Below are 60,948 nucleotides of genomic sequence, written 5' to 3'. Positions count from 1 at the left end.
CTTTCATTCAGGAACATTTCATGCATGTCCCTGTGACAAATGAGATATTGGATGCAAGTATGAAGTGCTGGAAGAGTGTTTTTGTAATGGAATTTTATACCAGCACGCCATATGGGAATAAAACTCAGCATTTCCCGATGCAGGTGTCTGTGGTCCTTCACAGACTCGGTAGGTGCAGTGAATAGTGTCAAACTGCCGTGTGTGTATAGACTATCCTACGCGAAGGTGATAGTTTGATTAAGGTGTTTACTGTACTTCAATAATGTGACTAAATTCGGCATACTCCACATGTCTTAATTTGATATCTGTTTAGTTTGATTAAGACTTTAGTCGGATTACGGTAATCAAAAATAGCTGTTTACATGGTAGACTCTTAATCAGAGAATCCTATTAATCGTATTAAAATTGGATTATTGGAGTCCATGTAAACGTACTCAGTGTTGAGTGGCACATGATCTACAGTACATAAATACTATGATATTTTGGTGGAAAGCAGAATGCTCTTTTCAGGATTCTTAGTTTAAAAGAAGAGCATTGGTTATTTTTGAAAACACATACCTCCCCCATATACTGTATCTACACTCCACTGTAGATCACAGCTGCCTTAATCCATGTTGACGTTACATTGAGGCCATAATCAGCAGTGTCACCCATGCAACATGCAGCTAGACTGGTTAGAGAGAAAAAAAAGACAGAGAGTGAGTTGGAGGTTAGAGATGAAGAATGAAAAAGACAAAGACGGGGAGGGAAAAAATGACCTTTCATCATCCATTTCCTCCACACATCATTCCATCCCATTCCTGCCCTATCCAGCCCTGTCATGCCTTCATTTGAAAGACGACAGCCCTTTCAAGCTATAAAACTAAATTTATGCACACACTATATCATGCACACACACATTCCATATCAAGAAAAGTGAGTCCAGTGTGACAGTCTGTCTGCATGTTTGCAAGTAACCTTATCATCAGTCTGAGCTCATGATCAAATTTCCCCTTCACAGTCAGACTTCACTCATGTGTGGATGAAAAGCAATGACACTGGAAAATTCTGCATTTGGAATGATGCTACTAGCTTTTTTTTCTCAGTGTCACCCTTACTAAACAGACTGAATTACTGCTCCATTGTTTTCCATGCCATTAGCCATATTAACATCAGCTGTAGATCGATGTCACTATAGATTATGATAATAACAAAGGGCAGCGTTAGGGTGTGGAAATTGAAGGAAGATGAATCCGTCATTCCTCCCCACCTCACCCAGTGTGTGTTCAGGTTGTATTAGGAGGTAGTCTATGTGATATAGGTTACAGAGTGAACTGACCGACGGGGTGGGAGGACAGATAACCAGCAGGAATCAGACACGCTGCTTGAAACAATGTGTGAGACAGCAATCATGGGGAAAAACGCAGAGGCGAATGCTTGTGGGTGGGCTTGGAAACACACGCTGAGTAGTGTCAAGTGCACTGCATGCTGCTGAAAATAACTTTTGAAACATTTTTTGTTTCTTGCAAGCTTTAAATGAGTTGTGTCTTTAAAATGGTTGACTATCAATACAGTATGTCTTCTATAATAATGCATTGTGCATTATGATATTCAAAAATACTGATATGCAGTTCAGAATATAACATTTCTTGAGTGCAGGCTTTTGTGCTTATCATGCTGATATCCACACATTCAAAGGCTTACACCTCCACGTTTGCATGTCTAGCTGCACAAAGGCAGCGGCGCTACCACAGTAATTAGTCAAATGACTGTGGAGGCGGATCTCACTGTGTAATGCTTAGAGGGAGGAAATGCATATATAGTAATTGATAACTTTATGAGTATGGTCTGGGTCCAGGCGGCAACCATGTCTTAAACACAGGGGGGTCCATTTTGGAGGATTGTAATGGGCTTTTTATTTAAAGCAATAGGCTCTTAATGTCACATAAACAAAAAGGTAATCAGTTAGCCCAGATATTTCTTTGAATTGTTGCCATTTTGTTACATTTTAAAGGGATAGTTTAGCTAAAAAGGAAAACTTGCTGTTAATTTACACACCGAAAGTGTAGGTGAGGTTTTTTCCTCTCCAGTGGAACACTAACCCTCCTGTCACTTTCACCTCCTGCCCCTTACTTTAGTGTTCCAGGTCAAAATTGACCGGTCTCTTTTAACTGCTATTAAATTTCTCAAATTTCACCACCAATTTTTTAATTTAACGTTCACTTTAACTGTAAACAATGTCTCAAACTTGTGTTTAACATAATTTTATAAAATTAGACATAAAATAACTGCAGTAATATACAAATTCTACAGTAACTGCAGATAATACAAATAGGCACTGAAAATGTACTACAAAATGACCATATCATGGAGGTAATCACATGGGAGGATTGGCACATAAACACGGGAAATAGATGTGTACCCACAAAAGACATTGATCAGTATGAAATTTGTGTGTAAGGGAGTGAGTGAATTGGGCTGGTGTGTATGGGGATGTTTTCTGTCTGATTCATGAAAATACTGTAGTCTGGATACCCATTCATTTCCTATGGTGGTCACTTTTGACCGAGAACACCACATGTGTAACAAGGTTGATTAAAGCACTCAAAATTCAGTGAAAGAGTTGATCATCGCTTTTATAATTTTAAGGGCATAGTGTGGAAGATACCATAAAGCCTTGTGGCAGTCAGATGTAAAACACAATATTTATGAGCCCAAACATGACAGGAAGGTTAAAGATGTTTAGCTGAAAGTGTGGCATAAAATTCATAAAATCAATTCAGTGGCATAAAAAGCACACAGTAGATGCAATATAATGCTATTAGCTCCTGAAGAAAGTGAACATTATTTTCAACTTTAATACATTGTTCATATAGTTTGCAAACAATAACACACATTACAGAAAAGCAACGTCTGCGTACTATGTTGAAAACCTTATATTTGGGCCCAATCCCAATTCCCCCTTAGCACTGCCGCTTACCGCTTGTCCCAATTCTCTTTAGCTTGAAGGCGTAGGGCTAAGAGGAAGGGGTAGATACCCCTTCAAACTGAGTTTTTCAAGACCACACTCGAAACCAAGGGGTAAGAAAATTTCCCAGAATACTCCAGCCACAACGACAGCATAGCTGCACCCAGAAGTAAGGAGAGCAAAATTAGTATTTTTTTGTCATTATTACGTTTTTACAACAAACAAGCATATGCTTTAATACATTAATAACAGCGTTCGTGTTTTACCGTCATGCTTTTTTTTAAAAATGCTAAAATAAATCTATAATCCATAATAATAACTCCTGTATAGTAGTCCCACAACAATCTGTCACTCAATGACACTCAAATACCCTGTCAGAAAAGTCTAGTGGCTGGGATTGACCTTTTACAGTGTCTGCTATAATGCTAATGTTGTTTTTTGAGTGTTAACATAGATGAATATGGCCACTGTATAAATGCACAGTATAGTTATGCTCTTATTGCCACATTATATCATTATGATAACAGGATATATGCCTTCAGTGATTTCCTGAAGATAAAAAACAAAAAATGCAACTAGAATAATTACCTTAGTTATGATTTGCACAAAATGTGTTCATTCAGTAGGCTACTTTCAAAATAATTTGACAAAACATCTAATACAGTGGTGCTCAACCCAGTTCCTGGAGATCGACCTTCCTGCAAAGTTCAGCTCCAAACCTGATCAATAACACCTGAACCAATTAATTAGGACCTGAACAGCACTTGATAATTACAGGCAGGTGTGTTTGATATGGGTTGCAACTGAAATCTGCAGGAAGGTCGATCTCTAGCAACAGGGTTGGTCACCCCTGATCTAATAGAATAGCACAGGATCTTAATGATGACTGTTTTTCATTATAAGTTGTCTAAAATTGGTCAAATTAAATAATTAACCACAAAGCTACATCTTACCTCATAGCCTACTATTTCAATTTTTACATTTTGAACCGTCATGTTGGAGTTTGGTATCTGTGAACAGTTAAGTCCTGCCTTCTTTGATTTGATTGGCCATGTTAGAGTCATTTTGACCTTGATGAGTGGTGTTATAGAACAGCTAAAACTTTACCTTATTAAACTTGTGTCAACAAGAAAAAACCTACAAAATGAAAACTTATTGACCTGTACTTCTATTTCTATGCAGGTTTTTTAGCACTTTCACACATATTCCCATGACTTTGATATAGGCTATACCAGGGGTGCCCAAACTTTCATATGTAGGGCCAAAAAACAATTATCATTGAGAGCCATGGGCCGAAGGTAAATACACTAAGCTATACTGTATTAAAGTTGCTATATATAATTTATTTCGTAATATTTAAAAATAAATAGAACATGTTACTTTAAATCATATAAACTAATGCACTATAACTCTTATTACAATAAAAATACAATCACATTTTTATAGCACAGTGGAGTTTAATGCTGATGACACTAGTCAAGCAGTATCAGCTTTTGTCTCCATTTGCTCAATGATTTCTCTATTGTGCTCTATCCATCGTATTCTATAGTATACTAATGATTGTCGGAGTATGTAAGGGACCTGTCATATCATCAAATATGCTGATGATTCGGTGTGAGTCTCCTCCACGATCGGGATTTAGGGCATTGTCCTGTTGTGGAAGAATTTACTTCCTGGTGTGATAGATTTTCTTTCCAGTTGAATGTAAATAAAAAAAGACATAGTGATAGATTACAGGAAGGCTTCTCCTACCCCCAGCATAACCAATATTAAAGGCTTGGACATTGAAGTTGTTGACACACATAAATATCTAGTCAACATGTTGACATTTCAACCTAACACCCTGGCTGTCTATAAAAAAGTTTAACGAAATCTTTTTTTTTCTGAGGAAAATTAGATAATTTCAGGTTTATACCTCTATGATGACACTGTTTTATAAACAATTTATTTAATCTGTTATCTTTTTGCATTGTGGCTTGGTACGGTCATCTGAGTTTGTCAAATAAGAACAGGTTGAGTAGCCTTGTGAAGGTGGCAGGCAAGATTATTGGTTTTAACCAAACTGGTCCAATGGTAATTTACCACAATTATGTTTTAAAGAGAGCTCAGGGTATCCTTTGAATCCCGGATCAACCATTGTACTCTGTGTTTCAGCTGCTGCTATCAGGACATTGTTTTAGAGTTCCTATTTGCAAGACAAATAGAACTAGAAATTCTTTAATAATGACGCCCATTAGGTCATTAAATGAGTCCAGGAGGGAGGGAGATGCACCTACAAAATGATGTATTGTATGTTGTGTGGTAATATTTTGTTAATGTGTACATGGAACTTCACCTGCGTTACAGCACCTTGCTACAATTTTAGTTTCCCTAAATGGGGTCCAGTATGTGCATTTAAAAAAATTAATGAAAAAAAAAATATTGAAACATTTAATTTCCATTAGCTTTTTGGAGCTTAGCAATAAACAAAAAAACTAACAAAAATGACATTTAATTAGAAATTACAGTCTCTAAACCATGCCCATCATTCTCCCTCTCCTCAGATGGGATGGTGGGCCAAATTAAAGGTTACCATGGGCCAACTTTGGCCCACAAGCCCTAGTTTAGTCATCTCTGGGCTATAGTCCATTTCAATGTATTGATGTCATTGACCCATGAACATTTCCTGCTTATTGTCAAACTGTCTCATAACTGTAACAGGAGACAATTCAGTCATAACTTTAAATTAAAACACCTGCCATAAGATTGTTTATCAATACATGGAGTTTCTCTAAAGCTAGGGAAATTAAAATTGTAAAACAGGAAACGCTATAGGACCATTGCTATTGTTTACATCCCTCAAAATGGTCTATACACTGCACAGTTACTGATCTTTACTTCACCGTTTATGTCACTGTAGTGAGTAAGTTCATAGGCTGTACCCCTAGGGGGCTCTATAGTGCATCTTAATATTTTGAAGTCTGAGGCTTTCAAGTTTAAGTTACACTAAAGTGGGCTTCTTAAAATACATAATGCCTAATCAAAAGCACATCCAGATGAAGGTTTTATAAGGAAAATACTGAGATGATTTCCTCCAGCAGTCTGAATGTTTTACAGATTCCTAAAGGTAAGACACTGCAGGCAAAAACAGTTTTTTAATGGAACGAAAACATCCCAAATACACTTTTAAGTGTTTATTTTACAACATTTTATCAATTTATGTCTTAATTTTAAGTATAATAGATTTTTTTAATTTCATATATAATAATAAATCTCCACTTTAGCAGGACTTTCATACAATATTTCAACCACTTTTTTATTCATATATATTACAACAAATAGATAACATTTTATTTGACATTTCTTTTTGTCTGTTTGCAGTATTATTTATTGTTTGCAGTATAATTTTTCAGATTTATAGAGTGATCAAGATCGTTTCTTTATTTGCTGGTGTTTTTTGTAATTGCATGTGATTTCTTAAATTGAAGCTTTCTCGGCCACCATCGTGTTGATAGGTAGTTGCTAGGGTGTTCTGAGTGGTTGCTAGGTTGTTTTGAGTCATTGCTAAGGTGTTGCTAGGTGGTTGCTAAGGTGATGCTAGTCAGTAGCTTTGTTGTTCTCAGTGGTTCCTAAGGTGTTGCTAGATGGTTGCTAGAGTGTTCTAGGTGGTTGCTAAGGTGTTGCAAGGCAGTTGCTAGGGTGTTCTGAGTGGTTGCTAGGTTGTTTTGAGTCGTTGCTAAGGTGTTGCTAGGTGGTTGCTAAGGTGATGCTAGTCAGTAGCTTTGTTGTTCTCAGTGGTTCCTAAGGTGTTGCTAGATGGTTGCTAGGGTGTTCTAGGTGGTTGCTAAGGTGTTACTAGGGTGTTTTGAGTGGTTGCTAAGCCATTGCTAGGCGGTTGCTAAGGTGTTCTGAATGGTTGCTAAGGTTTTGCTAGGTGGTTGCTAGGGTGTTCTGAGTGGTTGCCTGGCGGTTGCTAAAGTGTTGGTAGGTAGTTTCTAAGATGTTGCTAGGTGGTTGCTAAGGTGTTCGAGGTCATTGCTAGGTGGTTGCTAAAGTGTTGCTAGGTGGTTGCTAAGGTGTTGCTAGGTAGTTGGTAAGGTGTTCTAGGCAATTGTCTAGTATGAATTGGTATGTTGTTAGTATGTCCAATGTAAAGTCAATGCCAGTTTTTTTTACAATGGAAGTCTAAAGGACAGTTTCTAGGGTGCTGTAAGTGGTTGATAGGGTTGGCTAATTAGTTGAAAGGTCATCAGTGATTGGCAGATTGGTAGTTTGAGTTAAAGGGGGCCAACTTTAAGTCTGTATGACAGTCTGGCGCAAAGTTATGAGGTCATAAAGTTTGGTCCAATGTAAAGTCAATGAGACTTTTCCAAATTTTCCGGGACAGTTTTCGGAAAACCGCAAGTCAGATCAGTTGGAAAAGATATAGCAACTTAATTTAGTATAGTTTGGAGGTTTGGCGTTACTTTGGTGGTTGTATTAGGAATGGTCTAGGAGGAGATGCATATTGAAATTAGTCTCAGAAGAAGAAGTTTATGTAGTATAACAGTAAGTTGGCTTTCTCAGGCCACCATAATGAAATAATGTCTAATTCTTAATTATAAATTTATAAATAAATGTAATTCTTAATTCTTGTGTGATTCTTACCGTAATCAGTCAACTGATCAATCAACTGGTAAAATATATTGATAACTATTATTCCTTCCTCTTTTCACCTGCAGTGTCTTGCCTGAAGCAGACCCGACTCGAGACACAGTCGACCCTGTGAGACGGTGAAATATATCAGCAAAATCACGCAGTAGCTGTCTCAGTGTCTGTTGCCATAGCAACTAACTAACCACTGGACACATGCTCTGCAACTCTTGTGTATAAAACACAAAAGATAATATGTGGGAAGAAATGTGGTCAGGTTCAAGACGATTTCTTCCTGCCCTTCCCTTTTTATGTAAACAGCTCCCAGGTTTTCTCTTTTGGATTTATTGACATGGCCTATTTGTTGTGTGAATGTGAGGGCTGGGGCATTCTCCATTTAGCACGCTTCATTACATTCCAGACAGATTTCATATTTCCAACTAGTGCAAAGACATCCGTAGGTCAATCTGCAAGAATATATTTCACAGTATAATGAATACTGGATCTTGGGTTGGGCGCTGGAACAGGTCAGATGCTGACTTCCAGACAGCTGTGCATTGTGTCTTAGGTCAGTAACTCACATCACCAAAAAATTATTTATATTTCTTGTTCTGTTTTAAATATTTCCCAAATGATGTTTAACAGAGCAATTATATGACAGATATAGAAATTATATTTAACAGAGAAATTATATGTATTTCCTATAATTGATATTTTTTTATGGATTCTAATTTGTTTTAGACTAGAATAAACCGATGATTTTAAAACCGATTTTAAGGTCAATATTATTAGCCAACTTTTTTTTTTGATTGTCTACAGAACAAACTGTAGTTATGCAATGACTTGCCTAATTGACCAAATAACATATTTAATGCTTGAAATGTCACTTTAAGCTGAATACAAGAATCTTGAAAAATATCTCGTGAAATATTATGTACTGTTATTATGGATAAAGATAAAGAAATCAGTTATTAGAAATGAGTTATTTAAGTTGCAATGATGTTGTATTTGTTTAAAATTAGACAATTTGCACATTTAACATGGAAGTTAATGTTCTTTTGAATTTGTAAATTGCTGAAGGTTGTTTTAAAGAGGCCACATTTAAGGTTTTATTTAAACATTAATCACTTCTTATTTCCGAAGCTTTAGTGCTGGGTATATCTGATAGCATGTAACCTGGATTATCAGCTTCCAAAAATTAAGTCCTAGTAATTAGAAAATGTGGATGGCATGGTGGCACAGTGGTTAGCACTGTTGCCTCACAGTAAGAATGTTGCTGGTTTAAGCCCCAGCTGGGTCTGTTGGCATTTTCTTTTTTAAGATTTATTTTTGGTATTTTTGCCTTTATTAAATGGATAGTATTTTTAGACAGGAAGGGATAGGGGAGAGAGAGGTGGGGTAGGGACAGGAAATGTCCTTAAGTCAGGATTCGAACTTGGGATGACCTGAAATGCTACTGTACCATATGCCAGCATGCTAATCGCTAGGCGATTGCACCAACAATAGGAATCAGTTGGCATTTCCGTGTGGAGTTTGCATGTTCTCCCCGTGTTTGCGTGGGTTTCCTCCAGGTCCTCCGGGTGCTCTGCCCTACAGTCCAAAGACGTTATGTTTTATAAACAAATTTTGGGAGGAGCACGATCAGTCTTTGACGAGGCTAATTCATCATGCACACAATCATTCTATTATCCAATCAGCTCAAGAGCAAACTGCTATAAATAGTCCAACACGTCATACCTCCGTCTTCTCTTGACTTTAGCGTCCCTCCACCACCCCAACTCCACACTTTTAAACCAGATACCTATTTAAATCTGGGGGAGGAGCGTTTCTGGAGCCGGGTTAGACTCTGCGCTCGGACCCTATTTCTCTTTATACTGATGAGGGGAATAACACGAGTTAGGGTGTCTTCCTGAGTTCAGAGCCCTCTTCCCGGACAGCACGCCAAATATGCATATTCTACTCAGTCAAATATCTGTGAGTGTGAACTTGTGAAATGCGCTATAGATGAATTGTGTAAGCTAAATTGTCTATAGTGTATGTCCTGGTCCTCAAGGTTGACGGTTGAGCATTGGGCTAATGACCCACCTCGTAAAAATGAGATGTTATGAAACACCAATATGGTGCGGCTAAATATCATCGTCGATATAAACAGCCCTGGGAGTAACTAATCTAACATGGTTGCATATTATGAGTTGTGAAATGCTCCATCATACAGTATATACTGTAGCAGTATCTTTGCCGATTTTGGATTCTAAAAATCTTGACAAAAATATCTCAGACTGTTGTTCATATAATACAGAGATCTTCCAACATGGGGCGAAAAGTAAAGCTAAAAGCCATCCACAATTTAGTCATATTGCATTATATAAAATATGTCATCTAGATTATGTTAGTTACAGTTTCATTGTGCAATTTGTATTCATGGCAATCCACCCAGCACTGCCAACAATGTTATTTATACATTTATATTATTATATTAGTGAACATGTTTAGCAGGTGGCACAGTGGTGCTCCGATTTCCCCCTCAGTCCAAAGACATGCGCTATACAGTAGGTAAATTGGATGAACTAAATTGGCAGTAGTGTATGTTTGAATGTGATAGTGTATTGATGTTTCCCAAATCAGGGATGTGGCTGGAAGGGCATCCACTGTGTGAAACATATGCTGGATAAGTTGGCGGTTCATTCCGCTGTGGCGACCCTTGATAAATAAGGGAATACTGTAAGCCAAAGCAAAATGAATGAATGAACATGATTAGCCTAAGTGAGGTATTCGAAGAAGAAAAGAAAAACAGTCAAAGACCATGAAGTCAGCTGAGCCATTGGGCCATTTATTGATGTTTGATTCACAAGAACAGAAGATGCTTTATTTACTCTGCTTTTTACACTTGTTTGTAATCTCTGGAATGCTTGTATTAGTAAGATCATCATCAAAAGACAGTTCTCACGGCAGTGGTTATCAGTATAAATGTTTCAGCATCATCTCAACAGCTGATCTTTAGGTCAAAAATACTATAATATAATTTAAATACAATATATTAATATTCATATATTCCATTTCCACATGCAAGATAATAACTCTCGGGTTTGTGCATAAATTAAATATATAGTAGCAGAAAATGAATCATTTTAAGCAATGCCATCGATCTATAAATTGTAAAATATGTCTTCCATTTAGCAATTCTATTTCATCCCAAAGTTTGGTTCTGTACCATGGCATAACCTGCTCCATTTGATGTCAGAGGTACAATATATAGACCGAGACGATTGGAATGAGGGAAAAGTGAGTTGGATCAAAGCAGGATGATCTTTACACAATCACAAATACACAGACCAGTAAATGACATTAAAGAAAAGGAAGGAGAAAGGAAAGAGGGCACGGGCATACAGATCTATGCGTTTGGCTGCTGAAGGGATGACAGGTTTAGGAGGTGGTGGCTTCTTGTTGTTCTTGGCTTGCGATTTACTGAAAGCACTGCCGACTTCAATGGGTTTTCCGTAGCAGTCAAAGTTTGAGAGTTCAAAGTCTCGAGGCAGAGAACCTACGATGCTGAAGTCATTGGTGCGCAAATCCGACTTGGAGGTGCATACCTTTTTGCACCTTGTCTCTGTCACCTGAGAGAGATAAAGAGGAAGAGAGTGAGAATAAGATGAATAGAGAGAAAACATGTCAGATCTCTGCAACATCTGGACTGTTTTTTTCCCCTCTCTCTGAAACATTAAAGGGATATTTCAGCAAATATAAAATTCTGTCAGCATTTCCTCACTCTCGTGTCATTCTAAACCTGCAAGATTGACTTTCTTGGGCGAAAAACAAAAGGAGTTGTGTTTAATAATTCCCAAAGCTGTCTCTTCTGTTCACTGAAGGTGAATGGTGACCAGACAAAAGACAAAACAGTCTAGACTTTCTAGGCTTTCCTTGCGTTTTATTTAAGAAAGAAAACCATACTTGTTTAAAAGGACATGAGTTCAGAATATTTTTAAAACATAGTATAGCAATCGTAGTCAATTTTGACCATGTGGGGACATTGTTGAGGACAACAGCTCATAAATCATACAAGATGAAGTATTTTAAATTTTAGTTTTTTGTTTGTTTGTTTGTTTGTTTGTTTGTTTGTTTGCTTTCTTGCTTTTTTCTGTCAAAATCAGATTGTTTCCTGTCAAAGTTTAGTGATAGAATATACACTACCTGACAAAAGTCTTGTCACCAATCCAAGTTTTAGGAACAAAAAATAATAACTTGACTTCTAGTTGATCATTTGGTATCAGAAGTGCTTTATATGAAAGACCTCTAGATTACACCTATTTTACCAAAATAAAATACGATCGTGCCTTAATTTTTAAATTATTTAATTAGGACAGTAAGGTCAGACTTTGCTTAGACAAAAGTCTTGTCACTTAACAGAAATAATGTACAGTATAGAATATAAAGTCATGGTGGAGTGGAAAAAGAATTAATATTGTGTATGACTCCCATGAACTTGGAGAACTGCATCCATACATCTCTGCAATGACGCAAATAACTTATTAATAAAGTCACCTGGAATGGCAAAGAAAGCGTTCTAGCAGAACTCCCAGAGTTCATCAAGATTCTTGGGTTTCATCTTCAATGACTTCTTCGTCTTACCCAAAATATGCTCAATAATGTTTATGTCTGGAGACTGGGCTGGCCAATCCTTGAGCACCTTGACTGTTTTTGCTTTCAGGAACTTTGATGTGGAGACTTTGATGAGAAGGAGCGCTATCCTGCTGAAGAATTTGCCCTCTCCTGTGGTTTGTAATGTAATGGGCAGCACAAATGTCTTGATACCTCAGGCTGTTGATGTTGCAATTCACTCTGCAGATCTTTTGCATGGCCCTATAATGAATGTAACCCCAAACTAAGATTTTTCCTTCACCAAGCTTGACTGAGTTCTATGAGAATCTTGGGTTCATGTGGGTTCCACTAGGTCTTCTGCAGTATTTATGATGATTGGGATGCAGTTCAACAGATGATTCAGTGGAAAAATCCACTTTCTGCCACTTTTTCAAATGATCAACTAGAAGTTATTATTTGTTGCTCTTACAACTGGGGTTGACGACAAGACATTTGTTAGGTAGTCTGTACAGTATAAACATAATAATGTCTATAGGAAGTAGTGTTGTCACGAAACTAGTACTAATCGTTTTTAAAATTACAGTATGGATTGGTACCGAAATTTAGTATCGTGACAACACTAATAGGAAGTCCCCACAAAATAGCTATAGATATGTGTGTCTGTGTAATATATACATGTTAAATACAAAAAAAAATTAAATAATAATAAAGAAAGAAAACAAACAAATAAGTACTGTAAGTTATTTTATTACATCTATTTTTATTTTTATTAACTGTTGCTTTAAAAGGGAAATCTAAAACTAAACATATGTTGTATGTATGGATTTATTTGTTGATTACCAACATCTGGTTAAAATTTCAAGTCAACAGCACCTTTAGAACTATTTTTTCTGAGAAAAATGGTGGCATGTTTAATGCTTAGTTCCCCAACTGTATATAGAAAATACACATTCATTCATTTTATTTTCGGCTTAATCCCTTTATTAATCTGGGGTCGCCACAGCGGAATGAACCACCAACTTATCCAGCACATGTTTTACGCAGCGGATGCCCTTTCAGCTGCAACCTATTACTAGGAAACATCCATAAACACCCATTCACACACATACACAACGGATAACTTACAGTTGCTAACCAAATTCACCTATACCACATGTTTTTGGACTTGTGGGGGAAACCGGAGCACCCGGAGGAAACCCACACCAACACGAGGAGAACATGCAAACTCCACACAGAAATGCCAACTGACCCAGCCGAGGCTCGAACCAGCGACCTTCTTGCTGTGAGGCGATGATGCTACCCACTGCGCAACCTTGCTTCCCGAAAAAATACATATAAATATAAAAATAAAAGCTACAATACTACAACAGTATTTCCCTACTGCAATAACACTGACTGCCCTAAAGAAAATCGTACTCGTTATGAACAGTGTAAGCGTGAATTTTGGATCATTTTTGACAGAACTATCTCTTTAATTTCACACTTAGGTATTTTCATTTGTATAATTAGGAAATGAACAAACGCTAGCTGGCAGGCGGATCATTTATGCATTATGATACTCACTCGGGCATCAGACATGGACAACTCCAACCAAATCTGATTAAACGTTTCCCTCAGACTTTTGTCCCTCATGTAAAGGCACAAACCCTTCTTTCACTATCGACACACTCAGCTGCTGGGAAAAAGGGAGAGCTTGAGGACAGCCAATTATTTCTGGCTCTTCCTGAAGCCCTGACAGGGCAGAAGCACTGAAGCATCGCCCTCCAACACATGGAACAACAGGACGAAAGCAGAAGTGGTGTGAAGGAACACCTACCTTGCTTAAAAATAGAACTGGGCAAGACAAGCATTAAGAAGTGATGTGACATCGCACTGTCTGTTTCTCTTTCTCTCTGACTAACAGAGCAGAGGGATGTCTCAGTAAGTGATGTCTGATGCTCTAATGCCAGCTTGTCTGTTGTATTAGTTCTGGATGTGTGGAAAGGGGCAGAAGCCATGCCGTGCTGGACTGCACCACTTCCCACTGGGCACACAACACTTAAATCCTCAAACAGCTTGATGTCTTTTCTAGTGTGTGAGATTTAGCAAACTGCTTGTCAAATACAGTATTTGAGCTTTGGAATCTTGCTTGTAGACATATATGGACACAAAATAGGTCAAAAATGAAAAATACAAGTCATTTTAAAATGGGTTGTAGGCTGCTGTCACTTTAAAATAAATGCACAAATCATACAGGACACTGTAAAAAATGCTGGGTTCCACAAAATTGATTTGTGTTGGGACAACATAAAGGAATTAAGTTAATTTATTAGTTTTTACAAATGTAAGTAGATTGAACATAAAACAATCAAGTTATCCCCAAAAACTCAAGCTTGTTTTCAGCTCACTTTAAATAAGTGGTTTTTAGTCATTTTAGTCTTTAAAACAGTCATTTTGTTGAGTGTATACTCTTGATTTTAATTTCTTGGCTGTTTATGGTCACTTAAGTAACTGACTGCATTTACATGCATTTTCTCCAACACAAGCATTTTTTAAAAATAATTGTACATTTTTTTGCAATTGTGCAACCAGTTATTTTTATTTTATTTTTTTATTTATTTGTAAAACCAGGGCGGCATGGTGGCTCAGTGGTTAGGACTGTCACCTCACAGCAAGAAGTTCACTGGTTCGAGCCCCGGCTGGACCAGTTGGCATTTCTGTGTGGAGTTTGCCTATTCTCCTTATGTTCGCATGGGGTTCCTCCGGGTGCTCTGGTTTCCCTCATAGTAAATATAACTAAAATCAGTATACACTTTATTAGGTACGTCTTACTAGTACTGGGTTGGACCCCTTTTGCCTTCAGAACTGTTTTAAATCCTTCGTGGCATAGATTCAACAAGGTACTGGAAATATTCCTCAGAGATTTTGCTCCATATTGACATAATAGCATCTTGCAGTTGCTGCAGATTTGTCGGCTGCACATCTATGAAGCGAATCTCCCGTTCCACCACATCCCAAAGGTGCTATATTGGATTGAGATCTGGTGACTGTGGAAGCCATTTGAGTAAAGTGAACTCATTATTATGTTCAAGAAACCAGTCTGAGATGATTCACGCTTTATGACATAACTGTAGCCTCAGTTTCCTGTTATTAGCTGACAGAAGTGGTACCCAGAGTGGTCTTCTGCTGCTGTAGCCCATCTGCCTCAAGGTTCAATGTGTTGTGCATTCAGAGATGCTCTTTTGCATACCTCGATTGTAATGAGAGGTTATTTGAGTTAACTCGAACTAGGCTGGCCATTCTCCTCTGACCTCCTGCATCAACAAGGCATTTGCACCCACAGAACTGCCACTCACTGAATATTTTTTCTTTTTCGGACCATTCTTTGTAAACCATAGAGATTGATGTGTGTGAAAATCCCAGTAGATCAGCAATTTCTGAAATACTCAGACCAGCCTGTCTGGCACCAACAACCATGCCACGTTTAAGTCACTTAAAATCACTTTTCTTCTCCATTCTGATGCTCGGTTTGAACTGCAGCAGATTACGTCTTGACCATGTCTACATGCCTAAATGCACTGAGTTGCTGCCATGTGATTGGCTGATTAGAAATTTACGTTAATGAGCAGTTGGACAGGTGTACCTAATAAAGTGGCCGGTGAGTGTATATTTAAAACTACAAAGTGAATTGAATAAACTAAATTGGCCTTAGTGTATGTGTGAATGTGACAGTGTATTGGTGTTTCCCAGTACTGGGTTGCAGCTAGAAGGACATCCGTTGCGTAAAACAAATGCTGGAATAGTTGATGGTTCATTCCGCTGTGACAACCCCTGATAAATAAGGGACTAAAGCTGAAGGAAAATGAATTAGTAAATCCAATGAATCATTTTTTATGAGAGTAGCTTTACAGCATAAAGCTGAAGTTAAATTCATATGGCACTGCAAGCTGTCTGAGGCAGAATCAAACACTGCTTTGAAAAAAACAAACCAGTGGGCTCATAGAAAGTACAAACAGACAGGATAAAATAAGGTCTGCTAAAAACTGCAGGATTGGCTTATTTGTTGCTACTGTATGTGGTTCTTTGCATTTTACACTGAGAGTAGCTTCCTTTAAAGCAAACAAACCACAGCGGCTTTATGTGTTGCTTAGAGACAGTTGTGCTGAAGCTAGAATAGCACAGGTTCTCAGTAAAGAGGTATTTGCACAGCTAGTGTTTTTCAGCCAATGATAAACTTCCGGTAAGAGCTTTATGTGACTATTTTCACTTTCATACGGTTCCTTTTAGAGCATTGATGTTGTGATGTCATTCAAATATAATCAGTTAAATAGATTAAAGCATTAATTTGGTTGTTAAAGCAGACAAATGACCATTTAAATGCAGGTGTTGTCATTAGCGGCAGGCTAGTGCAGAAACTCCATTGAAAATAATGCAGTAACATTTATTTCCATATTTTAAAGACATGGCGCAGAAAAATATAATTGAATGCAGTGCTTTTTGTTTGGTCTGATACCCACTTTATATTATATCCAAACCAGGCAGTGAAGATCACTGTTTTTTAAAGAAATCAGATCTTAATTGCAGTGATTTTGTTTGACAATTCAATGGAAGCCCTGGGAAGGCCTGTCACAATAATCAATATATCGACTGAACACCCAACAAATCGACATAACCTCAATCTTTTTTGGTGATGCAATATATATCGCCCATACATAACAATTCTAGCAACATTTTATCTGATTGCGCAACATCTCTATCTCTATTGGAGGTGTCAGTGTCAGTATGGTTAAAAAACACTATAGTATTTATTATAAATTACTATAGTATATTTTCATGTGGGTGTCTTACAGCTGAAAATATATCTGGCAGCAGATATTGTAGCCTCTGCTGCTTTTTACCTTTCACTTTCTTGCTAACATTTTTTATTATTTATTTAGGATATGCGTTTTCACATTCTGATTCCAATGCCTGATTATAAAATTGTTAAAATGAGTTTAATTAAATGAAATATTCTTAAGAATAAAATATGATGTGTTCTTTGGAAGAGTGTACTTGCATTGTGATTATATTATATTGGCATTATATGATGACTGGCATAAAATGGTCTTAAAATGACAATAATATCGTTCATCGCATATTTTGATCCAATATATCGTACAACAAAAAAAGAGATTTCGTGACAGGCCTAGCCCTGGGGCTGGCTGACTGAAATTAAAAGTCTGTGTTCATATACCCCATTTGGCGATATTTAATATTCATATTGACTCCAGAGTTGATTTTGTGTGCTAAATCTGTGCAGATTACATCAACTCATTAGACTCAACAAACATTGACTACTTTAAAAACAAGTGCTGCTAAAAATTTTTTTATAAATGCAGATATTTGGCAGCTACTGTCAGGAGAAATAAAAAAAATGGAATACTCTGAGTATTTAATTAAAAATACATCTGATTATAGCTTAATTCATCAAAATACAAACTACTCAAAAGAAAGTAAATATGCCTTATAAATATATTTAAATGAAATACAGCCTGTTTGTGCCAATAGACTTGTGGGCAATGCGCCAACATATTATAGAGCTTCACTTCCTTGCAATACAGTTGATGTCAGAATCATTAGCCCTCCAGAATTATTAGCCCCCTGTATATTTTTTCCACAGTTTCTGCTTAAGGGAAGGAAAATTATTTCAACATATTTTTGAACATAATAGTTTTAATAACTAATTTCTAATAACTGATTTATTTTATCTTTGTCATGATGACAGTAAATAATATTACACTAGATATATTTCAAGATAATAGTATTCAGCTTAAAGTGCAATTTAAAGGCTTAACTAGGTTAATTATGTTAACAAAGTGAGTTAGGGTAATTAGACAAATCATTGTATAACGATGGTTTATTTTATAGACAATAGAGAAAAAAAATTGCTTAAGAGGATTAATAATTTTGACTTTAAAATGGTTTAAAAAAAATTAAAACTGCTTTTATTCTAGCCGAAATAAAACAAATAAGACTTTTTTCAGAAGAAATAAAAATATTATAGGAAACACTGTGAAAAATTCATTGCTCTGTTTAATGTAAATTGGGATTTTTTTGAAAAAGAAAAAAAAAAACAGGAGGGCTAATAATTTTGACTTCAACTGTATATTATCTTAGCATAAAAGGCAAAAAAGAGAGTATCTCTGCTGATAAATAGTGTCTGCTCAAAGGCATTCACCGTGTCTGAAGAAAACAAGCTTTGGGATGCTCCCAAACTGCTCTAATTGAAAGCAATGAATGGGGTTTTTATGGAGGTCAGTAACTTTCAGTGGCTGTTCAAAGAGCATGTGGGTTAATTTGGGGTCATATTTTCATCTGGTAGCTGTCGAGGGTCCGGTCTGTAAGTAAATGTGTGACAGTGGTAGAAAACACAGCGCATCCTAAAGCCTCCCTCTGGGGCCAATTTAAAGCTTATAATAGACTTGAGGAGAGCACATTATTCAGCCTATTTCTCCTGTCTGTCAGACTATCCCTGCCTTCAAGCTCCTTTTCCAATTGTTGCTATAAAACTGTCTGTTTTCTGAAGAACATGAAGTACTGTGATTATCCCACCTACACTTCTGCATGCAGACCTGACATTAGCGGCGCATGATTTTACATTATATAACTGCAGGGACGGAATACAATGAAAGTGATTTAAAAAAAATGCATATCTTTAAAAAGCTAAAATCACACAGCTAAGCATAATCTGCATCCACATGTGCTGCTCATCTTTCAGTAATGTGTACTGTTTACAGTTTGTGTCAAGTCTGTATTTAATATTCAATTCAGAATATTGTATAAAATAAAATAAAATAAAATGTATATTAAATTATATAATTAAAATAAAATAATTACACATTGTTTCAGTAATGAACACATGTAGATAATAGCTTTATTTTTATATCAATGCATTAATATTAATGTTCATATATACATTATTTACATTATATAAAATGTTTTTAAAAGTAATCTCTTATGCTCATCAAAGCTGTGTTTTTATCAAAAATACAATAATATAAATTAACGGAAACTGGTTTATAATAAATTTAATATTCAGTTACAGAATGGATAAAACAGTAATATCACCACCATTTAAATGAACTGTTTTCTGTAGTAATCTACTTTGTAAAATATCATTTATTTCTGTAAAGACAAGGTTATAGGCACCATTATTCAGTCTTCAGTGTGATCTTTCAGAAATAATTCTCTTACATTGATTTTCTCTCCAAGAAACATTTCTTATTTATGTTGAAAACAATAGTGCATTTTTGTTAATACTTGAACAAATTAAAAATTGTGAAATATATATATGTTAAATATGTATATTTTATTACCTCTAATATTTTATTATTTTAATATTTTGAACAGGAGAATTCGATATTTGCCAAAAATATTCATTTTAATTCATTTGAATTAAAGTGGAAAAATAAAATAATAATAGTAAAAACAGGAATTCCTAAGAAGAACCAATAAATGTCAGTGCCATGTTCAAAAATGTTAGTGCTATCAAAGTACTATGACTATATCTACACATCTATTCGATATATCCAATATCCAGGGCTTGATGTTAACACCCGCCAACCCACTAAATGCGGGTAGATTTCAGTTGTGGCGCCAGTTAGACAGCCACTCCCACTAGCCACTTTGGCTGCTTGAAATTTTTTTTTCTAAAAAGTAGTTTTTTTAAAAGCAGGTTTCGACAATAAGGATGGCCCAACATGTGTGCAAATGTGATCTTAGACTCAAGAAGCAGCACAACAAAAATAATTGTGTTCACGCGAGCAAAAGAAAACGGGTCAATACCGAAACCAGGTGTAATGTGAAGTGTCGCTGGACAAAGGAGGTGCGGATCCAAACGCAGGTTTATTAAACAAAGATGGTCAGGTAAGCAACGGTCAACACAGGGGCAGACAGATGTATACAGGCAATTCAGAGTCATGGTCATAAAACAGGCAGATGGTCAAAAGGCAGGAAGCAGACAACATAAACAAACAAACAAGGCGAGGGTCGAAAACACTGCAAAGCAAGGCAGGAAACCGCATCGTAATGTTCACAAACAGTATTACAAGACTCAGCAATGAGAGTGTCAAAGTGAGCCACATATAAAGTTGAAGTCAGAATTATTAGCCCCCCTGAATTATTAGCCCCCCAGTTTTTTCCCCCAATTTCTGTTTAACGGAGAGATTTTTTTCAACACATTTCTAAACATAATAGTTTTAATAACTCATTTCTAATAACTGATTTATTTTATCTTTGCCACGATGACAGTAAATAATACTTGACTAGATATTTTTCAAGACACTTCTATACAGCTTAAAGTGACATTTAAAGGCTTAACTAGGTTAATTAAGTTAACTAGGCAGGTTAGGGTAATTAGGCAAGTTATTGTATAACGATGGTTTGTTCTGTAGAGTATCGAAAAAAATTGCTTAAAGGGGCTAATAATTTTGAGCTTAAAATGGTTTAAAAAAAAATTAAATCTGCTTTTATTCTAGCCGAAATAAAACAAATGAGACTTTCTCCAGAAGAAAAAAATATTATCAGACATACTGTGAAAATTCCCTTGCTCTGTTAAACATCCTTTGGGAAATATTTAAAAAAGAAAAAAAGATTTGAAGGGGGGCTAATAATTCTGACTTCAACTGTATGTGTGTGTAATCAGTCCATGAGCAGCATAAGCTGTGGGAGTGTAATCAATGGAGACTTGGTGCAGGTGTGTGTGTTGCATGACTGGAACTTGTAGTCCATGCAATTGTGAATGTTCTCCTGCGATCTATGAAGGTTAGATTGCTGGTGATCATGACACCAGGCTTGCGAGGATGATCACTCGCGCGCACAGCTGATGTGATGCATGCAATTGTTTAAAAAAGTGTGCACGCTCCCGTTGCCTTGTGCGGTATCTGGAAATTCAACTGGTGAGATCGGTTCTCTTTAAAATAGACTGGACAAAAATCAGTTTTTCAACTGCTTTCTTTTGCTTACAGTTATATATATATATATATGTGTGTGTGTTTTTTTGTTTTTGTTTTGGTGTGGTCAGAGCCCTGAAAAGTCATGTGGAATAAAAATCTAATTCAATGTGACACTACGAAACCATAACCCATTTGTTCAATCACATTGAGCAAGCTCATACACAACACACAAAAAAGTGAAATGAACGTGTAGGCATGTGGACATAACACAAGATTTAAATCAAGCAATCAAGTAAATCAAATGGCATGTCAAAGTCAAATTCATGCATACCAAATATAGATTCCCAACAACAAAATTGTGGCTAGTGAAAATGGCGTGTGGCTAGTAATGTTGTAAATCTACTAGCTACAGTGGCTGGTGAGCAAAACAAGTTAATGTCAAGCCCTGCTAATATCTATTATTATTACTCCTATTATTATTATTATAAACTATGGTTAATGGTTACATAATTGTAATTGTGATATTTTTACATCATTTTTCCATAAAGTTTTTTTTTTTACTCCTCAAGAGTATTGTAATGTTTACTAGGTACACTAGAGTTAAAAAAATGTATAAATTCACTCTGTTAAAGTGTTACATTTTCACACTTTACACTTGAGTCAAGGAACAAACAACTCCAGTAGTGTACCCCAGAGTTATTTTTTTAACTCGATACAGTGTAAATATAACTCATTTAGAGTCTTGTAGGAGTAACTCTCTTAAAAGTGTTATTTTAACTCAGAAAATATTGGGATCACTCATTTGGAGTTTGTGAACTATAATTCTGCAGTGCATGTCAGCAGTAGAGTATAGTCAATTCATCAAAACAGAGAGATTTTGCTGGTATCTGACCTGGAGTGTGCTGACGTGTATAGGGGTGCTTCCCATGCCGTTGATGGTGTTTTTAGCAGGGGTCTTTCCCTCTGCCTTCTCCTTGGTGGCGATCTTTGCTCTCTCCGCCTCCAACCGTTTAGGGCTGTTGAGCATCACCTGAACCACAGCGTACTCCACCAGAGAGGCGAAGCCAAAGAGCAGACAGGCAATCAGCCAGATGTCAATGGCCTTTACGTAGGAGACTTTGGGCAGTTCAGAGGCCAGAGACGTGCACTCAGAGGAGAGCGAGAGCACTGACAGAATCCCTGCAGACAGAGACAGAGCACTCATTACAACAAATCAGCTGAGGAGAGATGAGCTTACATATTGATCTGAAGCCATTTCCACAGATAAGACTGAAGCAAACATAATATTTAGGGATCTGTAAATGTATTAGTGCAAGTGACTTTCGGATTTTTTTTGTTCTCTTATCATACATTATGATGATCAGAAATGTACTTTTATATATGTAAATAAAGGAATCAGAGAATGAAATTCAATACCTTTTAAGACCCTTTTTAAGACTCTTTCCATTCATTTTAAAACCTCATCGGCACTTTCGGTTTCAGCCAGTAACATTGGCGACATTTATACAGTATATTTAATAAATACTTATTGTACGAAACTAATCCTAAACTGATACGTATATTATATATACTGAATAAATCCTAATCCAGTCGGTGGCGCCTATAAAACAGCAAAGATAACGGTGTTGCCTTGGTTACTGCAGTAAACAAAGCAGCATGTGACGTCAAATCTAGCAGGGTTTGATCGATTTCGTAAAATAACAGCATCCCAATATTCGCTGATTAAATAGAGTGGAGGAACTATGATGTCAATTTGTGTGCTAAAACCAGGAAGCAAGTTAGCATTTTAGCAATTCCAGTTCCCTCGTCCCAAAGTCGATGGGTTTTTTTAAACTAGATTTCGGTTAAATCAATTAATTAAGGTCCGTGGCTAACATAAACTCAAGATACTTTCACGTTTTATTCTACGACATAAAGCACATAGCTTACATCACACTCTTGATTTTTTTAAACCGGTTACGCTTCTTTAAAAAGATGGTTGCTATCAAGTTGCTAAATGGGACTACAGGCGGTGTCGGAGACATTATACGTCATCGAACTGGTCTGGAACGCAGCTCGCTTGTGTTGAGCATTTGGATTTGTCTGTTATTGAAGTATTTTCATGAATAGTATTTTATTTTTTGTAGTGTTTTTCTAATTGGGAATTCATATTGTGTGTGCCTTCACTTGTAAAGACTCTCAAGACAGATTAATTGTCAAGACAGAATTGATCATTTATTTTAATTAAACGATATTATGGGGATACTGCTTACCAGTGCATCCTCTTTTCTGCTCAGTAATGCAAACGTGAATAAATGTGTAAAAATACATACATATTAACTGTCATTTTAACGTGATTTTTTTTCTTCATCTGAACACATTTAACTCCATCATAACTGCAATATTTACACTCCTTAAAATGTATAACATATTTGACTGTATGGGCTGCTTTTTGCTGTATTTCGTGACAACAAAAGAATATTGAATCTTGTTCTGTGTCCATGATGGAACTTGCAGGCATAGACTTGTCCCTCACGCCTTATTTCTGTCATATTTTACTAAGGTAAGCGGGCTGTATACATGCGAGCGATATATTTATTTAAATATGTCTTATGATAATACTATGTAGGCACATTTATACATACAGTTTTAAAACTTTTACAACAACCGTAAAGCAAAACAAAATGTTTTCCACATAAAAAAACTACCAGACTCTCGAGGGAACCAGTTTTATGCCAGCAGCCAATTAGCCTACAAGGTGACATCATACTGTAGTTCCTCCACTCTATTCTGACAAACTTAAGCATACAACTATAATCAAAAATGATACAAAATTGAACAGCTTGTAAAACAGCATTTAAGACTTTTTAGTACTTTTTAAGGGCCTTAAATTTCTCTAAATTGATTAATCGACTTTTTAAAAAAAATTAAAGACCCCGCAGACACACCGATTGAAAGGGATTTTTATATAATTACTTTTATAATATAATATGCCAAATGCTTAAATCTATCCAGTTACTTTGATTAATCAGAATTGTTTGAATAGTGACCAATAAAATGTTGTTAACATTAGTTGTACCGAGTATTATTTATGTTATCTATTAAATTACCAAATAAATTGTATTTTTTAACGCCAGGGCATAAGAGCCAATCGCAGCACTTTCTGTTGAGTGCGTGACCAATCATAGGTAAGTAAGAACTTGCTCGTCAGGGCTCATAAAGCGAGCGGGATATTTACGTTTGTTTATTTGCTATAAATGCTCATGTTGTTCTGTGCATGTACTAGAGTTTGTAAAGGTACAATTCTGACTGTTTGCATTAAAGGACAGAATTGTATACAAAATTAATATATAAATATATTTATACATTTTAAGACAAGAATTGCTGTGCTGTGAAGAATAATAATGTAAAATATAAAATTGTGTATGGAAAGCATCGTCAATGCACCGAGATATCAAATTGAACCGAATCATTGGCATGATAATCATAGCCAAACCAAACGTTGAGACCAGTGTAGGTTCACACCTCTAAAAATACTGTGAACACAGTTTATACTCTTTTGTAGATAATGATTAGCAAAATTACAAATGTCTTCACAATCTTTTGATCAGTTTAACATCCTTCCTGAATAAAACGATTCATTTTTAAATGAAGTCTAAGCAAACTAATATATGTTTGTGTGAAACAAATGAGTCTGAAAATGAAATGAAAAAAATGTTTTCATTAAAAATCATCTACTTAACTAAAATAGTTTAAATAAATAGTCACAATATAGTTTAGTTATAATTAAATCAAATTATGAATTTAAAAATACCTCATTATTTATTTATTAATAGTTTATCAAAATTACATCTTTTCCAATGGGCTCTATGCACAGCTAGAGTTTTAAAGCCTAAGATAAAGTTCTGGTGAAAGCTTAATGTGACTGTTTTCAATTTCACAAGGTTGTTTTTACAGCATCGAGTAATTCGAGCATCATATAATTACAATACATTCAGTTAAATAGACTAAAGCATTCATTTAGTTGTTCAAGTGTAAACAAGATGAAAGACCGTTGTAATCACTAGCGGCATCAGTAGCAACAGGCTAGCGCTGAAATTCCATTGAAAATACTGGGGTAATAAACTGTCATATTTTAATGACATGGCAGGGGAAATGGAATTTAATGCAGTGCTTCTTGTCCGATCTGAGACCTACTTCATATTGTATATCTAACAGGCTGTGAAGATCGCTGATTTTTAAAGAAATCAGATCTTAAATGTGACAATTTTTTAATGGAAAGACAGTTCACTGGAAACCCCTGGGCTGCCTGGCTGAAAATTAAAAGTCCGTGTGCATATAGCCCATTGATATATTACCATTATTAGTATATGTTCTTCTATATTCTTTTCCCACAAACATCCAAAGATTGATTCACTCAAACACTCAAAAACTGCATTATTGTGACTGACCTGAAGTGAAATGGACGTGAGATCATGGCATTTCGAGATGACACGTGATGTGATCACATTAAACTGCAACAAGGACAACAATGTGGACAGATGAATGATGATGGTACTGGCATCGCCAATGGAATTGCAGAAAAAAATCCAGTTGTAACCAAATCACAGCACAACGTTTGGTTTGTTTTTTCCAGTGCACAAGAAGTAAGCACGCTCCATGAAAACGGCACATGCATTTATCAGTGATATCAGCCTATAACCGGAAAACACAAGGAACTGTCACGCCATTTCACGGCATCTTTTGTAATCTTCATCTTATCTCAGATAATCTTCTCTCACTGACCTCTGCAGATCCCATAGCGAAATAATGCCTGCGGGCTACAGCTGAGGCTGATGGGAAATATCCAGGACATGCATTACATTTCCTCAGAGAAGCCTTTAGGTAAGCAATTGATGAAAAGAAGATTTAGAGCTGAGGGGGACAAAAATAATCACACTAAACCTCTTGAAATCAGACACACAGAAAAAAGACTCATTGGAGAAATGGGGAATGAAAAATATAAAGGATGGGTTCATTTATGGGGATACAGGACTCCACAGACACATGTGATGAGATGCTGATGCTTGTGGCAGGACTGATGATTGAAAAAAAGTACCCAGAGGCACACGAGCAGCGCTGGCGTCAGGATTAATCCAAAAGGAGAGCCAGGAGAGGACCACGATGAGAAGCGTGGGCGCGTAAACACCCATCATGTAGAAGCCCACCTGCCTCCTCAGAGTAAAAATCACCTCCACGCACGTGTAGTAGCCTGTCACACAGCAATGCAGAAGCTGATTTACAGTTAAAGTCAAAATTATTAGCCCTCTTATGAATTTTTCTTTCTTTTTTAATACTTCCCAAATTATGTTTAACAGAGCAAGGAATTTTTCACAGTATTTCCTATAATATATTTTCCTCTAAAGAAAGTCTTATTTATTTTATTTCGGCTAGAATAAAAGCAGTTTTTAATATTTTAATGTCAATATTATTAGCCCCCTTAAGCAATTTTTTTTTTTTGATTGTCTATAGAACAAACCATCGTCATGAAAAGTCTTGTCTAATTACCCTAACTTGCCTAGTTAACCTAGTTAAGCCTTTAAACTGCACTTTAAGCTGAATACTATTATCTTGAAAAATATCTAGCCAAATACCATGGCAAAGATAAAGAAATTAGTTATTAAAAATTAGTTATTCAAACTATTTATCACGATCACAAGCAATGTAGCCTGATGAACTACACATCTGCCACTATATGAAATACAACTCCCAGAAGTTTTTGCATTCACACACCAGTTCCTGATTTTCCCCCTGATTACACACACAGTTGGTAGCTCATAATAGACTGATTGCTAGGACTATAAAGACCCCTCATTCACACATACTCTTGGCTGAGTCTTGTTAAACTGTAAGTGAGCATTTCTAAGCATTTCCTTGTTTTGCTTTATTGTGTTTTGACCTTTGCTTTGTTTTACTGTTTATGTTGTTTTGCTGCCCTTCCCGACCATTCGCTTGTGGTGGGCAAAGTGAGGCTTCATGAAAACACTAAAACAGTCGACACAAGCAAATGTATCAATGTTTCAAAACCTGTCTCTACAGTGACGCCTAGTGGTAATTTTTATGTATTTCTCTGGAACAGCTTTAGCAAAGAAACAGTTAAGCAAATTCAGGTATTAAACCCCACGAAGCGGTGAGAATTCCTGGCTAGCATGCAGAGATAATGAATTCGAATCCAGGGTGATCCAGCTATAGAAGTTAGTTTTTAAATTCTCTGTTCTTGTAACAAATTTTGTTTTAACATTGGTCTGACATCCGAATGAACACTTTGTGATTAAATATGTCTTGTTTTGGTCATAAAACAGTAACATTATTAAAATACATCAAGTCATAATTTCAAAGTATTTGTACAAGTCGGGATTCGAATTCCAGCCATTTGCAACACTGTTACTCTGTGCACACACACAATCCACTAGGTCTCGAAACGCTTCTGAAGTGACCAATACTTTGAATCGATTTAGTCACGTGACCTGGTGTTTTGAATCACTTTAGTCACGTGACCTGGATGTTTCAGGTCATGATTTGGTGCAGCGTTTTTAAAACAATGCAATTCGGGATCTTGACACTGTGTCTAAACGTCAGTTTCACGTCAGCCATCCCGACCATTCACCTGTACTCTGACTACGGTTTTGGATTATCTGCTTGCTCCTGTCTGTCCCTGTTTTTGTTCCCTGCTTTTGCCTGCCTGACAATTCTCCTAATAAACTGCATTTGGATCCTCAACTCTGTTGTACTCCGACTCGTTTACACTATCATGTTTAGAAATGTGTTGAAAAAATCTTCTTTCCGTTAAACAGAAATTGGGAAGAAACTATACAGGGGCTTATTATTCAGGAGGGCTAATAATTCTGACTTCAACTACATCGTCATGTGTAAAAATGTTAGTCACATTGAAATGTATTGGCTACCTCCTCCTAAATGAGACCAAAGAGGAAGCTTATACACACTATTAGAGGAAATTCAAAAGCCTTTACCCGTCCCTGCGTAGTACTTGGTGCAGTTGCCATATTCAATGTCTTCTTGCTTTATATCAAACTGAGGGAGAGCAATTTCATCCATCTGCACGGGGTCACCAGACTGCCACATGAACTGCAGGTCATCTGTGGTGTAACCAACTATGAAGATAAAAGATAAAATAAATGCATAATGATAATATATGTTGACTTTAAAATGAAAAGGGACATGAACTGCATTATTTTTTAGTTTGTACTGTTCTTTGAGGGCCAAATATAATAATACATTTAATTCAAGTTTATTTTTTGTATAGTATTTTCACAATAAGTATCATTCCAAAGCAGCTTTAAAAAAAGATGTACAACATTACTACATTACAGTCAAAATGAGAAAAGTTAAGGAGTTGTTTGGACAGACAGTATATAAACATAGTTAATCTGCAGTTATACAGGATATAATGCTCTTTCAAAATGGTGATATCTGTAGTCAAGCTCGAAATTGTTCATCCAACTGGGAAATTCTAACTTAAAGTTTTTGTTCAAATGTAAATAAAAGCTGAGAAATAATTTTTTTCCATAAAGATGCCTCTTATACATCGTCTTATTATCTTTTGGGAGAAACTCTTGACCTGCCTTTATTTCTTTGTTCATCATTCATGTTATAGTGCATAAATTGTGCACTTTACAGACTATATAGAATTCTGAAACCCTTGTTATTAGCGCTATGATATTATTAGAGGTCGCTATATGAACTGCAGCCAGCAAATTATTGCTTACACACCTAATGTATTTGAGACTAATTTAAACTAATCCATTTTCTTTATATGACACATTGACTAGAGGACAGAACTGTTTTTCTTTTTTGTACACTTAATGGCAGTTTTATGTTGTATAACGTATAACTGCTCAATAACACATTCGTTTTATGTTTTCTAGAACATTTCTAGAACTCTCAGAAGCCTGCGTAAATGCCACATCCTTTTGACTTTCCTTGCAATAATCTCACAAGTCCTTTACATGCCGGCATCATTTTCGTAAAAAAACAAAACAAAAAAAAAACTTGAATAAAAGTAGCTTTAAGACAGAATTTGCCAGGGGTATGAATAATTTTGGGCTTGACTGTATGTGTATAATGCATGTTTAATAAAGTGTCTTTGTGTATTGAGTATATATAATACAGGCCCCCTAGTTTTTCGCGATTCAGCGATTGTTGAATTCAACGCAAAATCAACAAAAAGTCAAAAAAAATTTGCGATCCTGCAAAATTCTTAATTAAACATAATCGCAAAATAATCGCAATTCCAAACAATATAACCAAAATATATTTATTTCAGTATACAATGAATTGTTTTACATGACTTATAGACGTTGCAAACGCAGTGCACATGATGTATTTGAGTGTCTCTCGAAAAATGACGGCTCACCTATGCCCTCACAATCATCATGGAGGGGGGGCGAAGGAGTTTTCAGTATGTGCAGTAAGCAAATGCAGACGAATCGCGGGTGATTTACATGTAGTCATAGCAACTATGAGATATAGACATCTTGTGGCACGAATTGGCCGTTTTGTACGTTTGACGCGCTTCAGACTGCAAAAGAAAGTTGAAGCAAACGGAGCAATAGAACAGACAGGAGATGAGATGGACATGACCGAATTGAAGGACATTATTTGTGCTTTATATGTTTGGCTGGTATTATGATGAACATTAAATCGATAAATGATTTCGTTAAACTCTCTCTTTGCACTTAACAAGAGAAAACTATTTTCTTGCCATTGACGAGTTTTACAGCAGTCTGTGTTTTAGGTGTATTATGGTAGGGGAAGCCCTCATGTCCTATGTGTGACATAATGTCAGATGCTCCGGGGAGTGAAATCTGAGAGAAAGTAAGATCGTGGATAAAAATAAGAGTTATACAACTTTCATTTGGCTTAATCCCTACCATTATAAATCTTGTCTTGACAGGAGACCAAAATAAAGAAGCTTTATTTTTATGATTTGTGTCATTGTTTCAGATTGCACACCTAACATAGTAGGTTACCTAATATGCTAAATGCATATACATTTTTCCGTTTATATATATATATATATATATATATATATATATATATATATATATATATCACAAAAAATTGCGATATATATCGCAAAACAAATCACAAAAAATTGTGAAAAACTAGGGGGTCTAATAATAATTATATCGAGCACATTTGAATATGTGGAGGTTTGTTGGTAGTTTTGCTTCTAAAATTAGCTCTCAAAGATAGAAAGGACAGTTCTGTGCCCACCAATATAAATGTGATTTAGCTTAAAACTGCATAAATACTCAGTGCTGTAAACTAATTTCCTTTAAGTAATATTAGGCCACCCCATGCTCATTCCTACATAGCAAACTAAATTACAGACAATAATAATCAGTGTTTAAGGCAAACTGCTGCAGTAATGTCGATTACGTGAAAAATAATCTGTTAACCTATTCTAGTACATCAAAAAAAAACATTTTTAATTAATAATTGCTTCACCTTTCCCGGGCTGTGTTTTACTAACAATAGTGAAATATAGAAGCAATGTAAACACCCCATCCCCCTTTCATGTATCTTCTTTATTTATTATTGTCTTCTAAATGATTATTTCCATAGTTACGTACAACTCTCAAGCTGCATTTTGCATCGCTGGGTGTCCATGGGGAAGAGAGTCAAGTCCAGTGGACAAGAGAGGGTAACAGACAACCTGAAGAAAGGAGAAAATAAACACATCTGAGTACCAGACAGTGATTCATGCCAGGCCAGTTTGAACCAGGTTAGCAATTTTGAATGTAATTTTCCCCAAATACACTTCATGAGCAACTACGTGGACATCTGAATGTGGAGTCTGTCTAACCATTTCTCCTACTAATAGTCTCCTCATTGCATTGATATTAACTGTGTTTTATAGTCTGCCCACCCTTATGTTAATGCGTCTCTAAAGCTGATTTTGCATGCTGCAATGGTTCACGTGTCTCTAACGTTAAACCAGACTTCATTCACTCCAATGAAAAGCAGAATTATGGGAGAGTGGGGACGAAAGTAATGTGGGACGGAAGTAAAAAAGTAATTTTCTTGAAGCCCTGACAACATTTGCTTTCCAGGCTATAACAGCACATTCTGCATGCAACCCTTGATGGAGCTACCAAATATCAGTGGATTTCGGGACCATATCCCGGAGTTAGTACCAAATTTCAGTTTTTAGGTGCAAAAAGTAAATTATTGTATTTTCTTTTTCCTTATTACAAGTTGTGGTTCTGTTTTGATGCGTCACACTAATGATCAAACTACAGGTTGTTTAGTAAAATAACACATCCTTGAGTTCTTCAGTTTAAAAGTAAATCAGGTTTAAATGGCAAGAGTTCCTGTTGGGATGAAAGTAACACTGTTAACTTTTGTATGTCCCACTGCTAATAGAAAATTGTTTGCAGTGTTTGGATTCAAAAATGTTTAAAAAAATGAATGCATATTGCCAATAATAATAAATAATATTCAAAAATTTTAGAAAATGTTAACATTTTGCATTGTTGGATTGCTTTTGAAACATTTGATGGAAGTGAAATTTAAAATTAAAATGCAGTTTAAATTTTTTTTTGCAAAAATAAAGGACAAAATATGTTTACAGTTAACATTAATCAGATATATTTAACATAAACAAGATTAAGCCAGTATATCTAGCAAATATTGTTGTGTTACTTTCGACCCTGCCTTTGGGAGAAGGGTATAAACGGAGGTCGTAGCCAGCCCCAAGTGGGTAAGACTTGAGCTCCAAGTGGATGGGCCTTCGAGCTCCAAGTGGGCTGTACAAACCTGGAGTTTTTAATTATTTAATATCTTGTACATGACACGGAGTCCAATGTTGGGCTTTATGAATGTCTAGACCTACCCCAACTCTAAACCCAACCTCACAGTAGCCTGACAATAATCTGCTCCACCTACACCACCTAAACCCAAACTTGTAGTTTAAGTCCCTCCCGCTTGAAGGTCATCCAACCTACTTGCGGTGTAATCACTCCCACTTGGAGGTCTTTGGGCTGCAGTGATACCTACTTGGCCTTTGGGGTCAAAAGTAACAATGTGCAACTTTTGTGTGAAGTGAAGTTATATTGGAGTTATTCTACATTGATACAAAATAACTCCTGATTTTGGTAGACCACTCTTGTGAGTTAGTAACCACAGCTAAAATATTTTTCTGCTAAAAACTTTACTTTTAAAATTAAGATTTTATAAAAAATGTTACCTTTATCCCCGCTCTTCCCTATACATATGTATATTTCTGAGCTGTTTATCCCTTCTTTACAGTGTATATATATATATATATATATATATATATATATATATATATATATATATATATATATATATATATATATATATATATATATATATATATATATATATATATATATATATACATATACACACACACACAGTTAAAGCCAGAATTATCAGCCCCCCTGTTAATTTTTTTTCCCCATTTTCTGTTTAACGGAGAGAAGATTTATTCAACACATTTCTAAACATAATAGTTTTAATAACTCATTTCTATTAACTGATTTATTATATCTTTGCCATGATGACAGTACATAATATTTGACTAGATATCTTTCAAGACACTTCTATACAGCTTAAATTGACATTTAAAGGCTTAATTAGGTTAACTAGGCAGGTTAGGGTAATTAGGCAAGTTATTGTATAATGATGGTTTGTTCTGTAGACTATCAAAAAAAAAAAACTTAAAAGGGCTAATAATATTGACCTTAAAATGGTTTTTAAAAAAATAAAAACTGTTTTTATTCTAGCCGAAATAAAACAAAAAAGACTTTCTCTAGAAGAAAAAAAAATATTATTAGACAAATTCAAAGGGGGGCTAATAATTCTGACTTCGAACTGTACACACATATATATATATATATATATATATATATATATATATATATATATATATATATATATATATATATATATATATATATATATATATATATATATATATATATATATATATATGTATATATACATATATATATATATATATATATATATATATATATATATATATATATATATATGTATATATATACATATATATATATATATATATATATATATATATATATATATATATATATATATATATATATACATATATACATATACATATATATATATATATATATATATATATATATATATATATATATATATATATATATATATATATATATATATATATATATATATATATATATATATATATATATATATATATATATATATATATATACATATACATATATACATATATACATATATATATATATATATATATATATATATATATATATATATATATATATATATATATATATATATTAGTAGTTAGTTATTGTGTAGATAAGTGACCAATTTCAACTTTAGCATAGTGTATATTGTTGGTAGTGTCTGGGCAGGTCACTTCAGATTGTAGAGAGCATTTGATTGGATGGGGACTCTGATGAAAAGCACAGTCATGTTATCAAAACTGTTGATCCATTCTGGTGAAAGTGAGATATTTTGTTATTATTTGAAGCATAGCTTATACAGTTGAAGTCAGAACTATTGGTTATTTTGGTAAAACTTTATTTTGATGGTCCCTATTGCACATTTTGTTGACTAAAAGTTGCATTGCAACTTCATGCCAATTACTTCTCATTTGAGTCCTAATAGACAGTCTGTTTAATATCTGTTGATACTGCTCCTTCAACAGACATTTAACTGACTATAAGAAACTTTGCAAGTACATGTCAACTTACACTAACCCCAACCCCAACCCCAACCAAACAGTCAACTTATAATCTAATGAGAATTAGTTGGCATGTTGCAATGTAGCTTAAATTCAACAAAATACATTAAAGGGACCATTGAAATAAAGTGATAGTGTTATTTTATATGTTTGATGTATCTAATCTCTCAATATAACAAAATTAATCTCAATAAATAGTACTGCAAATTCAGAGAAAAAATAATTTATTATTATGATTTTAATAGAATTATAATAAAGGATTATGGCAGATTTTATGATTATTCTGAGTAAGTTTTTATAATTTTTTATGTTTAGATTTTTTTTGTATAAAGATTTATTAATTTTTATTAATTTATTTTCATTAATCGATTTATTAATTCAGTTTTTTTATTTTGTTATATTTAAACTATTTTATTCACTTCTTCAAACCCCAATTTCTATTTAACAGAAAGATTTTTTGACACATTTCTAAACAGTTTAATAACTAACTCCTGATAAGTGATTTCTTTTATCTTTGTCATGATGACAGTACATAATATTTTACTAGATCTTTTTCAAGACACTAGTTTTCAGCTTAAAATGCAATTTAAAGGCTTGATTAGGTTAATTAGACAAGTTAGGGAAATTAGGCAAGCCATTGTATAACAGTGGCTTGTTCTGTAGACAATCACAAAAAAATTGCTTAAGGAGGCTAATAATATTGACCTTAAAATGGTTTAAAAAAAATCAAAAACTGCTTTTATTCTAGCCGAAATAAAACAAATAAGACTTTTTTTTGAAGAAAAAAATATTGTATCAAATACTGTGAAAAATTCCTTGCTCTGTTAAACATTATTTGGAAAAATAATTGAAAAAAAAAAAAATCACTGGAGGGCTAATAATTTTGACTTCAACTGCAAATCTGAAGGCTATCATATACATAATAAAAGCTAAATAAAAATGTAAATTCTTAACATTAAATTGAACATTTAAAAGGAAATAAAAATCCTAAAATCTCAAAACCACAAGCTTGATCGTGAATCTTTCTCTATTAAGATTGTTATCCAGATTTCATTAGTATTCAAAGTTTCATGTTAAAGTGTTCAGTTTTTAGTTATATAAATCAAATACGTTCAGCAACTTCATCAAGATTTCTTCCAATATTTATTTTATCACTAGGCTGCATCACATGAAAGTCAATCCAAATTGAAATGATCTCACAGATGCCACAGACATAAAAAGGTCTTTCCAATTATCAGTATAAATTCTTCATACAGCTCCCTTCTTGTGCATAGCATCCACACCAAGGCATATATATTTAAAACGCCATTAACACATGAAAGCTTTTTGGTTTTCTCCCATAATCTGACAAGCAAAGAGCTACTTTTTTAACACCAGCGAGGCCACACAGCACTTGGGCCAAAGCGCGGTGCCAAGTTATTTTTGAAAAGGCCTGGGAGAGGTTAGAGAGAATGAATATTTCCTTCTATGATCTATTTTTGGTTTAAGATGTATCTTTATGGTGTGATATACAGTACAAATTGTCTGAGAGAAAAAAGAGGAAGACGAGGGTAGACTTATATATTATATCTGCACACATTATATTATATCAGCACAAATGGCCAGGAAGTTCCAAAATTAAGGTATTTCATTAAAGGAAATAAAGAGTCAACGGGATAAGAAGTGCTGTAAGGTGCATCGTTTTCATTGAGAAAAGAAGATAGATGAGCCTTCAGGAGGAAGTTGAAGGTCAATTCAAGAGTACAGGCAGAATTAGTTTCAGGGAGGTATAATATGAAATAAACACTCTTGTTTCTTTTTGAAAGACTTTCATTAAGACAGTAATCCCTTGCCACACACATACTGTACCCAGAGACAAAGCAAGACATCCTGGGCTGGTGCCAAAATTGAGAACGGGCTCACGGAAGACCACCCAGATCATACTGTGATCCGGGTGGCATGAACAAAAAAAAAAAAACACACACACACACACACACTATAGAAATACATTTGCCTCAGACATAACAGAGCAGAACGTGATGCTCTTAAACACTCACACTTCCCATCGACACTCATGTGGCTCTGTGCCAGTGTTTAGATTTGATCTTTTTACCCTGAACTGGACCATGTCCAATGCAAGGCTGGCACAGTGACCACACTAACAACTCACATTTGTTCAAACTATAATGGGCTGTGCGATTGTTTACCACTATGTCTAAACAGTCAAAGTGACTGTTTGTTTGAAGTCCTCCTGAAATTTAAATGAAAGTATTTTTGGGGTGTTATTATCTATATATTACTCTTAAGTTTATCTATAAGCGAGGTTATCAGAGTACTTCAGCTTTACATCAGACCTTCTGGCCAATCAAATGATCCCTGGTATCGGAAGTGTCCCACCCAAAACATCAGACCTGTTTAACTCCTATACTGATAGTTATATTTTGAATGCTTTAAATGGTTTAGACAGACTCAACATTGCTATTATAGACTCTGGCTGTCATGAGGCGTATGCACTTTAGCTCAATAAAAAAAAAATTGGCTAAAATTATTGGCTATTTTTGTAAAAGGGGAGGAGTTAATTTATATGCTCCGCCTTGTCTTCATGCTTCAATTAAAATTACATCACACATAAAAACAAAGCTGCGTGTTTCAATGCACTAGCAGGGGACCTCTAAATATATCTGCGCTGACAACTTTTAAGCTTATTACTTAAAATAATGCAGCTCATAATGCTTCCTTGGACAGGTCTAGAGCAGAAGTGGTATTAGTGGACTTCATTCATTCAGCAGAACCTGCAGATAAAGCAGTGGAAAGATAATGACAGAGGTGTCCACCACCACTAAAGGACTGAACTTTCACATGGGATCAAATAGCAGGAGCTGTAATTTAGGTGTCAGTGCTGAGGTGAAATCCTAGGGTCAACAGATGTATCAAATCTCCAATTCTAGGATCGCTTTAAGTCCCTGGAGGTTTATTAAAAGCATTAAGTAGAGCTCGGAGGACTCGGTCACCATGTTCCCTGTCATTTAAACATTAAATACTTTTTAAGATTCTTGTTTCACTTATTTTGGTTGCAAACTTAGATCTGCATGGACGCACATTTTCTCATGAGAGTAAATAATAATGCTAATATTAATAATAATAGTAATATAGAAACATTTTTTATGACATTCATTTAATTAGTAGTTAAAGTATTTTATTGTAGTACAAAAGACATATATCTTAGATAAATGCTGACTTTTGATATTTCAATTAATGCAAATATTATGAAAAAAAATGGTCATATTCTCTATAAAATGAAGCAGCTATAATAATAAGCAATGTTTTTGAGCACCAAATTAGCTTATTAGAATGATTTTAGTAGGAAAGATAGTAAGACTGAAGTACAGATGCTGAATATGCTGCATTTCCTCATAAAAATACATCATATTTAAAAATGTATTTAAAGGGGAAAAGCTTAATCTTCACTGTTATAATATTTCATATAATTCTCTTAATCTGTAATGTTAAGTAAGGTTTTATAAACATTGGGATTCGATAAATAAAATTCTTATTGTTTTATGTCAGTCAAATTAAATACTACTTGTACACTACCTGATAAAAGTCTTGTCACCTATCCAAGTTTTAGGAACAACAAATAATAACTTGATCAATAATAGTTGATCATTCGGTATCAGAAGTGGCTTTTATGAAAAGAAAAGGCCTCTAGATGACGCTTATTTTACCAAAATAATATATGATCATGCCTTGATTTTTAATTATTTAATTAGGACAGTAAGGTCTGACTTTGCTTAGACAAAAGTCTTGTCACTTAACAGAACTAATGTACAGTATCTAATATAAAGTCATGGTGCAGTGAAAAAAGAATTAATATTATGTATGACTCTCATGAGCTTGGAGAACTGCATCCATACATCTCTGCAATGACTCAAATCACTTACTAATAAAGTCATCTGGAATGGCAAAGACAGCGTTCTTGTAAGACTCCCAGAGTTCATCCACATTCTTTGGATTCATCTTCAATGCCTCCTTCATCTTACTCCAGACATGCTCAATAATGTTCATGTCTGGTAACTGGGCTGGCCAATCCTGTAGCACTTTGACCTTCTTTGATTTCAAAAACTTTGATGTGGAGGCTGAAGTATAAGAAGAAATGCTATCCTGCTGAAGAATTTTCCCTCTCCTGTGGCACAAATGTTTTGATACCTCAGTGATACCTCAGGCTGTTGATGTTGCCATCAGCTCTGTGGATCTCTCGCACACCCCAATACTGAATGTAACCCCAAACCATGATTTTTCCTTCACCAATCTTGACTGATTTCTGTAAGAATCTTGGGTCCATGTGGGTTCCAATAGGTCTACTGCAGTATTTGTGATGATTGGGATGCAGTTCAACAGATGATTCATCGGAAAAATCCACCTGCCACTTTTCAAAATGATCAACTAGAAGTGAATTTATTATTTTTAGCTCTTACAACTGGGATTGACGACAAGACTTTTGTCTGGTAGTGTACAGAAAATCCCCTTTTGAATGCTTTAATTTTAGAGTCTATCATATTTTAGCATTGTCTCACAAATTAATACATTACTTTTCCAAAACAGGCTTCAATTAATCTGTAAACATGACTAACGCATAATTTCAACACCCTCTGATTAAACTCCCGCTAGGTCATTTGTTCTACTTTAAAAAGGGTCTTGACATCTGATAAACCATTGTGTTTGCTATGTTTTAATTGCTGTGGTAACTAATGTGAGTAGGTGTTACCAGCACTTAGAGCTCATTTGTCTTTATCCACAGAGTTTAGGTGTGCTGCGGGAAGAGAGCATTAAAGTTCACCTCATGCTGATGAGAACGTCTCCGTTTCGGAAGATAAAGAGCAGGATGTTCTCCTGAGTAACGTCGTGAAAGTTAGCACTCTTTTCATTGGCAAAGAAGAGATCGGGTTTCCACAGGCATTTGAACATCTTTGGGTCAACGGTAAGTGAATCTGACTTGAAGTCCTGTGGAAGCCGGAGTCTGGGGTCATTCCAGCGTTGTCTCAGAAAGATGTTAACACGATAGTCCTATAAAGTAAAGGTAAAAGTATATATTAAAGTGTATATCTGAAGGATCAGCATGATAGAATCATTCTGAAGGATCATGTGACACTGAATACTGGAGTAATGATGTTGGAAATTTAACTTTGCATCACAGGAATAAATATAAGTTGCTCTTTTATTATGTTGCATTTTATATATGAAATAACTGATTAATTCATTCATTCATTTTTTTTGAGGAGTTTTTTTGAGGTGTTGTGAAATGTGCATGCATTTTTTTCTTACAATTATGATGTTAACGGTTCAGTTTGACCTGCAATTTGAAGGTTAATTTCAGCTACCAATATAAAATAACATATAAAATAAAATAAACATTTTTTTGTAATAGCATACTTTTAACATGTATAGCTTTGATAGGCTCTAATTGGAAGAAATGTATACTGTATTGAAGGTGTAAACTTCCATCAGTTCAAACATTGTAATTTTGCTGGGACATGTGACTTTAACTTTGCACTACTTTCTACTACTGATTGTGCTTCACAAATATCTGATAATAAAACATATTACCTCTATATATCTACATTCATTTAAAAAAAACATTCAAAGGCTCGATTTCATCTCGATTTTAGTCGAGATCTGGGTACTGGACAAGTTTAACCTCAGTAAACTTTAGCTGGGAGAGTATGGATGGAGCAGATCAGACATATAGGGAGAGGCTAAATGATTTAATAATTTGTAAACCAGTAATATAATTTTGAACTCAACCCTAAAATTGATAGTTAGCTTATGTAGAGATCTATGGATGGGTTTAGCATGTTCAGACGTCCTCTTTCCCTTTAAGGCCAGGACTCACTATGCCCAATGGTACGGAACCTATGGCTCGCGAGCCCCATGTGGCTCTTTGACCAAAAATATGTGGCAAGCTGTCTCCCTTTAATAATATTTTACAGTTTAAATAATTATAACCATCACTAGAAATCAGTTTCCTATCCTAAATACAATTACAATTACAATTTTTTTACAGCAAAATGAATAAGAGGGGTGTCACTGTGGCACAGTGGGTAGCATAATCGCCTCACAGCAAGAAAGTGGCTGGTTCGAGCCTCGGCTGGGTCAGTTGGCATTTCTGTGTGGAGTTTGCATGTTCTCCCAGTGTTTGCGTGGGTTTCCTCCAGGTGCTCTGGTTTCATGAGCTATAGGTGGATTGGTTAGGCTAAGTTTGTGCATAAAGCATATGCTGAATAAGTTGGTGGTTCATTACGCTGTGGCAACCTCGGATTAATAAAGGGACTAAGCCGAAAAGAAAATGAATGAATGAATGAAAATGAGTAAGAACACAGTTTACAATAAAAGGATGTTTCGACCAATACGCATGTGCAGTGCTGTGGATAAACTTGAATTGCGACGCCAATAAACGGCAAACAACTTACATTTCTATGGTAACCTCGCACACGTAAATGAAAACATTAAAACATTAAAACATTCACGAGTGGTAATGGCATATATATATCAGACTCTAATATATAATCAGACTCTTTGTTGAAAAAAGGTTCCTGACCCCTGCACTAAGCCAATAGTTGGCCATTGGGCTTAATCGGTCATTGTTGGTCTGGCTAGTTGGTTTGATGTGCTTTACGTCAGCATGTAGAATCAGCATCGGCTGAAAAGAGTGCTCTGACAGGTTATTCAGAAACAAATAAGAGCACGAGTGTTACGTAATGAAGTGACATAACAAATTATCAATTCACGTCAAGAAGGAACACAAGAAGGCTGGCTGTAATTGCAGTTCGAAAAACAGAACCAGACGTGAGCCGACGCAAGACTGCAACACAGTTGGTTTTTTTTAGCACTAGTTGTTGTCAGGTTGGTGTATACCGGCCTTGAAGAATATTGCTACAGAGTTTTGTACGATCTGTAAACGAGCCGTTTGGGAGCTTGATGTGCCATAATACTGGGAGGTAGAATAATCTAAGCATGAGGTATTGAGCACATTTTTCATGATTTGAAAAAAACTGTTTTAAAAACATAAGGTATAAAGAGGGTTAATTTGACCTGCAATATGATTTATAGTGAACTGATATTTCAGAAATATCTTATAGTTTATTTTTTGATAAAATAAATGCTGCCTCGATGACTTTTTTAAAAAACATAAAAAAAATTCTTACTGTATCCAAGCATTTAAAAACTAGTATCTTACAAATGATGATTTCTATATATTAGTTCTGGCAATTACAATTTATTCAGACTTGTAGTTTGGTTCCCTAGGCTTGTTTGGTCCAGACCAAGCGGCAACCTCCCGCTCCCTCTCGGGAAGCCAATACGGAAGTAACTGAAACTGCAATTCATCAAAATTCCGCTAGTCCTGGCTCCATAATAGAGCAAGTTGCAATTGAGCCCACTGTTAGAATGGCCAATTTTACAACAGAAAAAAAGGTGTTTACAGCCTGGTACAAAGAACGATTTTGGTTCATATAGCTATTATTACCCTCCATGACAACTGTGAGGGGGGTGAATTTTTTTATAACTCATCCATTTCCTTTATAATAGGTTATTTTAAGTTTGCATAATTAAGGGCGTGGCCACTTGAGTGACAGCTAGGTCTCGCTGGTCGCCGTCACTTCACCTCAGCTGAATCCGGCAGATTAGCCACTAATCTCGGCATATTCATCGTATTTTTGTTCTGTTTTATGTGGCTTTACACAGTCAGCTGCCTTTTGGACTTATTTCTTACAATTATCAGATGATATGGGATGCTGTGTGCACTTAATTGTGCTCACAAACCATTCACGTGGCCTCGTTTCCCATGTGAGTAAAGTTATATACTTGTATACCATCTCTATAAATGTATTTGTTTTATTTAAGATCATTTATCATTAATATTTTTCTTTAGACCCGTAAAGCACTCCAGAATGTGCCAGATTGATTAGCTGTAGGCTCTAGAACAGTCATCTGAAGCGTTGTCATACAGTGTTATGCTGGAGTTCATCAATTGTCTTGCATTTACTAACACAGACTATATTTGAAGTGTTTGGAAGTAATTTGCGTTTTCCTCCTGTAGAAAAACGTCATAAGAGCAATGTTTAGTGGCTCAATGTATTACTACAGTGTTTTTGAAAGTCTAAACACTTTATTGATATAGTGTACAGCCAAGCACATGTGGTCAGAACACAAACGAGTCGCAGGTAACAAAGTATCAAGCGTTTCGCCCAAAGTAAAGTCTGTCTGCTAGGTCTAAGCAAAGTGCCAGCGGGCGTCTGTAGCTCCGCCCACTCTCCGCCTCTTTGCCCTTATTTGCTATCCCGCCATGGGTGCGATGACGCGCGAACAAAATGGCGACGGTTGGCCGCGCCTACTTGTAGCTTCTTTTGCAGTGTTCAGAAACCTATGGGTGACGTCACGGATGCTCCGTCCATATATTTTACAGTCTATGGTCCAGACCCAAAAATAATAACGGTGGCTCAGTGGTAAGCATTGTCACCTCACAGCAAGAAGGTCGCTGTTTTGAGTCCCGACTGGGCCTTAACATTTCTGTATGGAGCTTGCATGTTCTCCCAGTGTTTGCGTGGGTTTCTCCAGGTTCTCCGGTTTCCCCCACAGTCAAAAGACATGCGCTATAGGTGAATTGGATGAACTAAATTGGCCATAGTGTATGAGTGTGTGTGTGTGTTTCACTGTACTGGGTTGCGGCGGGATGGGCATCCGCTGCTTAAAACATATGCCGGAATAGTTGGCGGTTCATTCCGCTGTGGTGACCCCTGATAAATAAGGGACTTAGCTGAAGGAAAATGAATGAATGAATTGTATCATCTGTATTAAACTGTAATTGGCAACATCATTACTATGAGAAGTAGACTTGTGCATGCTGTCTTCTTATTAGTCGCAACTCATTTATTGGTAATATTTTTGGCCTGTGTTGCATTCGTATTTCAGCCAGCTTTTCAGTGCTCTCAGTCTGCATGTTTGGTGCACACCAGGGCTCAGATGGCAGCATTCACAGTTATTCAAATAAAGTAGTGCACTCACACCAAAGTTTATTTGGCTTCTGGGTTGCGGGATGGCAGTCATAAGGGCTGACACCTGCCTTCGTGTTGGATGACAGGAACTGTGAGTCTCAACTTAGACCCAAAAACAGCACATTAGTCCTACGGGTGACAGAGGAGCCCAGGTGTCTTCGGCATCGCCATGGCAAGCAGCATTTCTCACGACCCCTGAGTGATGTTTTAAAAACCGCTCGTCTCTGAAGGATCCAGGCTCTAATACTGGCTGGTATTGAAGCCGCACAGCTGTGGCGCATAGAGCTGCTCCTATTTACATTTCCAACTATCGCAAACATCAGAGGCGCGAGACGGGTGCTGCAATGAGGGCTCAGGCTGTATGTGAGCATCTACACTGGGGAAAACACAGGGTTCGTTAAGTCAGATTGGCCCCAGTTTCCCTGCCGGCTTGCGTGAGTAAAAGGCTTTGAAGTGGCATTTTCTAGAGGAGCTTGTTTTGCTTGCGCTGATACCGTGACGACAGACGACATGCCAAATAAAATGGCCACAGTCCAGCTGCACTAAAGAGTTCAGGGAATCTGGTTCTTAAGTGTTTTTGGGTGTATGTGTGTATGATTCACATCTTGGTATGTCCTGTTATTTCTTCAGGATGTATTACACACACCGTGGATGGTATTGTGTCATGTTTACACGTGTTTTTTGTCTGACTTTTCTGTCCAAATGTTGTTAAAGTGCTAAATAAGCTGTGGTAGGCAGTGACTTCTTACTGGTCAGGTCTCGGGAGAGGTTATGAATAGCCTTTTTGTATTTCTGTCGTATGCCACCTGTGCGTGACCGCAGCAGAATGATGCAACAACAAAATGGGACATTATTTGCAATGCCTGCTGTAATGCAATGCTTCTGTAGAAACTACATTCAACCTATGACACCATGCAGTGCTAGGCAGAAAACACGGCCCTCTGATGTGCTTCCAGGAGAAATATTTTCAATGGAGGTGATCTGAGACACTTTGGTATGATGGGTTGTTTTTGGGTGTCACTGCTCATAAGGAGCCAGATGTAAGATTGTGGGGTCTGGAGGTGATTTTTTTTCTCTCCTGGTGGAGTGTTAAGTAAACACGGTAAGCTTGAAATAAAGCTCACAGTCATGAAGGCAATCATAAGTCTGTAAGTTGTCATCTGACAATCCGACACTTTAATTTAAATTTTTTTTTTTCAATAGGGACTTTATTTAATTCAGAAAACAAAAGTCAAGTATGAAAGTAATAAAATATATACAGTGGGGTTTATTAATAAGTATTGAACATGTCACCATTTTTCTCAGAAAACAAATTTCTAAAGGTGCTGTTGACTTGAAATTTTCATCGGATGTTGGTAACAACCAAAGAAATCCATATGTGCAAAGAAAACAAAACTAAGTAGTTTACAAATGAAATTCTGAGTAATAAAATGAAATGACACAAGAAAAAAGTATTGAACACATGAAGAAAGGGTGGTGTAGAAAGGCAGTAAGAGCCCAGACAGCAGCTGAAATCTCTCAGTAGTTATTCAGCAACCCTCTGCTGTTGGTTATTTAACTAATGTAAAAATAGAAGTCAGTTTTAAGTGACACTTATATTTCACAATATTATTTTTATTGTGTATATATCAAATAAATGCATTATATATATATATATATATATATATATATATATATATATATATATATATATATATATATATACTTTTTCTCTTGCTTTGCAACTGAAAGCATGTGTGCAGCCACGAGAGCGAGCAAAAGAAACATTAAATAATAAATTCTTTAATCTAAGCGACTCAGAAAAACTTTACAATACACTCAGAGAAGATGAAATGCCATCTAAACTAGCTGCAAAATAGAGATATTGTCTGTTTTTATTCCTTTTTCTGTCATTTATTTCTCATTTGCTGTATATTTTATTAATTTGATAATGTTAATATATTACACATTTTATACATGTACTAAATGCGTTGGCAATACTGTACACTTTTACCAGTGGGTTCACATGGCTCCTTAATAGCATACAAGAGAAATAGTAGATTTCTTTTTTATTTCAACAGCCTTTAAACAAAGCTTTAACCCATTGAAAAGAAAGTGTATAACAGCGTCATAATAAATGAAAATATTGTTAAATATCACACTATTTTTTGTTTGTCGCATGTAGTTAAAGGTGCAGTATGTAAGTTTGACACCCAGTGGTTTATCTAGGTAATGCACTCCTGGATCAAAACAAACGCAAGCGCAGGTTGCCAGATTGTGCACAGGAGCAAGTGATTTAATCCGTGTTCTAAGTAAAAGCAACGGCACCCGATAGAAGGAATATTTTCCATACTTTTTGTCCTCGAACACCTCGAATTGATATATTAGAAACGGCTTCTATTTCTCACATGTGAACAACAGAAAACTGGCAATGATCAACTCAGGTAAACCTCATGTGCTTTATTCAGTTAAATGCTAACAATGTGAGTTTAAATGGCATTTTACATAACGTTTATTGCCATACTACTGAAAGCAGCAGCAGATAGTTCACCTCAGATCTTGAAAATAAAATAAACTATTTGAAATTGAACTTTAGAACTAAGCACATATCAGTGATTCAGCATGTACATATAATAATGTTAAAGAAGGTTAACATGTATTAAATACATTATAAATCTCACCATTAAGTGAGTGAGTGCACTATTCTGTGCTTCTGAATGGCTGTATTTAAATTTCTGTCGTGTTTCGTCTGGTGCAAACAGGCAAATGGCTTATCACTGCAAATCTCATCACGAAGCATGTTGCAATGTAACCTGCTCACCTAATGTTTACATTTGTAATATTTATATCATTGTCCACCCGAGGTTGCATTTCGGTATTCGGCATGCTTTCAGAGCCTTTCTGAATGAATGAATGAATGAATGAAATATGCGGTTTTCCACCAAGGCAACCTTGGGTGCTGAAATATAATTGGCTAAACTGGCATTGGGCAGGTTCAAATTACCAAAACAGAGACGTTCCGGCACGGAAAGCACATTTTCAATATAGAATATCTGACTTTAGTATTGTTTTTCAGATAAACAAAAGTGTTCACTTAGCATGTTTCTTAAATATCTGCAAACATATTAGGGTTTTTAATGCTTTAGAAGAGTCAAAAACTTACATACAGCACCTTTAACCATTTATGCGCCATGGGTAAAAGGTGTGTTTCAATCAGGCTACCACCGCAAGTATATTTCAAACCTGTGGGAAGCACTGGGTCATGCTGAATGTGTATGAAAACGCATGTGAAGTAGAATACCATAGTAGTCTCTTGGATGGACCCAAAGCTGTTGATGAAAATGTTCACACGATCCTCAACAGGAATACCTACAAAAACAAACAAACAACACATCAATCCTATCTATCAAACAAAAGATTTTAACAGTGAATTTCTCACAGACATTATAACATTAACTGTTTGGTTTATACCATGAAACATATGTTTTCACTTGATGTACACGACATGGAAAGCATGGCATTATAGAAAACTGCTCCTACTACTTCATTGCTATTCCTGTTCCCAAGATTATAATGTTGACTTTATTGACTGCCAGGAGCTTTCATCTTGCTCAGATATGAAGAGCAGCTGGCTGGCCATTGGGGAGTAATAACACTGAATCATACAGTGAGCTCTTAACACTCAAACCACATCAAGGTCTACGTTTACATTCAATGCCAGCGAGCAGGGAGGCAGCAGAGGTTCTCACTCTTTACAACCTGCTTCATTATATCAGGAAAGCACTGCCAACAGTAGCATAACTTTGAATTACCTATATGCCACAATGTATATACATGCAATAAAACATGCCGTCATTTTTTTTAATATTGTACTAAATATTGATTGGCAGGTGCGCATGCACAAGACAATGTAAAATAGTAACACATAACTAGTGTAGAGAAAATATTTAATATACTAAATAATTAATATACATTAATTATTGTCTAAAGCCTCATGTACACTTATGTATTTTAGTTTTAAAATGCATAACTTTTGCTACAGTATTACCGTCTACACCAGGACTACTCAAAGTCTGGACTCCGGTCTGGATCTGGACCGTGGGGGTATGCAATCTAGACCCGACTCCATTTTGTTTTGCAAATTGATGTGTAAAAGATTCAAATTGTGGATTTCAGTGGGTCAGTGCAGGAGTTTGCAGGAGATACTGGGGGGATTCATGAGTGACAGCTAAGGTGTTCTGGGTTTTGCTAGGACACTGGTAGGTGATTGCCAGAGGTTGTTGAATAGTTGGGTGGTTTGAAGTTGGCTCTCTATGGAGTTGCTTTTGTCTGTGGTTTTGCAACAGTGTTCAGAGTGGTGGCTAGTATGTTTTGGGTGGCATCTGTTGCTAGATCGAGTCAGTGTACTGACCTTTGAAGTTTGGTCGGATTCTTGGGTCATAAGTGATCAAAAGCTTGTTGAGGATGTTGCTGGTAGAGTTTGCTGGAACCCGTGCCAGGTCTTCTGATGATAGCTGCCTATAGGGAGACATTAACAACATCAAAACTATGTGAAGTCATGCTAAAGATTCATTGACCTGTTTATTCAAATGTATCCTATTATGGATGACAATGACTGCTTTTTTCCAACATTTTTGAAACTGTCTTGTTTAGTGTTCAGCAGCATTCATAACAGTTTAGAACCACATTAGTATTAGTAAATGGTAAGAAAATGTTCATTTTTGGGTGAACTATTGCATTAATTTGCCATAGTGTGATGTATTTACAATATTATAGCAGATTTGTTATTTTTGTAGTCCCTGTTGCATAGCCAAACTACACATGGGTATAGTGCAATACAGAAGCAGTGTTTAATGAAAAAATGTGCCACATATGGTTCAATAAATGCACTTACGAAGGACAGTAAACTTGTTTTCCTTTCTTCTTTCCCTTTTTAGCTGATTTTTCTTTGGTGAATCCTCCATCCATCCACAGACAGATGATGAGCAACATAAAAATCATCTTTAGAGCCTTCATATTGCAGCAACTCAACTTAGCCTGTAAGAGAAACAACACATACAATAAGAAACTAAATAACAGGTACATTACGGCCCAATCCCAATTCTATTTTTGTATCCCTACCCCTTCCCCTTGGCCCTTAAAACCGAGTGTGAAGGGGAAGGGCTTCAAATTTTACCCCTAAGAAATGGGACACCACTACAGCACCTGCACATGTCATCATATGTCATTGCAATCTCTTGCTTCATATGAGATCAGACGATCGTGACTGCTGTAGTTATTCGAGTTGCGTAATTTTTTGGTAGCAATAAGATCAAAACTATACTGTGCATTTACACAGTGGCCATATTCATCTATGTAAACACACAAACAACAACGTTAACATTTTAACCAACATTGTAAATAGGTCAATCCCAGCCACTAGACTTTTCTGACAGGGTATTCGAGTGTCATCGAGGGACAGAATGTTGTGGGACTACTATACAGGAGTTATTATTATGGATTATAAATAGCGAAGTTTAGCGGTTTTTATTTTAGCGTTTTTTTAAAGCATGACGGTAAAACACGAATGCGGTTATGAATATATTAAAACATGTGCTTGTTTGTTGTAAAAAATCGAAATAATGACAAAAAAATACTAATTTGTGAACCTACTTACTTCCGAGTGCAGCGGTCCTGCCATTGTGGCTGGTGTATTCTAGGAAATTTTCTTACCCCTTGGTTTCGAGTGTGGTCCTGAAAAATCTCCATTCAAAGGGCTATCTACCTCTTCCCCTTAGCCCTACACCTTCAAGCTAAAAAGAATTGGGACAAGGGTACGTTTTTTGGGGTAAGGGGAAGGGGTAGAATTGGGATTGGGCCTACATATCAGCAACATTTGGTGCATCCCAAATCGCTATTTTGTAGTCTAAATTCTGTAAATAGTGCAGTCACACTGAAATATTATTTTATTCTAAAAAGTGAGGAATATTAGACACTTCACGCACTCAACAATCGCAGCATTGCTGAAATATCGGAAGGGGCAGAGCTATAAGGCACTGATGTTGGATTGCTTTATTTATTTTGGATTGTGTAAGCAAAATTCTCCTACATGAGTCATTATGCCACTTTCCAATGGTGAATGCAGTTACACTCATGGCCTGTACAATTTGGCAGTTCAGTCATTTCACCAATTTGACAACCGTCAAACGCCTTCTGGAAAACAGTTTGAGTTTCCGGTTAGAAAAAATAAGATGTTAGTGTTTTAGACGACACTAAACTCATATACTATGCTTTTGAGTGTTTGAGTGTGTAAGTGCATAGTGTATGGTGTGTCATTTGGGATGCTGTACATTTTACTAATATATATATAATAATTTTATATATAATATAATTTTTTTTTTTTGATTAATAATTTTGATGAATTGTTTGATTAATCAAGTTCATTCAACAGTTTCTTTCTTTTCCTCAGTGTCAGTATAGGGTGCATTAGTGCACAGTGCTTGTGAACTTGCACAATATACTGACACTAAGGAAAAGAAACTGTTGACTAAAGTCATTATTTGTTTTAGGTGTTGATAATAATAAGCTTGATAATATTTCAATTGAACCATGAAGGCATATTGAATGACATGGAATTCGGGAACCTTGCTGTCTATGGAGGATGAAGGAGCTCTCAGGTTTCACCTACAATATTTCAATTTGTGTTCTAAACACGAACAGATGTTTCAAAAAGGATGGAACAAAACAAAGATGAGCAATTAATAACATAATTAGGTTTGGTAATAGGTTTGGTAAACAATAGGTTTGGTAAACAAACTCTTTCTTTTTTTGGAAAGTTTTGTTATAAGCTGTTTACGTTGGAAATAAACTACAATCAATGCATTAAAATCCTTCAAACAGTCCCTTTAACAGTCCTTTTCATGAGCCACAACTGACGAAACAAATTGGAAAAAAACATTTGCAAATTATGTCATTATGTTAGGGCTTGTAAAAATATTATTGTCTTTGTTCAAAGCCGATTTTACAAGCAGAGCATTTTCATGCTGTTGCTGGATAACAGTGTCCTCTCTCTGAGGACATGCAGTTAGGACAGGACTGTGCTGGGCTGTCTTGGAGAATGATGACCTGTTGGCTCAGGAAATATATTTCTGTTGTATCCGTGACCGCTTTAAAAATGGTTATGGTTGTCTGCCACTGTGGGTGGTCTGACAATGTGGGTTTACAGCACAAAAGCACATTGTTTCCACAATTTAAAATGATAAATGAAATAATTTATTATCAAAACTACTACTTTTCCCCAATATAAACAGTATTTTACTAATATTTATGCCCCTACTGTTTTAGCTTCATTGGATAAATATTTTTACCAACCTTTTTTCAAAACTCAAAAAGAACCAAAACATTCAGTCTGCTGCAGGTTTCACAAAATGGCAACAATGTTTGCACCAAAACTTAATAAATACTTAAGTATATAAAGATATAAAATATAGTGTATGATTTATAAACCGATACATCTCCATAAGCATAGCTTTTACAGTGTAGTAAACTTGCTCGGTAGCTCATGTGGTACATAGCATTGTACATGTACATTTCCCATGAAACACAGTTCAACAAAATAGAGTTATTAGTTACTAACCCCTGAGGCCTTTGTTCATCTTTGGAATACAAATTAAGATATTTTAGGTGAAATACAAGAAAACGTTTTACAAGAAAACATAACTATTTGCAGAAAGTTGGCTAATTCATATGATTTCATTTATACAAAATCATATGATTTTTAAAAGGAGGGGTACCCCCAAACCCTACCCCTAAACCCAACTGTCATTGGAAGATGAGCAAATCATAACAAAATGAAATCCTCCCGCATTCTCCATAGACAGCAATGTTCCCAACTTGTTCATACTCAAAGTCCAGAAAAATACCAACAATCTCAAAACAGAATATATGCCTATAGTGGTTCAATCAGAATGTTATTAAGCTACAAGAATACTTTTGTGTGCTCATAAAACAAAAATTATGACTTATTCAACAGTTTCTTCTCCTCAGTGTCAGTATAGGGTGCACATTAATGAGCATTGTGCACTGATGTATACTTGCAGTTTATGTACTAGAGGATGAAGGAGATTTTTCACCCCAAAAAAAAAAGTTTAGGTATACGCTTTAGTGTAAATTTGTAGGGTATTTTAAACATGATAAAGCCCTAATCTCTCAGCTTCACTTATTTTTAAACTGCATATCAGCGAATGCTCATGAACCAAATCATTACCGAAGTCACTTTTATCTGTTTCTGAAAATGTGTTTTAGCACCACTCACTGAACATTTCAAAACTGCCACAAAAAGTCACTTTTTTATTAGTCTGGTGTTCCCCTGTGCTTGCTATATTAATTTTTTTGCAGGATTACTAAATTTAAAAAGTACTTTTGGGAATAAGAAAGACAGTTAGCATGGTAGTAGTAAGGCCTACATGTCAGGAGTTTGACATATTTCCAAACACTTATCCATTCAACAGTGTACACATGTACAGTCCTGCTGTATAACACAACCATCAATGTGTGTCCAAAATGTAGAGCAGAGGAAGCAATTGTACAGATCAGCGTGAGGAATTCCCCTCTGAGAAGCTGCCAGAAAACTCCCCTGTCTAGACTCTTCCAGCCTCCACCTCTGGAGGCCTGATTCTGCGCCAGTGCATTGATCAACATCTTAACTGAAACAGGCCAGTGTTCACGCACACTCCTCCGATCTCTCACTCATTCCATCACTATTATTATCACCAGATGCTTGTGTTTCTCTTTCTCTTTCTCTCTCTCTCTCTCTCTCTCTCTCTGTCTCTCTGTCTCTCTGTCTCTCTCTCTCTCTCTCTCTCTCTCTCTCTCTCTCTCTCTCTCTCTCTCTCTCTCTCTCTCTCTCTCTCTCTCTCTCTCTCGTTCTTTCTCTCTTTTTCCTGATTCAGCAGTCATGGCAATTTGAGCTTAATGTCCCTCCTTGGAACGATATACACAAACACTGACTATAGCTCTACATATGAAGAATAGAAATTCAAGTAATGGATTAAAATGTTGTACTTTGGAAGATTATGTAAGGCAAAGAAAGGCATGATTTTGCTTTATTGAAACAGTCTTAAGAAAACTTGACTCGTATTCAATAGAAACACCCTTCTTTTTTGGCCATGTGCCAATATGACTGCTTCATGGACAGCTAAAACAAAACTAACACCAATTTTTCATATCAGGATCTCTGACAAGCAATAAAGATCTGAACAAAAAAGCATATATATGTCTAGAAATGAAATATTAGTGGTAACTGTAGGCAAACTTTACAGCAAACAAATGATAACATGTTTTGAAAATCTAAAATAAGAATCGTTTAGAGCAGGGATGTGCCGGAAATTAAAATGATAGGTCAGTATAAATTATTTTGTCATTAGACCTTAAATATTGGCAAATAATATACTGTGTATATATATATATATATATATATATATATATATAAATTCTGATTGCAACTATATATATATATATATATATATATATATATATATATATATATATATATATATATATATATATATATATATATATATATATATATACACACACACACACACAGTTGCAATCAGAATTAATAAACCCCCTGATTTATTAGCCGTTCTGTCCATTTTTTCTTCAATTTCTGTTTAACGGGGAGATTTTTTTCAACACATTTCTAATCATAATAGTTTTAATAACTCATTTCTAATAACTGATTTATTTTATTTTTTCCATGATGACAGTAAATAATGTTTTACTAGATATTTTTCAAGACACATCTTTACAACTTAAAGTGACATTTAAAGGCTAAACTCGGTTTATTAGATTAGTAGTTAGGCAAGTTATTGTGTAACGATGGTTTGTTCTGTAGACTATCGAAAAAAAATATATAGCTTAAAGGGGCTAATAATTTTGACCTTAAAATGTTTTTTAAAAAATTAAAAACTGCTTAGCAGCTTATTCTAGCTGAAATAAAACAAACAAGATTTTCTCCAGAAGAAAAAATATTATCAGACATACTGTTAAAATTCCTTGCTCTGTTAAAAATCATTTGGGAAATATTTAAAAAAGAAAAAAAATTCAAAGGGGGTTGAATAATTCTGATCGCACCTGTGTGTGTATATATATATATATATATATATATATATATATATATATATATATATATATATATATATATATATATATATATATATATATATATATATATATATATATGTGTGTGTGTGTGTGTGTGTGTGTGTGTGTGCGTGCGTGCGTGCGTGTGTGTGTGTAATAGGGCTGCACATTATATTGTTTCAGCATCGATATCACAATATTCACATTGCAATATATGCAATGAGTTTGAGTTTGTATTATTATTTGCATGTATTTTTCGAGGCCTGTGATATGGTTTATATAAAAGCATTCCGGTATAAGAAACTGTACCATGATTAATTTTGTTTAATTATGTTTATTCTTATTATTCAGTTACTGTACCTGAATACTTTTAGACTTGTAAAATGATAAACGATAACAAATTTATTTCAATTATATCTTTTTCTTTATTGTATTTATAGACAGCTTATTAGATTTTATGGAGAGACACTTCCACGGCAGAATCATCCCAATAAATCTAAAAAATGTAAAAAAAAATTAAATAAAAAATACGTAAATACGTAAAAAAAAATTCTAAATATGTAAAAAAATATCAAATATCAAAAGTCAAATTTAGAGAACCTATAATAACTTCTCTTAAATCAATCCACAGCTGTATACAGTATATAATTTAAGAGTCTAAAATAATGTAATAAAATATAGAAGTATACTCAAAAATTACAAAAACATACATAAATAAGTCACCTTTTTAATGAAAAATAATAATCAAAGAAAAAGGAAACCCACATATTGGCCTATTAAGTACAAATGCAAAAAATATTTAAATAATATACAATTACGACAACACAGTTGCTGACTATATAAATATAATTGCTTACTGTGTACATTTACCACTACATATTTTACAATTTGACTGAGTAATAAAAAGCACAACGAGGCCCATATTACGTAATTTCAGCCTGACAGGGGAAACTGTCAAATGTCACCACTCTAATTTTACGCGCACTTGCTTATATTTTCTGTTCATGCAAATTCAAAAGGTGTAGCAGCGACCTGTGGATGCTTTGAGCATCAAGTTGAAGAAGTTCCATTCAGGCATGATATAAAACAAAGCAGGTTTATGGCAGCAGATGGAGCGGGAAAACACAGCAACAGCGTCCTCCATGACGACGAGGGGGTTGGGATGATGATGTTGATGATGATGGGGGAAATACAACACAGAATGACAGCGTTTACGCGCGTCGCGCCTCCCTCAATTCATCGGACACATTTAAAACACTCGATCGCTCTTTCTTTGCAATATTAGGTGTGGTTTCACTCACCATTTCAGTCTGGTAAAGGTTGTTGTTCCACAGATCCGCTGACAGTGCAATCGGTCGTTAAACAGCTTTCATGACCAGTCGCTTTCTGTATCGCATTCTGCTCTTCGTTCCCTCAGTACGCACGAATCCTTGGGATGCTGTTCATTACGACGACGTTTTTCTTATCTTTCTCAATTTGAATAACCTGATCAGACTCTATATTCGCGCTCTCCTATTGCTTTGGTAAAGGGTTGCCAAGATGGAGCCTTGTGTGTGCACCTGTCATGCAACATGCGCAGTAGCAAGCCGTGCAAGGGCAGAATTAATCACAGCAGCATCACTGGAATATAATGCAAGGCCATCACACTTTCTCTGCCGTTTCAGCACAAGTCTGTTCCTGAAAGTGATTATCACACGCTATGTTTTGTATTGTCTTTGTTGAGCTTCTGTAACAGAAAAGGAAAAAAGAATGCGTTAAATAAGCTCCACCACAAGGATTGAAATTGCCATTAATGCCAGACAGGGTGTTAGTAAAATAAATAAACTCATTTATTTGCGTTTTGCAAAGAAAAAGACAATTGCAGGAGAAAAATAAAGAATGAAAGAATACTTAAAAGTAATTCATATTAAATTAGGCTGAGTGAAAAATTAATGCACAAACAAAATATGTATTTTGTATTTTTTGTATACAAGTAAGTAAATCAGCTCTGAAATACCTATAGCTCTGATAATGTATTGCTTTAAAAAAATGAATGCAAGGAATCAAAGTAAATTTTAGATAACACAATACCAAGTTTTCACATCAGAAGACAAAGCAGAACATGTTATTTTGACCATTTGTACTTTCCGAAAAAAAGCTGTCGTTGCATTTCTATTTGAAAATGAGAATAAATATTATCTGACAATATACACTACTCACAATAAGTTAGGGATAATGTTATTTACATGAGTGCCTTTAATATTTGCTCTGGATTGTAATGAAATAAGTATGAAAAAATTTTCCTTTGATATTACCAATAATATATGAGAAGAAACACCATTTTTATTAGTTTAACATTGATTACCCCAAACATTTAGACAATAACAAGGATAGCCCCAAATGAGAAAAATGACAGTAGTCAGTAGTCAGTAGTGGGTGTTTCCACCATTTGCCACAATGACAGCGACGTCTCATGCTGGCTCACAAGCTTCATGATGCTGTTCTGAGGCAATGCATTCCACTCTTCCACAAGTGCTACACACAGTTTTGCCAGGTCATGTGGGGCTGGGGTACGATCATCCAGTCTCTGCTTCAACTGGTCCCAGACGTGCTATATATATATAGGGTTCAGGTCAGGGGACATTGATGGCCATACCATATGAGGCACTCCAACTTCCTGAAGTTGAGCTGTGACAATTCTACCACAATGTGGTGGAGCACACTGGGCGAATCGCTGGCGCAGTGGGTAGCGCTGTCGCCTCACAGCAAGAAGGTGGCTGGTTCAAGCCTCGGCTGGGTCAGTTGGCATTTCTGTGTGGAGTTTGCTTGTTCTCTCCGTTTTCGTATGGGTTTCCTGTGGGTGCTCCGGTTTCCCCCACAAGACATGCAGTAAAGGTGAATTGGGTATGCTAAAATTGAACATAGATAGTGTATGTGTGTGAATGAGTGTGTATGGATGTTTCCCAGTGATGAGTTGCAGCTGGAAGGGCATCCGCTGCGTAAAACATATGCTGGATAAGTTGGCGGTTCATTCTACTGTGGCAACTCCAGATTAATAAAGGGACTAAGCCGAAAATAAAATTAATGAATGTGGTGGATCAACAAAGTAAACCTTGGGGACCATGTTGACCTCAACGTATTGCTTACCTTGCCTTCTCCAGCAATGCTTACGACCATCATTTCTGTGCTAGGTGACCCGGCATTATCAGTAAACAAGATGGTAGACCACAGGTCACATTGTCTTGATCCCACTGCAAACGTTCACGGCGGTGTCTTGGTGTCAGCGAAGTCACCTGCAACAGTTGTCTGGCATTCAAGCCAAAGTGGTGGAGTCATTGCGAATGGTTTGTCTGGAAATGGTCATTGTTGGGTTTGTCACTCATGGGGCTCCACTCCTGGGTCTGTCATGAACTCTGCCAGTAGTTCTGTGTCTTGATGCAAATCTGAGGATGACACTTTGAGACACACCAAGTTCATGAGCAACATTTGACTACCTGCCTCAGACCCAAAGGCGCACCTTGGCCAGGTGGCGCTGCTCATCCGTTAAGTGATGTTGTGTGTTCATGGCTATTTGAATGACGAACTTGGAATGACTTACTCACAATACCAGCTTTTTATACCCACAGAATGTTGAAATTGATGCCACATTGAAAAAGGTTGTCTTTTGGTACTGACCCCAATATAAGGCACACCTGTACACAATGAGACCATTACATGGAAAACACAAAATGAAGTGTGTCTATCAACCCAATACAATCGCCTCCCTATCACAAAAGTTTATAAAGTGAAATAAACACTGTATGCATGACATTTACTGAGTCTCTCACAATATCCCTAACTTATTGTGAGTAGTGTATATATATATATATATATATATATATATATATATATATATATATATATATATATATATATATATATGCAGTTGCAGTCATAATTATTAAACACCCTTTGAACGTTTTTTTTCTTTTTTAAATATTTCGCAAATGATGTTTAACAGAGCAAGGAAATTTTCACAGTATGTCTGATAATATTCTTTCTTCTGGAGAAAGTCTTATTTGTTTTATTTCGGCTAGAATAAAAGCAAATTTAATTATTAAAAACCATTTTAAGGTAAAAATTATTAGCCCTTTTAAGCGATTTTTTCGATAGTTTTACAGAAACCATCATCAGTCTGTAAATGTCACTTTAAGCTGTAGAGAAATGTCTTGAAAAATATCTAGTCAAATATTATTCACTGTCATCATGGCAAAGATAAAATAAATCAGTTATTAGAAATGAGTTATTGTCAGCGCCAGTGATGTAGTGGTTAGTGCATCGACACATGCACTCCGGTGCTCACGGCGACCCGAGTTCAATTCCCGCCCCGCGGTCCTATGCCGATCCTTCCCCTCTCTCTGCTCCCCATGCTTTCCTGTCAATTATCTCTGTCCTATACATTAAAGGTGAAAACCACGAAAAAAAGTTTTAAGTTATTAAAACTATTATGATTAGAAACCTGCTGATAAAATCTTCTCTCTGTTAAACAGAAATTGGGTGAAAAAAATAAACAGAGGGGCTAATAATTCAGGGGGTTCAATTATTCTGATCTGTGTGTCTATATAGGTATATAGGTATATATATATAAGATATAATGTGTGTCTGGAAGCTATATGGAAAAGGTAATATTGTGTCTAATAATATTTCTTTTCATTTTCGAATAAAAATACACACTGTACAAAGCTTTTTTTTATAGTACAATATTTAATCTTTTGTTAATCTACATTTGTTCCTACCTGAAAGAACGGTACTAAGAAAGCGACATAAAACACAAGTCTGCCAGCCAAAAGACACAAGGTGTGGAGGTCTGTATTTTTAAGCTCATCGGGAACTGGCTGCCCTTTGTGGAATGTAGCCCTCAGGTACAATCCCACTCTGAGGCCAAATACACTCTCATTCGCAAGTCAAACACTTCCTCAAAAGACAACACAAACATTAGGATGTGAACTAAAAGCAAAGCTCAGACACATTTCTCTCCCATGCTCTCCAAGGGTCCTGGGTGGGTGAATAGTGTTTAGATTAAGTGAGAATGAAAACACAGACATTCACAGATTTCCACAGGGCACTCTGGCGTTCAGCGGAGGTCCAAAAACCTCAGGCATTGTTCCTGTGAATTATACGCAATACTACACCTCCTTCATAAGCTTAGTCAGGACAATAGATGCCTTAGACTCTGCTTTTCATTGAACGTATTAATAATATGTGCACATAAACTAAATTACTGATTAATGTTGGTTGAATTAAAAACCCCCGACAATAAATGACCAAGAACAAAGGAAGGCTTGTTTTCAACAAAAAGGCTAGCATTTGGCCAGCAGCCACAGAGCTGATGGACAACGCAGCACCGGTCCAAAAATATGTCAGTAAGTTCTAGCAAATCGAATGTGGTATATTATATCTGGCATGCAGGCTCACTTCACTATCAGTCTCCGCACACATTCCTCCTTTAAAATGAAAATAAAAGCAGTCATAGGGTGAAAGTACCACTTTGGCTTCTCAAAGACACTTCTTTTTGCTTTGTGATGGCGTGGAGTTTTCAAAAAGCGGTTGACAGGAAATCCAGGGGTCTGAAGGAATATCAGGAAAACCCTGATGCAGAATAACCAGGATTTTGAGTAGTCACCGCATATAGAGGTTAGATGGATTGAGACTTGGCGTCTTAGAAAGTGACTGATATCCAAAGTGTTCAGGCAGTTTTATGGAGAAGGGACATTTTCTTTGAAGTGCTTTGTAGTTGAGACTTTAAGTCTTGTGTGTCAATTTGAAATGTTACATATTGTAGGTCTATTCAGAACAAAATGTGAAAGTCAAAAACATCTTAAAAGTATCTTTTTTCTTTTTTTACACTTTCGTTGATACAGATTGCCCCAATTTTCAGCCCCAATTTACATTAAAGTGGCCTCAACTACTATGCACTTACTATGTACTTACTGTATTCATTATGTATTGGAGAACACCTCCTGAGGTAGTATGCAGGTAGGGTTAGGGATAGGACAGGATTTAAAGGTGCTGTACTTACGCTTTTGACTCTTCTAAAGCATAAAAATACCTTAATATGTTTGCAGATATTTAAGAAAAATGCCAAGTGAACATATTTATCTGAAAAACAGTGCTGAAGTCAGTTGTTCTGCTTTGAAAATGAGTTTTCTGTGCCGGAACGGCTGTCTTTTTTGTTAATATTACCTCGCCCACTGCCACTTTAGCCAATTATATTTCAGCATCTCCGGTTGCCTTGGTAGAAAATCACGTTTTTTCATTCATTCAGAAAGGCTCTGAAAGCATGTGTCCGTGACTGAAATGCGATCTCCGGTGGACAGTAGCAGACTCTGAAATGAGATGCAGATTCAGTCCTACATGAGGTTATTAATTAGCAAATGATATAAATATTACGAATGTAAACATTAGGTGAGCAGGTTACATTGTAACCCCGTGTCCTAACAACACGCTTCGTGACGAAATACGCAGTGATAAACAATTTGACTGTTTGCACCAGACGAAACACGATTGAAATAAAGCCATTCAGAAGCACAGAATATGCACTCACTCATGAAATGGTGAGGGTTTATAATCTATTTAATACATTTAAACCCTCTTTAACATTATTAATGCACTGCTGATATGTGTTTAGTTTTAAAGTTTAATTTCAAACGGTTTATTTTATTTTGAAGATCTGAGGTGAACAGGCTGCTGCTGCTTTCAGTAGTATGGCAATAAATGTTATGTAAAATGGCATTCAAACTCACAATGTTAGCATTTACACTGAATAAAGCACATGAGGTTTACCCGAGTTGATCATTGTCAGTTTTCTGTTGTTCACCTGTGAGAAATAGAAGCCGTTTCTCTAATATGTCAATTCCAGGTGTTGGCTAGGACAAAAACTATAAATGTTCCTTCTATCGGTCATTGTTGCTTTTAGTTAGAACACAGTTTAAATCACTCGCTCATGTCCACAATCTGGCAACCTGCGCTTGCGTTTGTTATGATCCAGGAATGCAATACCTAGTTTGACCACTGGGTATCAAACCTATAAACTGCACCTTTAAGTGTGGATTAAAGTGTAAGTGATGGTCAACAGTATAATTAAAGATGTAATTATAAGCATGTATTGAATCAATCAAATAATTAATTTCACTGTAAGTACATATTAGTTAAGGCCACTTAATATAAAGTGAGACCCAGATGTCTTTACCAGCATCGGTCCTATACCAAAAATTTATTTTTTTGAACCGGTTTGGATTTTAACCATTTACATTACATTTATTACATAATGTCACTGTTTTTTTTTTCCTACAAAGTCTGTTATTTTATATATATATATATATTACTAACACTTTAACAAATGCTGGGTCCCACACAATTCCTTCATGTTGTTCCAGCACAAATAAATTAAGTTAACTTAACTGTTTTAACAAATTTAAGTGCATTGAACATAAAACAATTAAGTTGTCTCCAGAAAAAACCATCAATAATTGTGTTGATTCACCTCATTTTATATTAGTAGTTTGAAAAAGCAGCAGCAAAAATCTTTTTTGAGTGTACAGCGAAATGTGTATTTGCAGTGTCATTTTAAAATACAATGACATACTTATTTCTTAGGACACATTCAAAACAATCTCTGATACTGTATGCACCAACACGTCCACATAATAGTTTTAAATCACTTGGCCTGCAGAACATTTGGCCTCCTTTAAAGCATAAATAGGAAGAAAAGTGATCATTACTAAAATGATGAAAGAAAAAAAAATACACCTTTTGCAAAATTTAAGCTGTTTGCATTAACACAACAAAAATATCATAAGATGTACAGTGCATCCGGAAAGTATTCATAGCTTCAATTTTTCCACATTTTTTATGTTACAGCCTTATTCCAAAATGAATAAAATTTATTAAATTCCTCAAAATTCTACACACAATACCCCATAATGACAATGTGAACATTTATTTTAATTGTTGCAA

The 60,948-nt window shown here is 35.7% G+C and overlaps 1 protein-coding gene across 1 annotated transcript; it reads right to left on the bottom strand.

The window, feature by feature from the left end:
* Positions 1-10,367: 10,367 nt before the first annotated feature.
* glrbb (glycine receptor, beta b) lies at positions 10,368-54,571 on the bottom strand. Its single transcript, XM_056472939.1, has 10 exons — positions 54,276-54,571; positions 47,744-47,886; positions 47,261-47,367; positions 46,151-46,218; positions 38,658-38,884; positions 30,681-30,763; positions 28,056-28,196; positions 26,144-26,296; positions 21,959-22,245; positions 10,368-11,172 (listed from the first exon to the last, which is right to left on the bottom strand). The coding sequence occupies exons 1-10, from the start codon at positions 54,276-54,278 to the stop codon at positions 10,876-10,878; spliced, it is 1,509 nt and encodes a 502-aa protein (XP_056328914.1). The 5' UTR covers positions 54,279-54,571; the 3' UTR covers positions 10,368-10,875.
* Positions 54,572-60,948: the final 6,377 nt, after the last annotated feature.

This window comes from Danio aesculapii, chromosome 14, assembly GCF_903798145.1.
Source record: "Danio aesculapii chromosome 14, fDanAes4.1, whole genome shotgun sequence".
NCBI classification, from domain to species: Eukaryota; Metazoa; Chordata; class Actinopteri; order Cypriniformes; family Danionidae; genus Danio; species Danio aesculapii.
Note: the sequence above shows the minus strand (reverse complement) of the source record. Positions and strands in the feature narration are given on the sequence as shown.

Coding starts and splice junctions, on each gene's coding strand:
- glrbb (XM_056472939.1), bottom strand. Junction 26,297..28,055: donor CAAGTACTACGCAGGGACGG/GTAAAGGCTTTT, acceptor GCTGTGTGACAG/GCTACTACACGTGCGTGGAG. Junction 22,246..26,143: donor CGCTGCTCGTGTGCCTCTGG/GTACTTTTTTTC, acceptor CTCTGTCTGCAG/GGATTCTGTCAGTGCTCTCG.